Here is a 70,855-nt window from a genome sequence, read left to right on the forward strand (position 1 = left end):
GAGTCTATTACACACATCAGACTGAAACGCACTGGGAGCTCATTGCCCGACCCGGAATGATGCACAGCATGCGTTGTGGTAGTTCTCTACCCACCTCTCTTCCAGCTACGTGGAATGGGAGGCCAGCCATACAGGCGCCATGTGTGTGTGGCACCAATGGCTCTGTGTACATCGCATCATCCATGGAGCACGGAGCATTGGGGGCGGTTTGCTCCATGGTGTTCTGCAGCGATTGTGTGTGCTGCTGGAGAAGAGTCATGGGGGACTTTCTGTAGCTCTCCAACCCCTGCCTCTCTCTGCTTTTCTTGGGGCACACACTTCTTTCACTCCTGGTCGTTCCACCTACTCTGCAGCGTCCAGGTCCTCCCGTCCTTGCCGTCCCAATCAGCAGCCTCTGAGGTCTGGGGAAGCGTAGCTAGGCCGGCACAAACCCCTTGTGTAGACTCCCAGAGATGGAATTTTTCTGGGGGGGTAGGAACGCCGTGACACCAATCGCCATTCGCAGTGTTGACAGAAGTGCTCTTCGGTCCATGTAGCTGGGTCCACACTGGGGTTTTTACTGGCACAGCTGTGCTGCAAGGGTTTTCTCACTCCTGACCAGTCTAGCTAGGCCTGTATATGGTTTGAGCGAGACTAGGCCATCCTCATGTGTCCTTGTCCCCCAGTCCCAGCTTTCACATTCGCCAGCCCTGTGGACCAGGAATTCCCTCTAATACTTTATTTGCCAGCTTCATGTTGAAACTGCAACTTAACACGAGGAGAGAGCTTAGCAAACAGATGGGCCTTTCTCAGAATCCCAGCTCGGGGGACAGGGTAAATGTGGGCAGCAGCCGTGGGGAAAGGATTTGCAAGAATCGTAGAATATCAGGGTTGGAAGGGACCTCAGGAGGTCATCTAGTCCAACCGCCTGCTCAAAGCAGGACCAATCCCCAACTAAATCATCCCAGCCAGGGCTTTGTCAAGCCTGACCTTAAAAACTTCTAAGGAAGGAGATTCCACCACCTCCCTAGGTAACCCATTCGTGTGGGGCCCAAAACTGCTGCCGAGCCATTCGGTCCCTAGTCTGTAGCGGTGCATGGGATTCTTCTATCCTAAGTGCAGGACTCTGCACTTGTCCTTGTTGAACCTCCTCAGATTTCTTTTGGCCCTATCCTCTAATTTGTCTAGGGCCCTCTGTATCCTATCCCTACCCTCCCGCGTATCTACCTCTCCTCCCAGTTTAGTGTCATCTGCAAACTTGCTGAGGGTGCAATCCATGCCATCCTCCAGATCATTAATGAAGATATTGAACAAAACCGGCCGCGGGACCGACCCTTGGGGCACCCCCCCTTGATACTGGCTGCCAGCTAGACATGGAGCCATTGATCACTACCCGTTGAGCCCAACAATCTATCCAGCTTTCTATCCACCTTATAGTCCATTCATCCAGCCCATACTTCTTGAACTTACTGGCAAGAATACTGTGGGAGACTGTGTCAAAAGCTTTGCTAAAGTCAAGGAATAACATGCCCACTGCTTTCCCCTCATCCACAGAGCCAGTTATCTCGTCATAGAAGGCAATTAGATTAGTCCGGCATGACTTGCTGTTCTTGATCACTTTCCTCTCCTCTAAGTGCTTCAGAATTGATTCCCTGAGGACCTGCTCCATGATTTTTCCAGGTACTGAGGTGAGGGAGATGTCTGATTTAATTCAGTGGGGCTTTTCCGTATCTGTGATTTTGAGGCATAAGGAAGACCTTGGTTTTAACTTGCGTGTGAGAATAACCTCTTGTAGCAGAAGGTTCCCAAGCAGCATACTGGGGAATGGTGTTGTAATCCTGGCTCTGGGAGAGGAGTGAGGGTCTAGTGCAAGGGTGGCCAACCTGAGCCTGAGAAGGAGCTAGAATTTACTAATGTACATTGCCAAAGAGCCACAGTAACACGTCAGCAGCTCCCCCACCCTGCTCCCAGTGCCTCCCACCCACGCCGATCAGCACCTCCCTGTCCCTCTCTACGCCTCCCGATCAGCTGTTTCGTGGGGTGGGGGAGGCTCTGGGAGGGAGTAGGGAGGAGCAAGGGCATGGCAGGCTCAGGGGAGGGCACGGGAAGGGGTGGAATCATAGAATCATAGAATATCAGGGTTGGAAGGGACCTCAGGAGGTCATCTAGTCCAACCCCCTGCTCAAAGCAGGACCAATCCCCAATTAAATCATCCCAGCCAGGGCTTTGTCAAGCCTGACCTTAAAAACCTCAAAGGAAGGAGATTCCACCACCTCCCTAGGTAACCCATTCCAGTGTTTCACCACCCTCCTAGTGAAAAAGTTTTTCCGAATATCCAACCTAAATCTATAGAATCATAGAATATCAGGAGTAGGAGCGGGGGCAGGGCCTGTGGCAGAGCCAGGGGTTGAGCCGTGAGCACCCCCCCCCGGCACATTGGGAAGTTGGTGCCTGTAGCTCCAGCCCCGGAGTCGGTGCCTAGACAAGGAGCCGCATGTTAACTTCCAAAGAGCCGCATGTGGCTCCGGAGCCCCAGGTTGGCCACCCCGATCTAGTGGTTAGATTGGGGCTGGGAACCTGGACTCTTGGGTTCTGTCCCAGCTGTGAGAGGGGGGTGGGGTCTAGTGGTTAGATCGGGGGGCTGGGAGCCAGAGCTCCTGGGTTCTATCCCAGCTCTGGGAGGGGAGTGGGGCTGGTGGTTAGAGCAGGGGGGCTGAGACCCAGGACTCCTGGGTTCTATTCTGAGGTCTGCTTCTCAACCTGTGGCTGCATTACTCCTGTGATGTGTGAACCAGCTGCAGCCCTGGCTCTGTGCCCTGGGATGTTGTACACTGTAACATGAGTAGGTAAAGTGCTGGGGGATTATCAGATTAGGGACAAAGCTGAGTCGTTCCAGGTCATCAGATAAATGCCTGAAATCTGGCAGCCACACCCCAACCATAGGGATGGAATAAAGCAGTGGGGCCAGATCCCAGCTGGGGTCAACTGGCTGCAGCTCCACTGAAATTAACGAACCCTTTCTGATTTACACCAGCTGGGGATTTGGCCTTGTCGATGGCAAGGTGACTGGTCCCTGAATAAACATTTGTATTGAGAACAAGGAGAAGTCGGACTTGTGGGTTTTGTTCCCATTTCTAGGAGGGGTATAGTGGGGGTGGGGAGTGGGAGTCTAGTGTGTTTCGTGAGGGGGCTTGGGAGCCTGGGTTCTAGCCCCAACTCTGGGCAGGGAGGGGTGCTCTCTGTTTAGAATTTTCACTAGAGGCAGAGCTAACATCAGTGAGTGTTTTGCGAGTGTTTTGCACATGGAAGTATCATGCCTCTGAAGGTGCCATGAGGGGAAAAGTATCTGCAAACATTTGACTAACACCCTGGGCTAACAGGGCCTTAGTGTGTGCACAGGCCTGTGGGCTGATCACACACATGGAGCAGGAGGCCACACAGAGCCCTGGGGCTGAGTTCCGGAGCACGAGCATGACAACTCTCAGCATGGCTCTTCTGTACCCCGGTGAATACAGCCCCTGAGGCGTTACACTGCAGGAAACAGGAATCACTGGCACCAATTCTCCCTCACTCAACCTGGTGTAACTCAGGAGTACTGCCACCGACGCCAATGGGGCTCATTCCCCCCTCACCCTGGTGCAAATCAGGAATAACTCCCCTGGGATCAAAGGGGCTCATTCGGATAAATGTAAAGTAATGCACACTGGAAAAAATAACCCCAACTATACATACAATATGTTGGGGGCTAATTTAGCTACAACTAATCAGGAGAAAGATCTTGGAGTCATCGTGGATCGTTCTCTAAAGATGTCCACGCAGTGTGCAGTGGCAGCCAAAAAAGCAAACGGGATGTTAGGAATCATTAAAAAGGGAGTAGAGAATAAGACGGAGAATGTCTTATTGTCCTTATATAAATCCATGGTATGCCCACATCTTGAATACTGTGTACAGATGTGGTCTCCTCATCTCAGAAAAGATATACTGGCATTAGAAAAGGTTCAGAAAAGGGCAATTAAAATGATTAGGGGTTTGGAACGGGTCCCATATGAGGAGAGATTAAAGAGGGTAGGACTTTTCAGCTTGGAAGAGAGGAGACTAAGGGGGGATAGGATAGAGGTCTATAAAATCATGAGTGGTGTGGAGAAAGTGAATAAGGAAAAATTATTTACTTGTTCCCATAATATAAGAACTAGGGGCCACCAAATGAAATTAATGGGCAGCAGGTTTCAAACAAATAAAAGGAAGTTCTTCTTCACACAGCGCACAGTCAACCTGTGGAACTCCTTGCCTGAGGAGGTTGTGAAGGCTAGGACTATAACAGGGTTTAAAAGTGAACTGGATAAATTCATGGAGGTTAAGTCCATTAATGGCTATTAGCCAGGATGGGTAAGGAATGGTGTCCCTAGCCTCTGTTTGTGAGAGGGTGGAGATGGATGGCAGGAGAGAGATCACTCGATCATTACCTGTTAGGTTCACTCCCTCTGGGGCACTTGCCATTGGCCACTGTCAGTAGACGGGATACTGGGCTGGATGGACCTTTGGTCTGACCCTGTATGGCCGTTCTTATGTTCTTATTCCCCTCTCACTCATCCTAGTGTAACTCAGGAGTAATTCCACTGGGATCAATGGGACCAATTCCCCTCTCACTCACCCTGGTGTAAATCAGGAGTAACCCCAATGGTGTCATAGGGGCTCATTGATTTTGGGATTAACTCTCTGGTAATCCCATTCAGTTAGCTAGTTCATCTCTGGACAGAAATCGAGGTCATGGAGATTAGCATCTGGTGCTACTGGTACTGGGGTGAAAGGGATGAGGCCAGATTGACACCAGCATAACAGACATCAGAATCTGAATTAAAATCCGTGGAGTTCCTCTGGGTTTCCTCCAGGCAAAGCAGGACCCCATCACAGTCAGTGAGCTACACCAGATTTACCCTGTGTAATTGAGAGCAGAATCCGGTGCTGGCTCCATTGCTATCAGTGGGTGAGGGGTGACTCCGGAGTCACGCCAGGGAGCTGAGCCCAGGGCCTATCCGTCCTGTTGGCACACAGCAGCACTAACTGCACTGGGACAGCGATGCCTGGATGGGGTGCAGGCAGGCATCGGAAGTCGATAAACGGTAACTGGGCACTTGCTGCCCTCGCTTTGTGCCTGTGTGTATCTAGCTGGGGGAGAGAAGAGTTACTGGCCTTTATAGGAGGGTAAATAGAGAGTGGAGCAAGATGTAACACCGGCTCAGGAGTAACCCATGGGGGGTCACTGGGGCTCATTCCCCTCTTGCTCATTCTGGTGTAAATCAAGAGTAACTCATGGTGGTCAATGGGGCTGATTTGTCTGTTGTCACTCCTGATTTACACTGGGGGGGGAGCAAGAGGGGATTGGCCTCAGTGATGCCTGTGGAGTCACTCCGGATTTACCCCTGGGTGAGCGAGAGGGGAATCGGCCCCAGTGACCCCTGTAAATCTGGAGTGACTTCACTGGGCATGATTCCAGATTCACCCTGTGTGAGAGAATCTAGCTCCATAGCATCTCCATTACTCACTAAACATACTGAAACAGTTAAGAATAACTCTCAAACCTCCCCTAGCACTGACCGTGTCTGACCTCCTCTGCCCTTGTGGGCTTTGGGCCCATTCCCCAGTGCCTCTGGAGTCACGGAAGTGGGGCCGGTTCACACCTGCAGGGGATCCGGCCTTGAGGCCATGGGAGCCTGGGGCACGCTAGCTGGGCGAGGGGGAACTCCCTGTGACTGGGCTGTGAGCTGCATGGGAACGGGGGCTCTCCTCCTTCTCAAACACCACACCAGGCAGGGGTTAGCGCTGAGCATACAGCTGCTGGGCCTTGCCCACCTGCGCCTGCAGCCGCCTGCAGACAGGCAGGGGGGAGGTTGTGTAAGGGCAGAGAGCAGGGTGGGGGCTCAGCAGGAGGTGCCATGCTGCAGGGTGGGGGCAGGGGGCTCAGTTGGGGGCAGTGTGCTGAAGGGAGCAGGGTGGGGGGCTCAGTATGGGGGGGTGGTGTTGAAGGGAGCAGGGTGGAGGACTTGGTAGGGGGCACCCTGCTGCAGGCAGTGGGGTGGAAGCTCCACAGGGGGCGCTGTGCTGTGGGGAGCAGGGCAAGGGGCTCAGTAGGGGGGGGCTGTGCTGCAGGGTGGGGGCAGGGGGCTCAGTAGGGGGCGCTGTGCTGTGGGGAGCAGGGCAAGGGGCTCAGTAGGGGGGGCTGTGCTGCAGGGTGGGGGCAGGGGGCTCAGTAGGGGGCGCTGTGCTGTGGGGAGCAGGGCAAGGGGCTCAGTAGGGGGGGCTGTGCTGCAGGCTGGGGGCAGGGGGCTCAGTAGGGGGCGCTGTGCTGTGGGGAGCAGGGCAAGGGGCTCAGTAGGGCTCTGTGCTGCAGGCCAGGTGGCAGGAGGGGCTCAGCAGGGGGCGCCATGCTGCAGGCAGCGGGCTGGCGGCTCCACAGGGGGCTGTGCTGTGGGGGCTCCGTGGGGGTGCTCATTCCACCCCTCCTCTCATGGATGCTCACAGCCCTGGCTCCTCATGGCAGCTCCCCCAGGCTGGGGGCTGGGTATGGCCCCGGCGCGCTCGCTGCAGTCAGGCAGAGAAGTTCCCGAAACAGAGGTGGTTGTGGGATACAGTGTCCATGTGCGGGATCCCCTGAACTGTGATGGGCTACAGTCCGCCTGGCATTCACTCAACCGTGGCCAGTTTGGGGGGAACCGGCCATGCCAGGCAGTGATGGAGATGTGGAGCCTGCCGCACACACTGTGTGAAAGGGCAGTGTGCTGGGCTCCCAGCCCCACAGTGACACCAGGCAGGGATTCAGGCAGCGGGGAAGGTGGGCGGAGTGGGGAGCAGGCTGGGGGGAGGGGAATGGGGGGATCCTGGTGGGGGGGGGGAGGTAGGTAGCATGGGGAGCACAGGCCGGGGGAGGGATGAGGGGGATCCTGGCAGTGGGGGAGGTGGGCAATGTGGGAAGTGCATGCTGTTGGGGAGGGGGATTGGGGGATCGCGGAAGCAGGGGAGGTGGGTGGCGTGGGGAATGCAGGCTGGGGGGGAGGGGAATGAGGGGAACCTGCTGGGGGGAGGTGGGTGGCGTGGGGAGCGCAGGCCGGGGGAGGGATGAGGGGGATCCTGGCAGTGGGGGAGGTGGGCAATGTGGGAAGTGCATGCTGTTGGGGAGGGGGATTGGGGGATCGCGGAAGCAGGGGAGGTGGGTGGCGTGGGGAGCGCAGGCCGGGAGAGGGTTGAGGGGGATCCTGGCAGTGGGGGAGGTGGGCAGTGTGGGTAGTGCAGGCTGGGGGGAGGGGTTTTGGGGGATCGTAGAAGCAGGGGAGGTGAGTGGTGTGGGGAATGCAGGCTGGGGGGGAGGGGAATGGGGGGAACCTGCCGGGGAGGAGGTGGGTGGCGTGGGGAGCGCAGGCTGGTGGGGGGAGGGTAATGGGGGGATCCGAGCAGTGGGGGAGGTGGGCAGTGTGGGAAGTGCATGCTGTTGGGGAGGGGTTTTGGGGGATCATGGAAGCAAGGGAGGTGGGTGGTGCAGAGAGTGCAGGCTGTGGGGGGAGGGGAATGGGGGGATCCGGGCAGTGCAGGAAGTGCATGCTGTTGGGGAGGGGTTTTGGGGGATCGTGGAAGCAGGGGAGGTGGGTGGCGTGGGGAGTGCAGGCTGGGAGGGGTTGAGGGGGATCCGGGCAGTGCTGGAGGCGAGCGTCACGGGGCGTGCAGCCGGGGGCGAGAAGAGAAGGATCCTGGCAGAGGCGATGCCCGAGGAGCAGAGAAAGGGGGGAGAGAGGGCTCAGGGAGAGATCCTGACAGTGGAGCAGCCATGACAGTGCCTGCCCCGCCTCCACTGGTGTCAGCGCTGGGATGAGGAAGCTATTCCTGCAGTAGCCCTGACCTGACCGAGCCTGTGTGAAAACAGTCACAAATATTGACACGAATGCGGGAGTGCTGGGTCAAGGGGTGGGGCCACATTGGGGGTGGGGTAGGGAGAGGATGAGGATTCAGGAGGGCAGAGGGATTGTGGGGCTGGGAGCCAGGACTCCTAGGTTCTATCCCTGGATCTGGGAGGGGAATGGGGTCCAGTGGATTAGAGAAGAGGGGGCTGGGAGTCCGGACTCCCAGGTTCATCCCTGGCTTTGGGAAGTGAGGGGGGTCAAGTAGCTGGACAGGGCCCTGCAGCTGTGGTCCCTTTAATCATGGGTGAATGGAGAGGAAATAAATTGGTGAAACACTTTCTCCCAGGAGAGGCATCCGACTTGCATCCCCCATCTCTGCCATGTCCACCCACTCACAGATGCTTCAGTATGCTGTCTCTGGCGGTCTTAGGGTTAGTGTTTGGCACAAGAAAGTAAAGAAACCGGCTAGTGGCATTTGGGGGTGGCGGGGCATTTCTTTTTAACTCAAGGCATTGTGGGTTTCTATCCCATAATACTTTGAGGCTCCCTCCTCAACTGCAGCAACTGCATAAGAACCCTGCCCTTTTTGCAAGCCCTGCTGAGTCCTTGACCCCAGGGGCACCCTGTGGCGAGGAGTTCCACAGGCCTCTGTTGCATTGTCCCATCCCCTCATTCTTTGAATTATAGGGCAAGGGGACCTGACTTTGCCTTCTCTACCAGTCCGGAGATTGTAACTTCTGACACAGCCCCTCCTATCTGTCATCTCTCTACACCTCATTCTCTAGCTCCCTTTGCCCTGAGCCGACTCTGTGTAGAATTGTCCTCCTCCAGGAAGCTGTGATGGAACCCAGCCCATTTGCCTCACCCATGGGTGTCACCACCCTCCCGGGAGAATCCCTTGCCATATAAGCCCCTCAGGCTCCGCTGCTGAGCTAGCCAGGTGCTCCCAGCAGGTAAGTCCAAATTCTTTCCTTTCTCTCTTGCCCCAGCCACTCACTCTGTACAGGGGTGGTGTGGGGGAACCAGAGGGGACATTTTGGGGGCAGGAGATTTAATGCTGCTTGGATTCAAATTCAGTGGGCGTCAGATAGATAGATAGACAGATACAGGGTGTGTATGAGGATAGAGAGAGGTGGGAGAGAGAGAGAGAGAGAGTTTGCATATAGGGATAGATAGAAGGTGTATATGTAGATAGAAAGATGATGGGTTCACATGGGGCTGGATGGGTGGCTAGCTATCTAGATGGTGGGTGTGTATGGACATAGATAGATCAACAGATAGCCAGATGTGCATTGAGGCATAGTGAGAGAGACAAGGGGGAGCAGATACTCAGATAATGGAGGGTGACAGAGGAGAGCATGGGGTAGATGGAGAACGAATAGGAGAAGGGGGTTGCCCTGGAGCAGGACCACAGAGATAAACGACAGACAGGGATGCTTCTGTGGATGCTGTTTTGGGGTGGGGAGCATATTGCAGGGCCCATATAAAGAATCATCTCCCTCTAGACCCAGGGGAACAGATCAGACCAATGGGCCCATCTACCCTGGTATCCCGTCGCCAATAGCGACCAGTTCCAGCTGCATTAGAGTAGGTGCAAGACGCCACCTGATGGCCAATGAAGGAATGATGTGCCACAGGGGAAGTTGCTGATTGACCTCATGCCAGGAGGGATGGGTCTCGGGGGGGTGGGGGGGGGGGGAATCTGTCCATATGGGACCACATGCCTAGGGGTCTCCAGCTCCTCCTCCCACCTCCATTACCACTTTGCTAAGGCGATATAGAGGTGGATGGTCCTATTTTAACCCTTTGTGGTTGGGACAGTACTGGGGTGTGGGAGAGATTGGGGGAGGGTGAAATTCATCTGCATTAACCTGTAACAGACAGGAGGCCCTCCGAGAGCTGGGAATAGAACCCAGAAGTACTGGCTCCCAGCCCCGCTCTCTAACCCACTAAACCCCTCTCCCCTCCCAGAGCTGGGGGTAGAATCCAGGAGTCCTGGCTCTCTGTTGCCTTGGGAATCCGCATTGCCCATCAGTGCTGCCTTCCCCCATCCCCATACTCAGTGGGTCCCTGGTCTGCCCACCTCTGCTCCCCCCAGGCTCCCCAAATCCTGGGGCAAAGGTAATCCCAAGCCCCCCACTCCATCTCCCCTGACTAACCCCCTGATTAATCCCCTTGTGTTTCAGCCATGGCGACAAGGAGGATGCTGCTGCTCTGGGCCAGGCTGGCGCTGCTGGCAGGTGAGTGGGGATCCAACCCAGGGTTCGGGGAGCTCAGGGGGGAGGGTCCTGGGGGCAGAGCAGGGCATGGGGTTACTAGAGCTGGGAGTGGGGCAGTAAAGAGCATTCAGGGGCTGCGGCCAGCCCTGGGCAGGAAGGGATGGAAAATTCTCCAATCACCCCGGGTAAATCAGAAGTGGCTCCACTGGGATCGCTGATCCCTTTTTCACACACACTGGTGTAAATCAGGAGTGACTTCACTGGGGTAAATGAGGCTGATTCACCTCTTGTTCATCTCAGTGTAAATCTGGAGTAACCCCACTGGAGTCGATGGGTCAGATTTTTCTCTCTGTGTAAACTCAAGCTCACTGCTGGGCCAACCCCTGAGCTAACCTCCGCAGTGCCCAGCGTAGTCAGGGTCCAAGGTTGCTGCTCCAGATGGTCACAGTTCACGCAGCCTTGGGGCTGCTGTAATATTTGCAAATTGCTCCTGGTTCAGGGGGTGGGTGGCTGAGACCACGCCCCCTTGCCTTAGCCATGCCCCTATGTTGAATAAAGGGTGTGGCATAACTTCAGCTACTGCCACACTCTACTGGGGCATCAGCCCTCTGCCCACCCCAGCTGGGGCCATGCCAGGTGTGCAGAGCTCAAGTGGCTTCAGTTTGCACACTCAGAGGGCGCATCACACTCACTTTTCACAAACAACAGGGGGAGGGGGAGCTGCACAGAGCTCATCAGTGTGTGTGTGCTCGTGCATGTGTGAGCATGTATGCTATCGTGGATATGTGTGTCGTGTGTGGATATGTGTGTCGTGTGTGTAGATCTCCATGTTTGTTTGCGTCAGCATGTGACTGTGTGTGTTTGTGTATGTCAGCGTGTCTCTGTGTGTGTCAGTGTGTGTGTACATCTGCGGGTTTGTGTGTGTACGTTAGTGTGTGTGGCTGTGTGAGTCAGTGTGTGAGTCAGCATGTGTCTCTGTATGTCAGTGTGTCCCTGGATGTTTTATGTATGTCAGTATGTGTCTGCATGTCAGCTTCTCCATGTGTATGTCAGCATAAGTTTCTCTGTATGCAACAGCGTGTGTGTATGTGTACGTCAGTGTGTGTACATCAGCATGTGTGTATGTGTGTCAGCATATGTCTGTGTGTCTCTATGTTTGTGTATGTCAGGGTGCGGGGCTGGTTTAGCTCTTCCCTCTGCCCTGCCCCTCCTGCAGCCCAGTTCCCTACCAGCTGGGGAAAGGGGCTGCGAATACAGATGAGGATGGGCGCATAGCAAGAGTCTGCTGGCCACGCCCCACTTCAATTTGACCATACCCCCTTTCCCCTTTGGCCACCCCTTTCCTCTCTGAACTCACCCCTTTGCCTGCTGGTCACTCTTGCATTTCCTCTGACCACACCCCTTCTTCTGCTGATCATGCCGCTTGGCCATCTGACCACACCCCCTTTGTCCCCCCTTTTCCTCTCTGACCTCACCCGTTCTCCTGCTGACCACACCACTGTCCATCTGATCTGACCACACCCATTTTCCCTTTCCTTCTCTGGCCATGCCTTTCCCTCCTGGACACACCTGCTGTTCGACCATGCCTGTTCCCTTCTGGCCATGCCTTTTCCCCGACGCTCAGCCTCACTTAGAATCATAGAATCATAGAATCATAGAATATCAGGGTTGGAAGGGACCCCAGAAGGTCATCTAGTCCAACCCCCTGCTCAAAGCAGGACCAATTCCCAGATAAATCATCCCAGCCAGGGCTTTGTCAAACCTGACCTTAAAAACCTCTAAGGAAGGAGATTCTACCACCTCCCTAGGTAACGCATTCCAGTGTTTCACCACCCTCTTAGTGAAAAAGTTTTTCCTAATATCCAATCGAAACCTCCCCCACTGCAACTTGAGACCATTACTCCTCGTTCTGTCATCTGCTACCATTGAGAACAGTCTAGAGCCATCCTCTTTGGAACCCCCTTTCAGGTAGTTGAAAGCAGCTATCAAATCCCCCCTCATTCTTCTCTTCTGCAGGCTAAACAATCCCAGCTCCCTCAGCCTCTCCTTATAACTCATGTGTTCCAGTCCCCTAATAATTTTTGTTGCCCTTCGCTGGACTCTCTCCAATTTATCCACAGCAGTGCTAGTGCCAGGGAGGGGCATGGTGGTCCCCGCAAGAGCCAGTTCCCCCAGGTTTAGGGGTGTTTCCTGCCAGGGTTGAGCTGGCCTTTGAGGCTTGCAAGAGTGGCGGGGGGCCTGGGAGCCAGGACTCCTGGGTTCCATCCCTGACTCTGGGAATGGGGTCTCGTAGTTAGAGCAAGGGGTTGGGAGCCAGGTCTCCTGGGTTCCATTCCCAGCTCAGGGAGATGTTTAGAGGTTAGAGACAGGAGTATCTGTGTAAGTGGGGGAATGGTCCCACCGTTGTGGGGAACTTTCCTCGCTTATACACGACCCTGGTGAAATGGGCTAGCGAAAGGATCTGGATCCTCGCTCCCACTCCCTTTACCCAGAGGCCTGCCTGACCTCGAGGGCTCCCTTTCCATCTCCTGTGTGGCAGAGTCCTCGTAACCCCAAGAAGGCTGGGCCCAGGATTCCAGGGGGGCTTAACCCCCAACCTTGTCATGGTCACTTAGGGCAGGGGCCAGGGTGTCCCCACTCTGGGTGCTCTCTCTTCACTGGACGCTTCCCTGACCCACTGATTGTTACAATCAGTTCAAAGCAAATACAATTCATTAAACAGCAACCAATTAAAAAAATAAGGAAAAAACGGGAAAGGTGAAAGGAAAACCCATCGACCCGCTCTGTGGCACGGGGACGTCACAGCCAGCGTCTCTGGGATGTCAGGGCAGTTCAGTCTGTTTCTCACACGTTCCAGGCCCCTGCCCAGGCCCTGGCTGTGCTGCAGGGATGCTGCGGGTTGGACACTTGCTCTGGCGGTGGCCACACGACTCCAGGCTCTAGGTGGCAGGACCCTTCATCCCAGCGTCGCCCCGCCCCGTCGGGGTTACGATCCCCCCCACAAGTCTGGCCTGCCAGGCGTCTTGGCTGGGGGCGTCTCCCTGCACTGGGCCCACTGCCCAGGGTCCCCCTCGCTCTCCCCAGCTGCTCCCTGCACCCTGCTCCAGACAGCTCCAGCCCCAGCTCCAGCCAAAGCTCCACCACTCTGCCTCACCACTGATGCTGCTGCTCTGCCTCCAGCCCCCTGGGCTGCTTCTCTGGCCCTTCTGGCCGGCGTGGCCCTGCTGCCCCGCTCCACTCGGGCACCCTGCTCTCTCCTGAGCTCAGCCCCTCTCTGTCTGACCCAGGCAATTCTAGCTCACCAGGCAGACGGGACCGACCCCCCCTCCGGTCTCCTGACTCCCTCATTAGCCTGCCTACCCTGTCAATCAGGCTGACCTGGAGCGTTGGCCTCTCCCCATTGCCCATGGGGACTGTTCGTCTCAGGGTCCTGATTTCCCATCGACCCTTCCCTTCCTTTTGGTCCTGGGAGCTAGCCAACCAAACCACCCCCACTGAGTTTTAGTAAGGGGCCAACAGTCCCCTTACATTTGGAATCTGAAATCTGGTCTCCGGGCTCATTGCGAGTGAATCCACTGACTTTAGAGATGAGCTGGCTCCAGACAGTAACAGCAGCACCGGCATTCCGCTTTCACACAGCCGACTGTAACGTCCTTGGGGTTACTCCTCATCACACTACCCTGGGCGAGAGGTGAATTGGCCCCACTGAGTGGCAAGCAGAGCTGTGTGAGGGGCTGCCCATGGCTGGGATGGCAGGGGTCTACAGGTCAGGACTGAGGGGCACTGGCAGAGCAGTGTATGGGTTATTGAGAGCTTTAGCCATTGCTATTAGCTCTTTTCCATCACTAAGACACATAACAGCAGCGCCAAGACCCCCTAGAGATGCCGGCTCGGTCACCCCTCTCTGTCCCTCTCCCCACAGGCCCCGGCACGGCCACCCCCATGGGCCGGGAGTTCATCACGGCCTTCTTGCAGAATTACCAGATTGGCTACTCCCAGGCTGACTTCCAGCTCTTCATCTCCGGCTACTCGCCCTCCACCACGGTCACCGTCGAGATGCGTAAGTCTCAGTTCCGCCACACCTTCCAGCTTGGCCAGGGCCAGACTGTCTCCGTGAAGATCCCGGCCAACGCTGAGATGTCTGGCACCACCAAGTTCTGCGGCACTGTCCTGGTGCAGGCGGACAAGGATGTCTCAGTGATGTCGCTCAATGCCAAGAAGCTGACGGCCGACACCGGCATGGTGTACCCGGTCCAGAGCCTGGGCGTAGAGTACTATGTCCTCACGCCAGCTGGAGATGTCTCCGGGACCTACAAAGAGTTCTCCATCATGGCATGGCGGGAGCCCACCACTGTGGAAATTCACCTGAAGGGCAGTGTGAGGTTCCAAGAGCGGGTCTACTCGGCCGGCAGCAAGATCACTGTCTCCCTTGAGCCCTACGAGGCTGTCCAATTCCAGAGCAACCAGGACCTTTCTGGCACCCGGGTGGTGTCCCTGAAGCCGGTGGCAGTGCAGAGCGGGCACAGCTGTGCCCAGAAGAACACCAAGTGCAACCACGTGGCCGAGCAGCTGTTGCCCGTCTGCGGGTGGGGCACGGCTTTCTTTGTGCCACCGATGCCCTTCCAGGCCGGCTACGACTTGGTGTACATCGTCGCCTCCCAAGTCACACGGCTCACCTACCTCTCTGGCGGGGCCCGGAGGAGCCAGGGTCTGGTGTCTGGGCAGGTCCTGCAGTTGGAGGTGAGTCTGGCCAAACCACTGTACATCTCCGCCAGTGCCGGCATTCAAGTCTTCTTCTTCTGTACCGGCGGGACCCAGGGCACCATGCGTTACGACCCCTTCTTGGTCAGCATCCCGGACGTCTCCAGCTACTGCACCTCCTACTCCATTACTGGCCAGCAGGGGTTCAAAAACTATGCCATTGTTGTGGCCAAGATCGCATCGGCTGCCGACATCACCATGGATCGGCGACTCCCGAGCAGGGTGCTCTGGAAACCGATTCCCGGCACGGAGTATTCCTGGGGAGTGTTCAACCTGGGCATCAGGGCCAGTGCCCACTCAGTGGAGAATCCCAGAGCTGCCTTTGGGCTGCTGAGCGTTGGCATCGCTCAGCAGAATGGCTACGGCATGGCCACCCTTTGCCAGAGTGGTAAGTGGGGGGTATCTGAGGGAAAGGGGGGCTATGGGGTGTATCTGGGTGCTTGTCCTGTTGTAATTGTGAAATCTTAGGGTGCTGAGCAGTGTGAATAGCCCCTATGGGGGACCCTATGCATGGATGGGGGTGGGGATGTCTCTATGGCAGGGGTGTTGCACAGGGAGCCTGGTATGATCCTGCTGTGGTCACCCCAATAGCATTCACAGCAAAATCCATCCATCCATTCATCCATCCATCCATCTCCAATCAATCCCACCAACCATTCTTCCCTTCCATCCATCCCTCCATACTTCACCATGTTATAATACTCTAAGCCACCAGGTCAACCCACTGGACCCCATGGGTCGACCTCGTGGCCAGTTTGTTTCCTGTTATAATGTCCTGTCTATCTCTCTGCTTGCCCTTTCCTTCCCATCCTGTCCTCAGCATCCCCGGTGCCTTCCTGCAGTTCCATGCAGTGCCAGAAGAAGGAGACCTGCCAGATGGCCAATGGCAGACCCGTGTGCATGGCCACCTCCGTGGCAACTTGCTGGGCGCTGGGTGATCCCCACTACCGTACCTTCGATGGGTGCAACTACGACTTCATGGGCACCTGCACCTACACCCTGGCCAAGACCTTCAGCTCAGATTCAGCTCTCCCAGCTTTCCACGTCACGGCTAAGAACGAGAACCGGGGCAACCAGAGAGTTGCCTACGTGGGCTTTGTGACCGTGCAGGTCTACGGCTACACCGTCTCCGTGGTCAGAAATGAATACGGGCTTGTGAGGGTAAGAGTGTGCCCATCCCCTTTCTAATCTATCCATCATACTTTTCTTTGCTTTTCCTTCTTCATTTCTTTATTTTTCTTCCTTCATTTCTCTTTCTCTCTTCTTTTCTTTCTTCATTTTTCTCTTTTCTTTTTCTTCCTTCATTAGTCCTTCTTTTCTTTGCTTTTCTCCTTTCATTTTTTCTTCTTTCTTCCTTCATATTTCATTTTCTTTTCTTTTCTTTTCTAAAATAAAAAAATCATTTCTGGTCAAAACAAAAATAAATTAGAAATTTTTGGCAAATTGAAAAGATGACTTTTTTGTTTTGGGTTAAACAAAAGTTTCATTTTGATTTCAACATATTAAATTTTAAAAAATTAAAGGAACTTTCAAATTGAGAAGTTTTCTTGAATTGAAAGATCGAAACATTTTAATTTTTTCCAGAATTTTTTTTGAGGATTTTTCTTTTTCACTGAATTGTTTTGGTGTCATCAAATCTGCTTTTTTTTGTCTGAAAAACTATTTGAGTTGAAAATTTCCTCCGGCTCTATTGCCAAGCAGGGCTGGGGGTCTGCCTATCAGGGTCCCACCTCTAGTGGCAGCAGATGTTTCAGGGGAAGGTGAAGGGAACCTGTGGGAGGTGGTGGCAGAGTTACCTGGCCTGGGAAATCTCTCTTGTAAACACCAGGTGGCTCAAGGTGATGTGGGTTCTCTTGACTTAGCCTGGGTGGGCTTTGGACTTGCCTGGTTTTTAAGGGAGAGGTTGTTGGGAATAGGACATGGGCTGAAAGTGTTGCGTGAAACAATGACCACTGCTTGTGGTTGCCCTCCCAGGTGAATGCCCAGCACTCCCGCCTCCCCATCTCCCTGATGGAGGGGAAACTGAAGCTTTATCAGAGCGGGGGCTCTGTTGTCATCGAGACTGACTTCTCCCTGAAGGTCTCCTATGACTGGGGCAGCTCTCTGGTAGTGAAGATCTCCAGCAGCTTCTGGGAGAGTGTGCAAGGCCTGTGTGGCAACTACAACGGGGATGCTAGGGACGACTTTGCCACCCCCACGGGGGTGCTGGCTGCCAGCCCCGTGGAGTTCGGGAAGAGCTGGAAGGTGGAGGATGGGGACAGGTTCTGCTGGGACGACTGCCACGGGGAGTGCAAGAACTGCTCCCCAGAGCTGGTTGGCAGGTACAAAGCTAAGCCCTTCTGTGGCTGGATCACCAAAGAGGTGGAGGGCCCCTTCAGCCTCTGCCACTCCATGATCGATCCCAAAATCTACCTGGACAACTGTGTCTATGACCTGTGTATGAATGACGGCCTCAAGGAGATGCTGTGCCGGGCGCTGACGAGCTACGCCGACGCTTGCCGGAGAGAGGGGGTGGCCATCTCCGAGTGGCGAAGTCTCGCAGGCTGCAGTGAGTGGGGTTAACCCCTGGTTTGATCATGGCAGCTGGTGCCAAAGAAATTCAGAGCACTGGCTGGCTCAGGGGTGGGGCATGGAGTCTTTCCCCTCTAGGGGGCACTGGCTCCCATCCGGCCCCGGGGTTGGGGACTGGCTGGCTCCGGGGGGGCTTGGAATGGGGCATGGGGTCTTTTCCCTCCAGGGGGTGTCATTGGGGGACGTGCTGTTTTAGGGAGGTGGGAACATGCTGGCCCATTTTTGGTGAGGAATTCTGGAAGATCCTTGTTACACATTGCCTGTAACGAGGGGCTGGAGAGAACGGATCCGTTTACTAGCGCACCTGGTCTGGGGAGGAGACCTGGAACCCACCTCTGTTGCCTCTCAGAGCTGCAACAGTGGTTCTCAACCTATTTACCATTGTGGGCCTCATACCAATGTGTTATGTGGGCTGCATCCAATACGACCTGTATGGCCATGAGGATGTCACATGGGCCGCAGCTGTGTGCTGATTGGCTGCAGATTGAGAACCACTGCGCGCGATAGTATCAGGAAGTTGCCCTTAATAAATAAGGCAACCACTCCCCCCCACCTCCTCCCCATTGTTCCAGTGAGACTGAAACCAGGCTGTACTTATGGGGCTCTGCTTCCAGGCAACGGGGGGTGGGGGGATAGGCTTGGAAGATGGTTAATTTGGGGGGGCAGAGGAGGCAGCAGGGAGGAAACTAGGGAGCAGGCGAATATGGGAGGCAGGAGGGAGAGGGAAAGGGTCTGGGGGACAGAGGAATGTTGGGGGAGCAGTATGGGGGGCAAGGAGAGTTGGGGGGGCAGAGGGGAGAATTGTGAGAGAGCAGATGAGTGATAAGCTGGATGTTTGGGGGCCAGAAGGGGCTGAGGTTGGGGGGCAGGGAGGAAAAGATGGGGTAGAAAGGGGGGCAGCAGGGACACACACACAGAGCAGTGCCCATCCCCTCCAGCAGGGGGCAGCATACACACACACACACACACACACACACACACAGAAGGACCCATCCCCTCCAACAGAGGACTGTGTTCACTCACACACACACTCTCTCACTCTCTCTCTTAACCTGAGACTATCTTGCAATGCACCCTCCCCCTGTTCCCTCAGGACAGGGCTGTTTTCTGTGGACTCTGGCCTCTGCCGTGTTGCAGATGACTCCTAACAACAGTTGTTGGTGTTGGTGGGGAGCTGCAGGTTACAGAAGCTGGAAACGACCAACACCCACCTGGCACAGGATATTTATTTAATTTAACCTACAAAAGTTTCATGAGTTTTGACCAATCTCCCCATTTTTCGGTGGGCTGGCTGTGGGATTATTTTAAGTGTCGTGCTTGGCGAGAGCGCAGGCCTCTGGTGCTTGAGCTTAAGGAGAGCTCCCTCAGTGGGCAGCAGTAGTAGAGCTCTTATCCCGTCTCTGAGGCTGATGCAAGAAGCTGGTGGTTCAAGCTGCAGCATGTGCTGAATGCAGTGATATTCCCAGTGACCCATGTCCCATCCCTTTGACAGCTCTGCCCTGCCCGGAGAACAGCCAGTACCAGCTCTGCAGCTCCACGTGTCCTGCCACCTGCAATGACCGAGCGGCCCCTAACAACTGCTCCTTGCCCTGCGTGGAGACCTGCCAGTGCAATGAGGGCTTCGTGCTGGATGCTGGGAAATGCATCTCCAAGGCTGGCTGTGGGTGCGAATTTGAGGGACGCCTCTATGCCCCTGGAGAGCAATTCTGGGGGAACGACGCCTGCACGAGACGCTGTGTCTGCAACCCGCAAACCAGGCAGGTGAGCTGCCAGGTCGCAGGGTGCAGGGCTGGGGAGCAGTGCCAGGTGGAGAAAGGCATCCAGAACTGCTACCCCACCAACTACGCCAGCTGCATGACCAGCGGGGGCTCCCACTACCACAGCTTTGACGGGCAGAGGTTCGACTTCCAGGGCACCTGCCAGTATCAGCTCTCCGGGCTGAGCAAGAAGAGCCAGGAGCTGGTGGATTTCCGGGTCCTGGTGCGGAACGCCCGCCGGGGTGGTCAATCGGTGTCCTTCAGGAAAGTAGTGCAGGTCCACGTATATGGAGTGGAGACCACCGTCAGCTGGGCCTATCGGGGCAAGATCATGGTGAGTGAGCCTAGACTGGGGAGACGCCAACCGGTCAAGGGCAAGGACCGTCTTCCTAGCTGGTCTGATTCTACGTCAGCCTGAGTTTCCTCACTTCCTGTCCTAAACTCTCCATCCAGCAGTAGCCTCCCCGCAGGGCCTATCAGAGAAGTCCAAAGCACAGACGTTGATACAACCCCTTCTTGAGGCTGGGAAGTGCCCATTTCACAGCTGGGGAAACTGAGGCATTGACAGATTAAGGAACTGTCACACAATCACCCAGCAAGTCTGGACTAGAACCTATCATTACCTTGCAGGTGTAACCAGTAGACCCCACTCACCTCAGAGATGGGAACAGAACCCAGGAGTCCTGGCTCCCAGCCCCCCTCCCCCCCCGCTCTAACCCACTAGACTCCGCTCCCCTCCCAGAGTCAGGGAGAGAACCCAGGAGTCTTGGCTCCCAGCTTCCCCTGCTCTAACCCACTCGACCCCACTCCTCTCCCAGAGCTGGGGAGAGAACCCAGAGCTCCCAATACTGTGCCTTAACCTTGAGACCATCTGTTCTCCTCAGTAACTTGTGGTCTGTGAATCAGCTTCCCTACTCCAGATGTAGCTGCATCTCAGAGCTGGGCAAGCCATCCCTATGTGACATTATGTGTGCCTGTTCCCCAGCTGCCCCACCTTAGACACAGCTGCATTTCTGCACTGGGGCTCAGTGATCATTGCACAGTCTTGTATCAAGGTGTCTGTCTCTATCCCTAGGTGAATGGTATTTTGACCAACCTGCCATACCAAGTGGGCACAGGGAAGATCTCCATGTACCAGAGAGGCTGGGATGCCGTGATCCAGACAGATTTTGGCCTCACTGTCACCTTCGACTGGCACAGCCGGGTCACTGTCACCATGCCCAGCACCTATGCCAGCACCCTGGGTGGTCTGTGCGGCAATTTCAATGGGGACAGGAGTGACGAGCCAGCTGGGAAGGCCGGGGTGGGTGCCGGGCGCAGCTGGAGGGTGGCTGAGCCCCTGGGCTGCGGCGAAGTCGATGTGGGGGCCTGCCCCGACCTGGAAGCCCTCGCCCATCGCCAGCGGGGCGTCAACACCGAGTGCGGGATCATCCTGGAGAACACCGGCCCCTTCAGGGAGTGCCACAGCAGAATTGATCCCGAGGGCTTCTTCCTCGACTGCGTGTCCGACTACTGCGTGTCCAAGGGGCAGATGGCCGTGCTAGGGCAGGTGGTTGCCGGCTATGCCTCAGCCTGCCAGGCCGCTGGGGTAATTGTACATCCCTGGAGATACCACGTCTTCTGGAGTGAGTGTGCGCCCGTCACATGGCGCTGTCCGCTGGGCAGGGTTCCTGGGCTGGGCTACCACACAGGGCAGGCTGGGCGGCGTGAGGCGCCCTCCTGGTCTCCGATCCATGAACCTATGGATTGCTCTATCCTTAATGAGGGAGAATAGTTACAAACCTGGATAATCCAACCAGGTCCCAGCTGGGGTCTATCGGCTGTAGCTCCATTGAAGTTAATGTGGCTAGATCCCAGCTCGGGTCAACCAGCCGTAGCCTCATTGGAGTCAATGGGGCCACATTCCCCAGCTGGTGAGAATCTGCACGATTGCATTCAAACCAATTGTGTTACACTGACAAACAGCAACTGAGGGTTTGCTCTGTTTTTATCCCCTGAGCTGGCTGAGAGAATGGGCTTTTCCCCTCTAGGGGGCACTGTCTCCAATCCTGCCCCAGGGTGGGGGGCTGGTTGGCTCAGGGGCGCAGGGAATGGGGCACTGGGCCTTTCTCCTCCAGGAGGTGCTGGCTCCCATCCAGCCCCTGGGCGGGGACTGGCTGGCTCGGGCTCGGGTGGGGTGGGGGTGAGGAATGGGGCCTTTCCCCTCCAGGGGGCGTCAGCTCCGATCCTGCCCCAGGTTGTGGGGCTGGCTGGCTCAGGGGGGCAGGGAATGGGGCAAGGGCCTTTCCCCTCCAGGGGGCGCCAGCTGTGATCAGAAACTGCTGCTCTGACACCTCATTCTGTTCCCGTCGCAGAGCCAGCCTGTCCCCTGAACAGCCACTATGAGGTTTGCGCCCGGGGCTGCCAGCCGACCTGCAGCAGCCTCTATGCCCCAGTTCAGTGCTCGGCCCAGTGCTGGGAGGGCTGCGTCTGTGATGAGGGCTTTGTGCTGAGCGGTGACCGCTGTGTGCCCATGTCCCAGTGTGGCTGCGTCCACCAGGGCTTTTACTACCAGGCCGGGGAGACCTTCCATCCGACATGCCAGGAGCAGTGCATCTGCCAGGCCGGCGGGGACGTGGCCTGCAAGGGCTTGTCCTGTGGCCCCAAGGAGGAGTGTAAGGTGGCGGGCAGCGTCCGGAGATGCCACCCTGTGGGATCCGCCACCTGCACCGTCTCTGGAAGCTCCCACTACATCACCTTCGACGGTGCTGCTGCCAACTTCCAGGGCACCTGCACCTATGCCCTGGCCACGACCTGCACTGACACCCAGAAGCTGATGCCCTTCACCGTCCACCTGGAGAACAAGCTGAGGGGCACTAAGCAGGTCTCCGTGGCCAAGCTGGTGTCCATCCGCCTCTATGGGACCACCCTTTCCCTGCTGCAGGGCATGAGGGGGCTGATCAGGGTAAGTCCTGCTCATGGGATGGGTCAAAGAGGAGCGGACTCTGTAGTGGGGTGGGCAGAACAGTAGGGCCAGTCCTGACATCTCAGAGACAGCAGAGTGCCTGTTGGCTAAGAGGGGTGCCCCCAGCTGAGCTCTATCCCCCCATCTGCCTCTGGGACCGGCCCTTCCAGGGCCGTAGCATTAGATGCCCCCTACACAGGGTCAGAGACCTGGGCGGGAGGGGAAGAGTGACTCTGGAGTCATCCGTCTGAAATCTGAGCTGGCTCTGGATTTATCCTGGAGGAGCTGCAATCAGAATCCAGCCCTGACCCTATTGCAGTCAGGGGTGACTCTGGATTTACACTGAATCTGGCCCTGGCTCTTTTGGGATTTACGTGCGTAGAACAGAGTGGAATTCAGCTTGCGTGCTTTCCTGTTGCATCTCTCCCCGGCCCCAGTGTCTGCTCCCCCTGCTCCCATGGGATGCTCTGTCTCTCCCAGGTGGACGGGGTGTCCCACAATCTGCCTGTGGTTGTGGCCGATGGACGGCTTTGGGCGTATCAGCATGGTGGGAACGTGCTGGTGCAAACCGACTTCGGCCTCACCGTGAGCTACGACCTCCTGTACAACGTGAGAGTCACCATCCCGGGGAACTACCAGGGACGACGAGTTCCTGCTCCCCGATGGCAGGGCAGCCCCTGATGTAGCAGCGTTTGCCTCCGCCTGGAAAATCCCAGTCCCAGGGGTGGCCTGTGCAGATGGATGCGCCGGGAACAGCTGCCTGGTTTGTGAAGAGACCAAAAAGGACGTCTTCAAACAGCGCCACTACTGCGGGCTGCTCACAGCCTCCGACGGCCCCTTCGCCGCCTGCCACGGCACGGTCAGCCCCAGCGTGTATTTCAACAACTGCCTGTATGATGTGTGCTTGGGCAACAGGGACTCCCAGGTCCTGTGCCAGAGCATCCACAGCTATGTGACGGCCTGCCAGGAGGCCGGGGCCCCCATCCAGCCCTGGAGGAGCCCCTCCTTCTGCCGTAAGTGCCGCGATGCTGATGGGGTGTGGGGGGCTGTCCCGCTCACCCTCCTTGATCTGGGGGGGCATCAGGTCTGGGCATCTCATACCAGACCCTTAGCTTATCTGTTTCTTCTCATCCAGTCTTTCCTCATCCTCCCAGTCTGGCTCCCTTTCCATCCATGCTGGTGCACAGAATAATCTGAGCCACATGTTCCTTAGTCCTAAAGTCCTGCACAGAGGGACACAGACCGTGGGTCAGATTCGCAGGCTGGGTGGGAGGGGCTGTACCCTGGAAAGCAGCGACTCTGGAAAGGACCCAGGTGTCCTGATGGAGCCAGCTGCCCATGAGAATGAGATGCTGTGGCCAAGAGGGTGAGCGTGACCCTGGGCTGGAGAAGCAGGAGATAGTGAGGAGAAGCCAGAAGGTGGGGTCCTCTTGAGATACGGCATTGGGGAGACCACGACTGGAGACTGTGCCCAGCTCTGGGGGGCTGCACGTCAGACAGGACATCGGAAAAGGGGGCGGGGTCAGAGCTACGGGAATGATCTGAGGGCTGAAAAACCTGCCCGAGAGCCAGGGACTGAAGGAGCTTGATCCAGTGTGTTTAACCCAGAGAAGGCTCAGAGGCTAGTCCTTGTCTTTCAGCACCTCCCTGGAGAGGAGATTTCAGGGAGCAGAGGGCTTGTTAACCCAATAGACAGAGGCAGAGCGAGAGCTGACAGTTGGTGGGCTGGGGGACGGAGCCAGAGAAATCGAGACTGGGAACAAAGGGCAGATTTTCCCTAGGGTGGGGAACCAACCCTGGGAACAACTGCTACAGCTACAGGGCAGTTTCCTGCCCTCTGAGTCTTTCTAGGGAGATCTCTCTCTCAAAGCTGCGCTCTAGCTCGACCATCAGATCTGGGCTGGGGCAGACTGGTTGCTCATGATGGTTCCTGCAAATCTATGACTCTGTGAATCAATAATTTCTCTCTTTATTTTAGCTCTGAGCTGCCCAGCCAACAGCCACTATGAGGTGTGTGCTGACCTCTGCACCGCGACCTGCGCCTGGATCACCGACTCCACCCCGTGCCCAGAGACCTGTGCCGAAGGCTGCCAATGTGACGATGGCTTCTTCTTTGATGGCCAGGGCTGCGTGACTGTGGAGAGTTGTGGCTGCTTCGAACGGGGGAGATACCTCAAGGTACTGCCCCCTGCTGGTAGATGAGGGTCTGATCCTATTATCCCTAACTGGGAACCTAAGACGAGCTCCTCAGTTGGAGCGAAGCAGATCTACAGCCTAGGGGCGCGTATTCTGGATCAAAACATTGGTCCCCTGGGCTTGGCATCCAACCCATTGGCCATGCTTAATTCCCGATCTCCAGAGACAAGCAAAGAACCCTAATGTGCTGCTTGTCACTACATTCTGTAGTCAACTCCTTGACCACACTTTGATGTGTTGTGAAAGATACCCAAGAGATCAATTAACCAACATCAGTTAGCTTAGAATCATAGAATCATAGAATAACAGGGTTGGAAGGGACCTCAGGAGGTCATCTAGTCCAACCCCCTGCTCAAAGCAGGACCCATCCCCAATTAAATTATCCCAGCCAGGGCTTTGTCAAGCCTGACCTTAAAAACTTCTAAGGAAGGAGATTCCACCACCTCCCTAGGTAACGCATTCCAGTGTTTCACCACCCTCCTAGTGAAAAAGTTTTTCCTAATATCCAACCTAAACCTCCCCCACTGCAACTTGAGACCATTACTCCTTGTCCTGTCATCTTCTACCACTGAGAATAGTCTAGAACCATCCTCTTTGGAACCACCTCTCAGGTAGTTGAAAGCAGCTATCAAATCCCCCCTCATTCTTCTCTTCTGCAGACTAAACAATCCCAGTTCCCTCAGCCTCTCCTCAAAAGTCATGTGTTCCAGACCCCTAATCATTTTTGTTGCCCTTCGCTGGACTCTCTCCAATTTATCCACATCCTTCTTGTAGTGTGGGGCCCAAAACTGGACACGGTACTCCAGATGAGGCCTCACCAGTGTCGAATAGAGGGGAACGATCACGTCCCTCGATCTGCTGGCAATGCCCCTACTTATACGTCCCAAAATGCCATTGGCCTTGGCAACAAGGGCACACTGCTGACTCATATCCAGCTTCTCGTCCACTGTCACCCCTAGGTCCTTTTCCGCAGAACTGCTGCCGAGCCATTCGGTCTGTTTCTTGGTAACAGTTAATAGAGTAGAGCCTGTGTCTGTCCCAGGATATTAGAGAGGGGATGAGTCTGTAGAGTTTCTCTTGGAGTTGCTTGGGGAAGGATTTGATAATGTCCTTCAATTACTGGGTAAATTGTGGTGTGAGGTCTTCTTGGAATCCTTTATAGGAGTGTCGTCACCCCCTTGTCTCTCTACAGCTCAGCTTGGCAGAATTCAGTTTTTATGGTTTTATCATTTCAACCGATAATACTGATGTTTAAGCATTTTTTGTTTTTATTGATTTAAATTTTCACAATGTGCAGAATTGTGGGTTTTAAGCATATATTTTATTTTGGCTAATTTACAAGATTCAAAAAGTTACAACTTTATAACCATTAAAACACAAATTGTCAGCCGCACATCAAAACCCACAACGTGAACAGTCTGAAATCAAACTCTGATCAGCATTGCAGCATTCTTCTTACCTTGCCTACCTGTGAATTTCGACGATTATGGATGAAAATATTTTTGTCCTTGGTTTGTGTGTACAGTGAAATCAGTGTTTGCCGGTACAAATCTAATCCTCCCAAGCCTAAAAAATAGTACAGGAAAAAAGAGTTCAATACAATAGGAACTTCTGGGAAGCTGTCACATGCTGCGTTGTTGAATTCCCCCTAGAAAGAAGGTGTGTCTCCAAAGTTACCGCTCCTTTTTTACACCCATCCTGTTTACAGATAAAAAGCTACTGTAGCCATCATCCAGAGGCTAGATTTAACCAATCATCTTTGTATCTTGCTTTTCGGGTACTGTGGTGTACCTCTTATCCCTGTGTTTTGACACATGGGTGTGAAGACATCTCCTTGGCTTGTACCAGGGTAACACCCCTATCTTAATCCTGACAGTTTTTCTATCAGTTTCAGCTAAAGTTAATGTAGGGCATTATGGGATACTTAGCACAAGTAAACCAGTTTATAGGAAGATGTAGGCCAGTTCAGGCCCTGTAACTTCTATAATGTTATAGTGCTTTGTCTGCTTAATGCATAGTCATAGATTAATCGATTTGTATATTCCAAGGCCAGAAGGGACCACTGTGGCCATCTACTCAGACCTCCTGCATAACAAAGGCCAGAGAGCTGTCCTCAGACCATTCCTAGAGCAGATCTGTTAGGAAAAAACATCCAATCGTGATTTAAAGATTGTCAGTGATGGACCTCACCCCGTGGGAAATAGTTCAAGTGGTTAATTGCTCTCATCATTAAAAATGTACGCCTTCGTTCCCGACGGAATTTGTCTAGCTTCAAGTTCCAGCCATTGGATCATGTTAGATCTTTCTCTGCTAGAGCGAAAAGCCCAATATTAACTAGTTGTTCCCTGGGTGGATGATTATAAACTGGGATCAAGTTACTCCTTAAGCTTCTCTTTGTTAAAGTAAAGAAACTGAGCTCCTTGAGTCTATCACTAGAAGCCATGTTTTCTAATGTTTTCATCATTCTCCTGGCTCCTCTCTGTCCCCGTTCCAATTTATCAACATCCTTCTCGACCTGCAGTCACCAAAACTGGACACAGGATTCCAGTTTCGGTCGCATCAGGGCCAGATACAGAGGACAAAACAATCTCTCTGCTCCTACTTGAGTTGCCTCTGTTTATGCCTCCCAGGATCACATTAGCTCAAACATTTTGGCCATGGCTCATGTTTAGCTGATTATCCATCCTGACCCCCACAGATTAATGTGCGTGGTGGGAATAATACATATCACTAATGTGGTTTTTTTATATGCATTAGCCCCGCATATATGGGTCAACACTATGCCACAGGGCTGAAGTCATCTCCCTGATCAGCCTGTTCCCTGAAAGAGATTGGACCCTCCTGTCACTTGCTCTTTCTTCTCGTCGCCAGACAAATTCAAATTGGAAATAAGGCACAGTCGTTTAGCAGCATGGGTGATTAACCAGTGGGACAAATTCCCAAGTGAAGTGCTGGATTCTCCACCCCTTGGTGTCTTCCAACCCCATCTGGCTGCCTTTGTGGAAGATGCTTTAACCAAACACGAGTGATTGGGCTCAACCCGGGAATAACTGGGGGAAGTTCCCTGGCCTATGTTCTACAGGAGATCAGATGAGATGATCCAGTAGAAATCTAAGCAAGCTCCTGCTGCAGGATCCTCTCTCTAACTTCCTGCAGCAGTGGGTTCCACAGGTTGATGAAGCAGAATGTCCTAAATTCTCTGGCCATCAATTTTATGGTTTATTATTCGGGTATAAAGGAAGCAATGGATGGTTCCTTCTTAATCACCCAGGCCTCACTTCATGCCCCCCCATCTCTGCTTCTTTCCAGGCTGAATACACCATGAATTGTTCCTTACAATTGGGAAAGAAAAGGGGTAACTTTGGGGAAGGGAGTCGAGTGGGTTAGAGGAGGGGGGGCTGGGAGTCAGGACTCCTGGGTTCTATCCCCAGCTCTGGGAGGAGAGCAGGGTCTAGTGGCTAGAGCAGGGGGACTGACAGCCAGGATTCTATCCTTAGCTTTGGTTTACCTCCAACAGAAGTTCTCACCAGTGAAAGGAAAATTTGATGTTTCTGCTCTGTGACATGGGATTATTTCCCCTTTTCCATCCAGCCCAATGAGACGGTGCTGGTGAACGAGTGTCAGCAAAGATGCAGCTGCAGCCCAGCCCGAGGGGTGAGCTGCGAGTCCCACAGCTGTGCCAGCAATGAAACCTGTGAGACCAAAAATGGTGTCACGGGCTGCATCAACAAAGGTAAAGGACAGTGGCTGATGTAAACATGCCGTGAGGGGTTATCGGAGCCAGAGTATATAGATAACAAGGAGTCTGGTGGCACCTTAAAGACTAACAGATTTATTTGGGCATAAGCTTTCATGGGCTAGAACCTGAGTATATAGATGATTGTCCATGCTACCAGCTAAGAGTGGGGTCTAATGGTTAGAGCGGGGGGCAGGGCTGGGAGTCAGGACTCCTGGGTTCTATCCCAGCTCCAAATGAGGAGTTGGGTCTAGTGGTTGGGGTGGGGGTCTGGGAGTCAGGACTCCTGGGTTGTATCCCAGCTCTGGGCAGGGAATTGGGCCTAGAGGCTTAGAGCGGGAATGGAGGCTAGGGGCCAGGACTCCTGGGTTCTTTCCCCAGTTCTGCTACTACCTTGCAGTTATTTAAAGTCTAGCCCTGACCTCTGCTTTGTTCTACTGAGCTAAGTTCTGCTGAATATTTTGGCTGGACACCTCCTTACGCTGATGGGGGAGGCTCTGAGCATACCCCATGGCAGGTCCCCAGCCAGCTCTCATCCCTCCGTCCTGCCCCGGCTGGGCTCTCTCCCTTCAGACCCATGCAAATCCCTGAGATGCTGGACCAAGGAGACATGTAAGGTCGAGAACGGCCGTGCAATGTGTGTCCCTGACTACAAGAAGACCTGCTGGGGCTGGGGGGACCCGCACTATCACACCTTCGACGGGCTGGACTTTGACTTCCAGGGCACCTGCACCTACACCCTGGCCAAGTACTGTGGGACTGACCCCACCCTGGAGCCCTTCACCATTGATGAGAAGAACGACAACCGGGGGGGGTAACCAGGTTGTCTCCTATGTGCGCCTGACCAACATCTACGTCTATGGGTACAACATCTCCATCCACAAGAAAGAGGTCGGCAAAGTCCGGGTGAGTCTCCCGGGTCAGGTCGGGCTTCCAGCCAGCTCAAGGGCAACACACCACGCTTCACACCAACACAACACAGCATAGCACAACTGCAACACACAAAACCTCATGGCAACACAACACAGCTTTGCACAGCGCAACTGTGGCATGAGACAGCACACATAGCATCATGCCACCACAACACGCTTCACAGCAACACAACGTATTCTTATACACCTGTACCCCCAACACAACACACAGTGCTGCCATTGTATTGTGTATAGTATCTTCCATAGCACCTGCAACACAATAGACTGTAACACAGAACACTGACACAATATTCTATATAGCGTTTTCTGTAGCACTGGTACCCCCAACACACCACAACACCCAATGCTGCCATAGTATTGTATATAGTATCTTCCAATACCCGGTACCCCCAACACAACATAACACAGTACCACAACATTGCCGCTGTATTGTGTATAGCATCTTCCATAGCACCTGTACCTGCAACACAATACACCACCACTGTATTGTGTAGCATCTTCTGTAGCATCTGTACTCCCAACACAACACACAATGCTGCCACTGTGTGGTATATAGCATCTTCCAATACACCTGTACTTCCAGAACAACACGATTACTATATTGCTTATAGTATCCCCCATAGCACCCGTAACCCCAGCACACAAGGCTGCCACTGTATTTTGTATGGCATAGAATCATAGAAGATCAGGGTTGAAAGAGACCTCGGGAGGTCATCTAGTCCAACCCCCTGCTCAATGCAGGACCAGTCCCCAACTAAATCATCCCAGCCAGGGCTTTGTCAAGCCGGGCCTTAAAAACCTCTAAGGATGGAGATTCCACCACCTCCCTAGGTAACCTATTCCAGAGCTTCACCACCCCCCTAGTGAAATAGTGTTTCCGAATATCCAACCTAGACCTCCCCCATCTTCCAATACACTGTCACCCGCAACACACAACGCTACCACTCTACTGTGTATTGCATCCTCCGTAGCACTTGTACCCCCAGCACACAAGGCTGCCAATGTATTGTGTATGGCATCTTCCAATACACCAATACTCCTAACAAAACACACCACAACACACAACACTGACCTATATTGTACAGCGCATCTTCCAGAGTACCCGTACCCTAACATGCCCGGCCCTGCCGCTGCGTTGTCATGCACGCCCTTTCCTGTCCCCGGCGTGGATGGCTGTGACCCTAATGCTCCTGCCCTTCCCCTTTGCAGCTGAATGATGTCATCACCAGCCTGCCGCTGACCCTGGCCGATGGCAAGCTGCGGCTTCTCCAGAGCGGCCTGAGCGCCATGCTGCAGACGGCCTTTGGCCTGGAGGTCTCCTTTGACTGGAACTGGCTGGTGGAGGTGACCCTGCCCAGCAGCTACTATGGCGCCACCTGTGGCCTGTGTGGGAATTACAACCAGGACCCCGCGGACGACATGGTGACGCCGGCTGATGCCCAGCCCAGCTCGGTGGTGGAGTGGGCCGCCAGCTGGAAGGTGAGGGACCGCGACCCATTCTGCTGGCACATCTGCCAGGGGAAATGCCCCACCTGTGAGGAGGAGCAGCGGCAGCGTTACTACCGGGACGAGGCCTGCGGGCTGATCGCCAAGATGGACGGCCCCTTCCGCGAATGCCACCGCAAGCTCAGCCCGGAGAACTTCTTCGACAGCTGCGTCTACGACGTCTGCCTCAACGGGGGCGCCAAGACCATGCTGTGCCAGGCGCTGGGTGCCTACGCCGCCAGCTGCCGCACAGAGGGGGTCGTGGTCCGCGACTGGAGGACGCAATCCGGCTGCAGTGAGTGTGGGGCCAGTGGGGAGAGGGTTAGAGCAGGAGGGTTGGGCGCCAGGACTCCTGTGTTCTATCCCTGGCTCTGGCAGGGGAGTGGGGTCTGGTGGTTAGATCAGGGGGCTGGGAGCCAGGTCTCCTGGGTTCTAAGTCCCAGCTCTGGGAAGGGAGTGGGGTCTAGTGGGTTAGAGCAGGGGGGCTGAGAGCCAGGACTCATAGGTACTATCCTTGGCTCTGGGAGGGAAGTGGGGTTTGGTGGTTAGAGCAGAGGGGGACTCAGAGCCGGGACTCCTGGGTTCTATCCCATCTGTGGGACGGGAGTGGGGTCTAGTGGGTCAGAGCAGGGTGGGCTGGGAGTCGGGATTCCTGGGTTCTATCCTCAGCTCTACATCTCCCATGATGCACCAGTGCTATTGACTCCCATGATGCACCGCTTCCCCTTTCCAAAAGGGTAGAGCATGGTGCATCATGGGTGATGTAGTCCAAACACAGAGCTTGGTTTATACATGAGAATGAGGCGCCTGAACTGTGGCCCCCAGGAGGCACTAGGACAACATTTCTGAATAGAACTTTTTAGATTTCTTTTTGTTTGTTGTCAGCTGAAATCTTCACCCAAAATAGACATTTTCCATGGGGGAAAATCCCTCATTTTTCGGTCAACACTCATGTTTCAGGGTATGACTGACTGCAGAGTCAGGAAAGGATTTTTCTCCAGTCTGCAGCTAGCTGCTGCGGGTGTAACACTTGAGTGTGTAGCATCCTCAGAGAGAAGTGGGATACAGGATTGGCTGGACCACGGTCTTATGCACTGGGACAGGAGTTTGGTCAGTTTTGCTGTTGTTAATTCTCCCCCAACTCTGATCCCAGCCCTGCCCTGCCCTGCGAACAGCCACTACAAGGCCTGTGGGAACGCCTGCCCGGCCAGCTGCTCTGACCAAACTTCCCCCTCCTCCTGCCGGGAGCCCTGCGTGGAGACCTGCCAGTGTGACAATGGTTACGTCCTCAGCGCCGGCCAGTGCGTCCCCATGGGGAGCTGCGGATGCGACTATAATGGCCGATACTACAAACCCAGCGAGGAGTTCTGGGCCGATGAGAACTGCTGCTTTCAGTGCAGGTGTGACCCCAGCCTGGGCATGGTGGTTTGCCAGGAGACCAGCTGCAAGGCCAGCGAGAGATGCGCCGTGGTCAATGGGATCCGTGGCTGCCATGCAATCAGCTACTCCACCTGCATGGCCTCCGGGGACCATCACTACACCGCCTTCACTGGGCGAAGATATGACTTCCAGGGCACATGCATCTACAAGCTGTCTGGGCTCTGCTCCAAGGACCCCACACTAACCCCCTTCAACGTCACAATCCAGAACAACCGTAGCAGCAGGGCCTTGTCCTTTGCTGAGGTGGTGACCGTGGAGGTATACGGCAGAACCATTGCAGTCAGCCAGCAGCACCCTCTCAGGATCCAGGTAGGGACGCAGCCATGGCCCTCTGAAGAGTGGGGCTCTTGGGGCCAGATCCCCAGTGGGTGGGAATGGGCCATCACTGAAGTGGAGTCAATGGGGCCAGATCCCACCTGGTGGAAATCCACAGAGGATGTGGGCTCTGATGTCTGTGTAAACCAAGGAGCCCACAGTTAAGTAGATAGTTGGTATGTTGGAAAATTTCAGTGCCATGTTGTGTGTATGATCCACAGCTACATAATGGGGGTGGGGGTTCAGTAGGGGGCGCTCTCCCTCAATGTCAGTGCTCAGCCCAGCTGCTCAGCGCAGAGCTGCGGTGCAGGAAATGGGGAGGAGATTATTGTTACAAAGGTCAAAGATTCTACTCAGCTGTTCCTTGGTGATTTTCAGGCACAGGTCTTTCTGTAGAAAGAATATGTACCGCTCCTGTTTAATTAACAGGGAAACTGAGGCACACAGCAGGACAAAGACATGCCCAAAATTACATAGACAGTCAGTGGAAGAGCTGGGAGTAGAACCCAGGAGTTCTGGCTCCCAGCCCTAACCACTAGACACCACTCCCACCTAGAGCCATGGATACGTCATGGATTCATAGGACTTGTGCTTTCTCTCGGCTCCGTACGATACATGTGGGGAAGCCCCTTCAGTGCGACAGCCCTTCTCGGGGGTCAAGCCGTAGCCCCTCCTCCTCCTGAAACCACACCCCTCTGAGCCCTCAACACATCTCTCACTCTGGGCCCCCTCAGGGAGTCCACTTGCTCTGCACCCCTGGGGCCTCCACTCCAGAGGGAGTAATGCCCCCTGTTCTCCAGACCGGAGTGACTCTCAGCCAGCGTAACACAGGAGAGTTTATTGAGCATCTGAACCCAGCAGAGGAAACTCTCTGGGCCTCAGGCCTGGCTTCCCTCAGCACAGCTCATCTAAGTCTCCCCTGCATCCAGGTGAGCTCTGGCTGCTCTCTCTCTCTCCAGTCCAGCAGCCCCCTCCTTCTAGCTGAACATCCTATACCCCTTCCCCAACAGCTCCTCCCCTGTCCTTTTTCCATCCCAGGTAAACAGGGTGCTGGGGCCCCTTTCTTCTGTCCTTTATTCCCCTCCAGCTGGAACTGGTTGGTCACGTCACTGGGGTCCTCTCTTCTCAGTCCATTGTCCTCCCACAGGCCAGAACCAGCTGACTGCCAAGCTGGGGTGGGCCTGTTAGTCAGCAGGTCACCAGTTGTTAGAGTTCCTCATCGCCAGGCCATTGTCCGGGGGTCCCAGCTGCTAGGTGAGGTCACGCCTGGTCCTCTGCAACAACAAACCCTCTCTCACCACCTTGTTAAACAGGCAACACAGGGAAACTGAGGCGCACACACACTATTCATGTAAAACACTACAAAAATCCTTAACTTCATCACAAGGTAGAACTTTGGAGTCCTGGGTCCCTGTCCCCTGCCCCCTCCTTGCAGTGTTCATTCAAAATTAAGCCCTGGCCATGCCATGTCTGTTCCAGGTTGATGGAGTCTTTGTGGATCTGCCTTACTACCACGAGGAGACACTCCAGGCCTACATCAGCGGAGCCCAAGTCCTCATCAAGACCGCCTTCAACCTGAGGGTGACCTTTGATGGGAGCAGCCTGGTCCAGGTCACCATGCCCAACACCTACGCCAATGCCCTCTGCGGTCTATGTGGCAATGGCAACCAGAGCCCCGGCCAAGATCTGATCATGAGGGATGGGAGCCGGGCCACCAATGCCGTCCAGTTCGCAGAGAGCTGGAAGGTGGGGGAGGTCCCAGGGTGCTCGGACAGCTGCACCGGGGACTGCCCAGTCTGCAGTGAGGCTCAGAGACAACCCTATAAGGGAGACCAGTACTGCGGGGTCCTCACCACAGGGGATGGGCCATTCAGACAGTGCCACGGAGCCATCGACCCAGCCCCCTTCTTCAATGATTGTCTCTCCGACACCTGCCAGTACAAAGGGCATCACTCGGCTCTGTGCGGCGCGATCGGCGCCTACGTGACGGCCTGCCAGGCTGGGGGCATCCAGATAGGGCCTTGGAGAACAGCCTCATTCTGCAGTGAGTGTCGCCTGTGGGATGCTACTTTAGGGACTGGCGTGTGCGCACCAGCCCCTGCTGCTGGGGACACGGGGAGTGGATGTCAGAATTTCTCACCCACATGCCACGCACATTTGTGGCTTACTGCTATCTAAGGGAGATTGGCCTGAGGCTCACGCAGCTTGGGGAGGGATAGAACCCAGCAATCCTGGCTCCAGCACCCCCCGCCCCCAACCACTAGACACCATTCCCCTCCCAAAGCTGGGGATAGAACCCAGGAGTCCTGACTCCCAGTTTCACACCCACCCCAGTTCTGTCCACTGTACCTTAATGGGCCTTTTATCTCACCCCCATCTGCACATTCCCTCTGATCTTCTCCTGCAGGCCCCACCTGCCCCCATAACTCCCACTATGAGCTCTGTGGGAGCGGCTGCCCTGCCACCTGCCACGGGCTCTCGGCGCCGGATGGCTGTGACGCTCCCTGTGCCGAAGGGTGTTTCTGCGACGCCGGGTTCCTCCTGAGCGGAGACCGGTGCGTCCCCGTCGCGCAGTGCGGCTGTGTGCACCAGGGCACGTACTACAGGAAGGGAGAGGAGTTCCACGCCAGCGCCTCCTGCCGGGAGCGGTGCCGGTGCCAAGACAACGGGGTCGTCGAGTGCCAGGAGGCCTCCTGCGGAGCCAGCGAGCAGTGCAGGGTGGAGAACGGAGTCCTGGGCTGCCACGCCACGGGCTGCGGCAAATGCACCGTGGCCGGCAATTCCCACTACCTGACCTTGGACGGATGGGCCTTCGACTTCCAGGGCTCCTGTGCTTACACCTTAGCCGAGCTCTGCAGCAGCAGTGCCTGGCTGGCGAACTTCTCTGTGGTGGTGGAGAAGGAGAGCTCTGGCGATGGTCGTGTGGCTTGGACAAGGATGCTGGTAGTTTCTGTCCATGGCTACGCCATCACCGTGGAGAGGGGGAGGAAATGGAGTGTTGTGGTAAGGTCCCCGTGTGCTTTGAGTCCCGTTGCTGGCCAACTCCATATTTGCTGGTTATTCCGCAGCCTGACCCGGGTGCCCTGACGTCCAGATGTAGCATGGCTGGAGTGGAGGGGAGGGATGGCCCCCATGGTGAGGGTGCTTGGGAGATTTGGGTGCCAGTCCCTGCTCCATCAGAGGCTGACTGTGTGACCTTGAGCAAGTCCCTGTACATGTAACCTGGGTGTTAGCCCAAACCCTTCCACTGTCCACATGGAAAAACCTCTGACCTGGGGCTTTAAACCCTGGCTAGCTGACCCAGCTCCTAGTGGGTTAGAACTTCAACTTGGGCTGGCAGCTGACGCAGGCTCAGTCATTCGAGTGTGGATGGTCCTCTAGTGCCTTTCCACAATTCCTGCCTAAGGACAGGCAAGTTCTCTCACAGTTGACTGGGAAAGGATCCCAGAGTGTCTCATCACTCAGGCTATGCCCCCAGGCAGAACGGGCGAGCCTGGAGATGGGAATGCGGGGAGGGCTCTGCAGTGAGGAGGCACACACCCAAGCTCGGCTAAGCTCAGACTCGAGTACCAATCACTTGGGTTAGCTGTGCAGTGAAGACAGATTCTTTGTCCATCTATGCCTCAGTTTCCCCAGTTGTACAATGGGGATAATGGCACTGCCCTGCCTCCCAGGCAGATTGTCACAATAAATATGCTAAAGGGCTGCTCAGATACCAAATTAATGCAGACCAGATAAGGACCTAGAATAGAGCCAGGGCACCTGGGCTCTATTCCCAGCTGCTCTGCTGGTTGACCGTGGACAGGTCCCTTCCCCTTTATGTGCCTTATTTTCCCCGACTGTATAACAAACTCCCCTGCGGCACCACGGTGCCATTTCAGAAATATTTTGGTGTTTTGCTGAAAAAAGTTGAAATTTTCCTTGGGGCTGGGGTGGGAAAATGCCAATGAAGTGAGCTGTAGCTCACGAAAGCTTCTGCTCAAATAAATTTGTTAGTCTCTAAGGTGCCACAAGTCCTCCTTTTCCATTTTCAGAGTAGTTCTACTAAGTCAGAAATGCCGGTGGTCTCATATGCCGAGTCTAGAAGTAGTCTAGCCCCAAGAGTGGGGCAAAAAATGGTGGTAGTATGGGTTATATCTTCACAAACGTCGGGGCAGCCTCTCCCCAAAATCCACCCAACCTCTCCCAACTGCATTTAAATCAAGATCCTGCATTAAGCTAAGACGAGATAAATAAAGAAATAGACGGCAAAGAGAGAGGCCTTGGCAATTTGTCTAGTCCAGGTATGTGTCCTGGAGGACTAGCTAGAGGAGAGACAGAACTTGGCCTTGCCTAGGAAGAAGAGCCAATATGGGCCCGAGTCCCAGGAAGCCCCAGTAGATCAGCCTATGGAAGTTACATGACAAAACTCAAGTCAGTTTTTCTGGAATCTAATGCAGTGATGGGCAAACGTCCCTTTCCTTGGCACAGGTGAACGGGGAGCTCTACGCTCTGCCGCTGGCCCTAGACAGTGGGAGAATCCGCGTGAACCAGGAGGGGAAGAATGTTGTCGTCCAGACTGATTTTGGCCTCAAATTCTTTTACGATGCTTCGTACTACGCCTTGGTGTCCGTCCCCAGCTCCTACAAGGGACACGTGTGCGGCTTGTGCGGCAACTTCAACGGTGACAAGAATGACGACTTCCTGCTGCCCGGTGGGAAGAGTGCCCAGAACGCGGATGAGTTTGGGGCCTCCTGGAAGGTGCCCGTTGATGGTGCCACGTGCGCCGATGGCTGTGGTGAGAGGTGCCCGGTCTGTGATGCAGCCAAGACAGCGCCGTACCAGGTCGAGAGCTCCTGTGGACTGATCAGAGCCACCTCGGGTCCCTTCAGAGACTGTCACTCGCTGGTCAGCCCTGCCGAGTACTTCAACCATTGTCTCTATGACATGTGTGCCGCCAATGGGGCGGGAGAGACACTCTGCCAGAGCCTCCAGGCCTACGCGGCCGCATGCCAGGCAGCTGGGGCCAAAATCAGAGCCTGGAGAATGGCCTCCTTCTGCTGTAAGTTTATAGAGCAACCTACAGCCCTGGGCTGAGGTAACTTCCCAGACCTCATCCCTCCTCTGTCTGCTCCCCCTCCTGCATCATCCCCACTCCCTGGGACCCCAGATCTCTTGATCCCAGCCCTCTCCTCACCCTACCACTGCCCCACCCCCCAAAAAACCTGATCAGCAGCAGCAGCTTGGTCTTTAAAAAACCAAACAAACTAGAAAACATCCAGAAAAATAACTTGACTTGCTCAGACCAAGGAGTCCCTAGTGGAGCTGGGGATTGAACCCAGAACACTGGTGTCTTAAAGGTGCGTCTCCATGGCAACACAACCAATCAACCAACCCAGCCAAAAAACCAGAGCTTGGTCTGTGAATAGGATTGGGGGGTGGGTCTCAGAGCCCTGATGGGAACATCTGCACTGTTATAGAGCCACGTAGCTATGTTGCTATAGGCATATGGGCATACGCTAAATAAGCTGTAGGTGTGGCTGAAGGCAGTAGCAGAAAAGCCTGCAGGCTCCTGTAACAGTAGCATAGCCAAACTAGCTAAGGTTCAAGGCCTAAAGACTTGATACAAGCAACTAACCAATAGGTGCCATCTTGTGACAGACGGTCACAAGACAAGAGTGCTGTTATAAGCCAAAGTGCCGACAGGTAATCACAGGACACCTGTTTGTACCAGCTTTAGCCGTGTAGGCGACCTAGCTATGTCAGTGTACGCACTACAGCCGTGTCCCTCTGATGTAAGTGCCCTAATACACCGACATCATAATTCCACCCCCGTGAGAGGCGTAGGGCTTTTGTCAGGGTAGTTAGGGCAAGGCAGTGTCCATGTAGACACTGTGCTCCTTACAACAGCTGTTGGCTGCTTTTTCAGTTTAAAGCTGGGCAGTTGACTGCCCCTGGCTCCCTGCTCTGAGCCAGGCTGTGCCTGCCCGGCTCCCCGCTCAGGGAGGTGTGAAGCCCAAGTGGCTGCCCCCCGCTCCTGGCTGGGATTGGGGAGACGAGAAACCCAGGTGGCTGCCCCCTGCTCCTGGCTGGGATTGGGGAGGCGAGAAGCCCAGGTGGCTGTCTCCCCAATCCCAGCAGGGAGCCAAGAAGCCCAGGCGACTGGCCCCTGCTCCCAGTTGGGGGTTGGGAGCCTGGGCAGCTGGCTCCCAGCAGGGAGCTGAGAGCCTTGGCTCTCAGCCCCTCTCACTGGCCCTCTGCAGTCGGTGGAAGTGCTCCTGGTGAGGACATGCATCACTGACAGAAGGAGGGTAGTGTGGACATCAGCCACTGCAGTAATTACATAGGTCGGCTTAAGTCTGTAGTGTAGACATGCCCTTATTCACCTGGTGTACATGTGATGGATCTAAAACACATGGGTTTGCTGCCAGTGTTGCTTGGGCGTTTACTCTTTGTTTTATTCCTCTCTCTCTTTCTCATTTGTTTCTCTCTCCAGCTCTGGCCTGCCCGGCCAACAGCCACTATGAGCTGTGCACTAGATCCTGCGATTTCACCTGCGCTGGCTTGTCCACCCCTGCCCAGTGCACCGGGAAGTGTTTTGAAGGCTGCCAGTGCGACGTGGGCTACGCGGCTGACGGGGAGGGGTGCGTGTCCGTGGATGGGTGCGGCTGTGTGCGCGACGGACGCTACATCAGGGTGGGTGCTGGGGTATCGGGGTGTGAAGTTTCTCAGGCCGGCTGCTGCCCTTGCTACCTGCTGACCTGACTGAAACAGGAGGAGGAGGGAGAGGAGCTGAGTTGAGGACACAAGAGGTCCCACTGAAAAAACAAAGAGGGTGTGGTACTTCCCCAAGCTCCACCCACAGAATAAGCTCCACCCACGAGTCACTACTTGGGTTGTACAGACCTTCAAAGTATGAGCTGGTTCCTTGCAGCAGCTGGGGGCAGGAACTGGGAAATGCACACAGACTTCTGAAATTCCTACTATGGAACTAATTGCATCTGGCTATTTCTAGCTCTGACCTAATGAATTGACAGCTTCTTTCAACATCAGAGGGTTGCAATCCACCAACAGTATGGCTGAATTTTGTCCTTTACATCTGGAAATTTGTGGAGCACTAGTGGTCTTGCAACTAGAGCTGGGTGAATTTTTGCCCCAGACCTTTTGCCCCCCCCACACCAGAGAAAAATGCAGATTCAGTGACACCAAATTGTTTTGCGAATTTGTGTTGGTTTAGTTGAATTATTTCAGCCAAAAAACAACCTGACAAAAAATTCAGAAAAAATCCAAGTGTTTTGTTTCAACATTTTTTAAATGGAACATTTTGATTTTTCGGTTTGGTTTTCTCTTTTAAAATAAAATTAAAGGAAATTTTGAAACCAAGTTCATTTGAACCAAAAAAAAAAAAAAGGGGGAAAGTTTTGTTTCAGTGTTGAGCATTCTCAAACACTTGTGGTTGTTTTTGTTAATAAAATTAAAGGAAATCTTGAAACCAGTGGCTTGCGACGCCTTTTGTAGTGAGGAATGCAGGAACTTTTTAATTGAATAAATTCGGCACTAAACTTTCCATCCTGATGAAGAATTCCTGCCACTGGCTCTGTCCTATCGTGGGTAATTCAGTTCTATGCTTCCATGCTGTTGGTCGTCCAACCTTTCTAGTGATGTCCCCCAAAAGTGCCTCCTCCATATGGAATCACCTCGCACGGGTGGTGTGTGTGAGGCCACACTGTGCAGAGATTAGACGCTGCTTTGCTGTAGAATATGTGGTTGTGGGCTGGACGGAACAGTCCCCTGTAGGCTGGATCCATCCCATGGGCTGTCTGTGGGACCAGGTTTTTTGTGAATTCTGGGGCATGCTACTGTTTGAACCAACCGCAAATGTTTTAAAAGGGTCAGCTGTGAAAGAAAACAATTTGGGGTTTTTTTTGGTTCAAATCAGCTTTTCTGTTTCAAAATTTCCTTCAATTGTATGAATAGAGCCAGTCTCGAGGGTGTAAAAATGATGGACCTTGAAACAAAACATTTTGATTTTGTTGAAACAAAATAGTGGGTTTGACCCAAAACTATCTTTTTTGGACTTTGAAATGCGCTGAAAGTTTTGACAAACTTCATTTTCAGTTTGACCTGAAACAATTTCTTTTGGAGTTGCCAGCAAGGCAAAAAAATTGCTGTTCACACAGTTTACTCGTGTCTTTGCTGCTGTTTTCTAGTTGCTTGCTGGTCACTCTGGGGGTTTTTGGATACCACTGGTTCCAGGGATGTTGAGACTTGACTCCCTTAAGCTGAAAGATGAAGGGAGAGACAAGAAGCTGCTTGAGAGGCTGGAAGCGGGCACCTGAAATCAGGCCTCTCCCGGCCGATCTGGGCAGTCTGTCTTGGCATTATCAGTGCTTCTGCATCTGTTCTTAGCAGGGTTCCCTCAGCTGCCCGCGTCAGGGGTTTTGGGGAGGGAGATATGGCTGCTTCCCGCCACTGATATGGAAACTTGATTTTCTCTCCAGTGAAAATTTAACAGAGTTGTTTGGGAATTTCTCTGCAGGCTGGGGAGAGCGTCGTCTCCGGTGACTGCTCTGAGACGTGCACCTGCCATGCCACAGCCGGGCTCGTCTGCGAGCCACACAGCTGCCCTGCTGGAGAGGCCTGTGCGCTCCAGGATGGGGTGCGCGGCTGCGTGAAGCGGGAAGGCTGGTGCACGCTGCTCCCCGGAGCCTGGCTCACCTCCTTCGATGGCACTTCAGGGAAGGTCCTCGACAGTGGGGCCTATGAGGTGGCTTCGCTCTGCAACGGCAGCGCCCCCTCCTGGTTCAGGGTGGTGGTAGAGGTCCAGCAGTGCAGCAACGGGGGAGTGGTGGCTGGTGCAGCCATCTACGTCTTCTTCCAGGAGGCTTTTGTCGTTGTCAAGAGGAACAAGGAGACGTGGGTAAGAGGGGACTGGGTCAGAACTGGGGCTGAGACACAGGGGAGAGATTCCTTCTATTAGAGCCATGCTCTAACTAAATAATAAAATCCAGGAGTCCTGGCTTCCAGCCCCTCCCCACCTGCTGCTCTAACCCACTAGACCCCCCCCCCCTCCCCGAGCTGGGGACAGAACCCAGAACCTTGGCTCTCAGCCCCCCCTGCTCTAACCCACTAGACCCCACTCCCCTCCAAGAGCAGGGGACAGAACCCAGAAGTCCTGGCTGTCAAACCCTCCTCACCCCACTCCTCTAACCTACTAGAACCCACTCTGCACAGACCCAAGATGTCCATTGCCCCTCCTGTTGTGCATGGACATAACGGTTTTTTACAGTTATTGTAGACAGAGCTGCTGGGAATTAAAATCGTGGGAATATTGAACATCCACTTGAAGCCATTTTTGTGCTGCCCGTTTTGGAAATGGGCCAGGTTTTTATTGACATTTTTCACCAATTTATCAAATTGTTTCTATGCCAAAACGGGTCATTTTCCGAATGGGAAGGGAGAGGAATTCCACACACCGATGGAGCCAGCTGATCCTGTTGCCCTGCGACGTGGCCCATGGACTCCAGGCCCCGCTGCCCTGCGATGTTGTCACTCAGTCTCACTCACCCCCATGTCTTCCTGTCCTTCCCATCTGTGTGTTCCAGGTGAACGGGCACCCGGTGCCGCTCCCGGTGAAGATCTCCAATGTGTCTGTGAGCGAATCTCAGGGTGGCGTGGCCGTGGTCCAGGCCTTGGGACTGCAGGTTCTGTTCAGTCCCAGTGGGGAGGTGTTGCTGAGAGTCGGCGAGAGTCTGGCTAACAAGCTGTGCGCACCCTGCGGGAACTTCAACGGCAACGTCTCTGATGACCTGCGGCTGCCCAGCGGGGCAGTTACAGGGAACCTCGCGGAGGTCGTTGCTGCCTGGAAATCCAGAGACTTCTCCAGGTGGTGAGTGGCTCTGCAGACAGCCTGTTCTGGCATCCTCAACACCCCATTCTGCGTGTCCAGAGGATGCCCAGATCCCATTGATTTTCAGACCCACACCCCACTTGGTCCCAACCTCTCTCTCAAGCCATCTAGCCAGCATGGCTTCCCACTACATCTCAGCTCTAGTTATCGGTACTCTGGTAGTGGTGGCCCACTGCAGAGCTCACTTCCGGGATCCCTAGCAGTGTTGCCCCCCATCCCGCTGGGTGGGGTTTGTGTTTCATTTTGGCTTTCTCTTTGTCACCGGGTCAGGCACCTCCTGCGATTGCAGGAGTTGCAGGTGCCTCCTGCTGCCAGCAACACAGACCTCCTGCCACATAGCAAGAGAGGCTCCCTGCCCCAGTGTCTCTAACTAGACAAAGGGAAGGATGATCATGCCTGTTTCACAGGTGGGGAAAGAGATGGTCCAGAAATCGTGATTTACAACATAGCCCAGAACAGGAGCGGAGACACTGCTGTAGCATTTCAGAACCTAGGAAGCCTGTTTCCCAGCTGGGAACTGAAACAAGATCTCCCATATAAGAATGCTTTAATTACAAGGCCACTGTGTGTGGATGGGATGAGCCTTGTGTAAAAATTAGGATAGGTTGAAAAATTTCCACCAAAACTTATTTGAAAAATTGGGGTTGTGTTGAAACTATTTAATCACACACACACACACATGCATTCTCTCTCTCTCTCGAAGTGTCCGTTTGTCAACATGTCACCCTACTAGCCCCCATCTCCTACCATAGCGGAGGACGGTGATGCTACTATGGGGCAGCTCATCTCTGTGGGGAAAGGAGGCCCCTTTGAGATGGAGGTTCTCTCTGGGTGGTGGTGGTGTAGACAGGGCTGCAGGTTGCCTGGAACTCCTGGACAGCTTGGCTCTACGTCTTACTGGTGGAGCAATCGATGGTGGTTAGGGACTATTTAGAAAAGCTGGACGTGCACAAGTCCATGGGGCCGGACGAGTTGCATCCGAGAGTGCTGAAGGAATTGGCGGCTGTGATTGCAGAGCCACTGGCCATTATCTTTGAAAACTCGTGGCGAACCGGGGAAGTCCCGGATGACTGGAAAAAGGCTAATGTAGTGCCAATCTTTAAAAAAGGGAAGAAGGCAGATCCTGGGAACTACAGGCCAGTCAGCCTCACCTCAGTCCCTGGAAAAATCATGGAGCAGGTCCTCAAAGAATCAATCCTGAAGCACTTGCATGAGAGGAAAGTGATCAGGAACAGCCAGCATGGATTCACCAAGGGAAGGTCATGCCTGACTAATCTAATCGCCTTTTATGATGAGATTACTGGTTCTGTGGATGAAGGGAAAGCAGTGGATGTATTGTTTCTTGACTTTAGCAAAGCTTTTGACACGGTCTCCCATAGTATTCTTGTCACCAAGTTAAGGAAGTATGGGCTGGATGAATGCACTATAAGGTGGGTAGAAAGCTGGCTAGATTGTCGGGCTCAACGGGTAGTGATCAATGGCTCCATGTCTAGTTGGCAGCCGGTATCAAGTGAAGTGCCCCAAGGGTCGGTCCTGGGGCCGGTTTTATTCAATATATTCATAAATGATCTGGAGGATGGTGTGGATTGCACTCTCAGCAAATTTGCGGATGATACTAAACTGGGAGGAGTGGTAGATACGCTGGAGGGGAGGGATAGGATACAGAAGGACCTAGACCAATTGGAAGATTGGGCCAAAAGGAATCTGATGAGGTTCAATAAGGATAAGTGCAGGGTCCTGCACTTAGGACGGAAGAACCCAATGCACAGCTACAGACTAGGGACCGAATGGCTAGGCAGCAGTTCTGCGGAAAAGGACCTAGGGGTGACAGTGGACGAGAAGCTGGATATGAGTCAGCAGTGTGCCCTTGTTGCCAAGAAGGCCAATGGCATTTTGGGATGTATAAGTAGGGGCATAGCGAGCAGATCGAGGGACGTGATCGTTCCCCTCTATTCGACATTGGTGAGGCCTCATCTGGAGTACTGTGTCCAGTTTTGGGCCCCACACTTCAAGAAGGATGTGGATAAATTGGAGAGAGTCCAGCGAAGGGCAACAAAAATGATTAGGGGACTGGAACACATGACTTATGAGGAGAGGCTGAGGGAACTGGGATTGTTTAGCCTGCAGAAGAGAAGAATGAAGGGGGATTTGATAGCTGCTTTCAACTACCTGAAAGGGGGTTCCAAAGAGGATGGCTCTAGACTGTTCTCAATGGTAGCAGATGACAGAACGAGGAGTAATGGTCTCAAGTTGCAGTGGGGGAGGTTTCGATTGGATATTAGGAAAAACTTTTTCACTAAGAGGGTGGTGAAACACTGGAATGCGTTACCTAGGGAGGTGGTAGAATCTCCTTCCTTAGAGGTTTTTAAGGTCAGGCTTGACAAAGCCCTGGCTGGGATGATTTAACTGGGAATTGGTCCTGCTTTGAGCAGGGGGTTGGACTAGATGACCTTCTGGGGTCCCTTCCAACCCTGATATTCTATGATTCTATGATTCTATGATATTCTACATGGGGTAGTATGCTAGCCCTAGCCCAAGCCCTCCAGGGATAGATAGAGCAGCTGTTGCAGGAGCCACAGATCCAAGTATTTTGATGTCCTCAGCAAAGGGTCCCCCGCAAAGGGGCAGAGTCTATTCTAGTCTTGTGAAGGCCAAAAGTGTAATTGGGTTCAAAAAGAACTAGAGAAGGTCATGGTGGATAGCCATTGATGGACCTATTAGCCAAGATGGCCAGGAACATAAGCCTTAAGCCTCCAAATGCCAGAACCTGGGACTGGACAACAGGGATGGATCACTCAAAAATGCCCCATTCTTTTCATTCCCTCTGGTGCATTAGCCCATCAGAGGCAGGCTGCTGGGCTGGCTGGACCATTGATCTGATGCAGTGTGGCCACTTTTATCTTTTACAGCTGGGTGAAGCTTTTTGCTTGAAATTTTTGGCACCAAAAAAATGCAGATTGAGCAACACTGAAAGTTTTGACTTTGCTGAATTGTTTGTGTATGTAAAAACCTTTTACAATTCTGCTGAATCAAAACATTGTTTTGACAGTTTTTGAAACAAAAAGGTTTTATTTTACTTCCAAAGGGACTTTTCCAGGTCTCCTTTACTTGCATTACATTTAAAATGTGGCCACAGACTGTTCTGATTCGGTCAAAACACGTTGCGTTCCAGCTGACACCAATTTTGAGTTTTCAGTTTGCTGAGAGCTTGAACATTTTTGCTCAGACCCAAAATGAATTTTTGGCCTGCGAACCCCCCCACAATCCAGCAGCGGCCCAGCTCTGGTTCACGTGTTTTTGATCAATGTGGATGCTAATTACTGTTGTCTCTTTTAGCAAAGCATAGCTCCACCTGAAACAGTCCAAGATCAGCGCTGCACCTACACTGGACTCTGCGCATTGTCTAAACAATTGCTAACCACCCCAAGGTACTTGTGATACCTCAGGGCCAGTTGTAAGATACTGTGATATCAGTCTGTCTCTAGAGCAATAAACCCTTGCAATCCTTTCAATACCGTCTTCCAGCTTCATTGTCTCACCCTGTGTTCGTGTTACCTTGCTTTTAGCAAGGTACAGCATTTCAGAGCCAAAGGGGGGTTAGCAAATTGTGATTTCATAGACAAGGCCAGATGATTGTAGTCATCTACACACACTGGCCTCCTGCATAAAACAGGACTTCACTGAATTTAATTCCTGCATGAATTAATAGAACGAGAGCAAATCTCTTTGAAAGAGCATCCAATCTTGATTTAAAAGTGATTGGAGAATTCCCCTTGATCCCTGGTAAAATGTTCCCCTGGTTAGTTACCCTCCCATTAAACATTTTGCGCCTTACTTCTGAACTTGTCAGCTTCTATCCATTGGACTTGTTAGGCCTTGATTTGTGAGATTGAAGAACCTTTACCAAGCTTCTACTCCAGCACACAATAGAGTCCTAGACAGATCAGAACCCAGCTATGTCTGAATAGGGCCAGCCACACTGGTACCTATCCTACTGAGCCCACGGTATAAATAAGTGATCATTTCACCTATGGGAAACCAAGACAGAGTTCCTGATTCTCAGATAAGCAGCAGCAGCATGAAGTCACCTTGACTGAAGGAAGCCCCAGGGTAGATCTGGGATTCAAACCAGCATATCCCACTGCCTTTCAGTCCAAGGCCATCTCAAGGCACTGCTAGGACAACTGTCACTAGCTGTCCAGGCTACAGTGCTTGCAGGAAGAAACTGATGGATGTTTTTAGAAGGTAATCGTTGGGTTTTTGTACCAGGCCCTGTTTTTCCATTGACCAAGCATAGTAAGGCCCAACTTGATCACTTTAGATAAGCTATTACCAGCAGGAGAGTGGGGTGGGAGGAGGTATTGTTTCATGGTCTCTGTGTGTATATAATGTCTTCTGCAGTTTCCACAGTATGCATCCAATGAAGTGAGCTGTAGCTCACGAAAGCTCATGCTCAAATAAATTGGTTAGTCTCTAAGGTGCCACAAGTACTCCTTTTCTTTTTGCAAACAACTTTTAGACACCATAGTAGATTAAGTCTTAGCATCAGGAAGGGTTCTGGTGGCCCGAGCCATTTTGGTTCAAAATTGATGGAGGGGGGGGGCGGGGAAGGAGAGGACAAGAGAAAAGGACACAGCTGGTGATCAAACAGCTGCAACCAGGTCTATTACTTGCCACTAAACAGGCTCATAGATCAGGGTTGGAAGAGACCTCAGGAGCTCATTTAGTCCAACCGCCTGCTCAAAGCAGGACCAACACCAACTAAATCATCCCAGCCAGGGCTTTGTCAAGCCGGGCCTTAAAAACCTCTAAGGATGGAGGTTCCACCACCTCCCTAGGTAACCCATTCCAGTGCTTCACCACCCTCCTAGTGAAATAGTGTTTCCGAATATCCAACCTAGACCTCCCCCACTGGAACTTGAGACCATTGCTCGTTGTTCTCTCAGCACCCTTCCATTTCAGCCCATCCTCCCACTGGATTTTAACAAGCTGAAAACCTGAATAACCTCACAGAAAGGAGGGGAAAATGGGTGTCTACAGAGACCCTGGCATGGGGAAGAATGGAGATAAGTGTGGGGGGCACACACCTGCTGCTGTGGTGGAGAAGGAAGACAGAGGGGGATGGGAGAAGGAGCAGCATGCTGAGCTTAGCCTACATCTTCTGGAAGTTGAGATTCTCATTTTGTGAGTGTTTGACAATGGAGGGTCCTCCCTTTGCTCCCATTGGAAAGATCCCTGACTCATGCCCTAGAGCAGTGGTTTTCAACGTTTTTTCATTTGCAGCCCCCTTTGGAAATCTGAGACAGTTTGCAGCCCACAAAGGGTCTGCAGAGCCCATATTGAAAACCACTGCCCTAGAGAGAAAAGTCTTAAAAGTGGGGAGGAAATAGCCACTGAACACAAAAACACCAAGCCCTGAAGTGTAGCTTGTTCCTTAGTTTCTTCCCACCTCCCTGGGAAAGGGTAAGGGGGAGGGGGAATAGAAGAGGCTGAATCAGTTAAAAAGGGCAGGGGGAAATCACCAGCTCTAGTCTGCCCTCCTGTAGGTATGGCAGGAGCCACCAGCACCACCCACACTCAAAATCAGACCAATCTCTTACAATGTGCCTTCCTCCCTAACCCAGCCAACCCAGGGAATGGAAGAAGAGAAGCCAAGCATGGCCCATGACTGCAAAGCTTTAGTTTTGAAAAATAGCCACAAGAAGAGTTCCCCCCTCCCCCTGCTTTTCTTTTGAGAAGTTGCCAAAACCCCCTAGATATGTTTGACAAAGGCTCGTTGCTAGTTTGAAAGGCTGGAAAACTTCCACCGGCTGTATGGACAGTAGAGGAGGGCATTGAAGTTTAGAAACTCACCTTTCCATGAGGGTCTCATCTCTGGGCCACACAGCAGAGATCACCCTTTGCATGGTACATGGACACCGCAGTTCTCTGGTGTAAATCCAGAGTGACTCCCATTAGAGTTAGGGGACTTATCCAGCTTTACACTAAGATCTAGTTCACAGTATGTGCAAGGCTTGGCGAGTACTAGATAAGGACCTGAGCTTGCCTCAAAGTCAGGGCTGCCCCCAGTGTGATGGATACTGTGCTGGGTGGCATCTGTTATTGAATGATTCACGGCAGGGGAGCATGGATAATTTTCTTGTGTTAAGTCCTTATTGACAACACTGCCCTGGCACTTGAAGGTGACACCAAAGGAATACGCAAGGGACCAGACTGTTCCAAGAGATTTCAGCTTTATTTTGTTACATTTGAACACTGAAGACTTAGTTTGCAGCTCTGAGCCTCTGATCTGGACTGGACCCTCCATTTAGGATTCCTCCATTGCTGGGCGAAAAAAAGCAGAAGGGAAATATAGATCAGTGGGGAGTGGTAGGTCTGACATGGCTGGAACAAGTGACCTCTCAGGAGATGCCATAGCAGGTCAGTGGAGTCCCCCTGTAAGTGGAAGCTCTTCTTATGCCCCGATTTAGAGTATGGCTCTAGTCCCAGCGCAATTTAGCTGCAGCCAGGGTTATACCCTATGTAGCCACATTTCAAGAGAGCGTCACACATAGCAGCTCCCCCAGCCCATGAGCATTAAATAGAACCCAGGAATTCTGACGCCCAGTGCCCCCCCCACCCCCCTGGCTCCAACCCACTCCCCTCCCAGAACAGGGGATAGAACCCTGGAGTCCTGGCTCCCAGATCCTTGGCTCCCCCTGTGCCCTACCCACTAGACTCTTCTCCCAAGAGAAGGGTTAGGAACTAGTGGTAATGCCCTTTCAAGGCTGGTGTGGAGGGCATTACAAATCAAATTAAGCAGGCACCAGTTGGTATTGGGTTAGGGTTGCATGTCTTTCTCAACTCCAGCTGTAGACACATGGAGCCTGGGTCAGGGAGGAAGCCAGCTGCTTTGCATTTATATAGTCGAGGGCAACACCCTTGTTTCATGGCTGGTCCACAGAGCAAGCTGGAGAAGTCACTTCATAGATTTAAGGCCAGGAGGGACTGTAATGGCCCATCCAGTCTGAGCACCTGCATTGCAGAGGCCAGATATCAGGCAGGGATCCTATGCGCAGTCCATAGCTTCTTAGGAAGGAGAAAGCCCAATGCACAGCTACAAACTGGGTTAGTTACTGCGAGGTGGGTGCATTGCTGACAAGAAGCTGGGTGTACTACATCACAAATTGAATCTGGCTCAGTGTGATGCAGTTGCAAACAAGGCTAATATCATTTTGGGGTGTATTCAACGGGAGGGTTGTATGTAAGACACAGAAGGTCACTGTCCGGCTCTGCTCAGCCCTGGTGAGGCCTCAGCTGGAGTACTGTGTCCAGTTCTGGGCCACATGCTTCAGGAAAGGGAGCCAAACTGGACAGAGGCCAGAGGAGAGCAACAAAGAGGATCAAAGGATTAGAAAACCTGACCTATGAGGAAAGGTTAAAAACTGCACATGTTTAGTCTTGAGACAAGACTGAGTGGGGACCTGGGAACATAGTTGAAGGCTAAGGGCTGTTAGAGGACAGTGATCAATTGGTCTCCATGTCCACGGAAAGTAGGACAAGCAATAAAGGGATTTTGTTTCCTTAAGGCAAGTTGGAAGCCTATTCCAGAGCCTAAGGGAGGCTGTGGGATCCCTGTCATTGGAGGTTTATGAACAGGTTAGACCAGGGGAGGGCAAACTGTGCCCCTTGGGCCAGATCCAGCCCGTCAGGGCTTTCAATCCAGCCCATGGGATAGCCAGTCCTGGGGCACCGCAGGGCTAAGGCAGGGTCCCCGCCCTCGCCTGCAGGCTCCCTGCCCTCCTCAATTCCCATTAGCTGGGAACGGGGAACCGTGGCCAATGGGAGCTTCGGGGGTGGTACCCACAGGTGAGGGCAGTGTGCAGCAGAGCTACCTGCCACACCCTACCCCCAGGTCCCACTGCTGGACATGCTGGCCACTTCCGGGAGCAGCGCAGGGCTAGCTGCTGCCACCCCAGAGCTGCTTGAGATAAGTGGCACTGGCCTGGAGCCTGCAACTCAAACCCCTGCCCTGGGCCCTCCCACCCCGTGCCACACCCCAACCTCTTGCCATAAGCCCCTTCCTGCACACTGCACCCCCTGCCCCAGCCCTACATTCAATTTTCCCCACCCAGATGTGGCTCTTCTGCCAAAAAAAAAAATTGCCCATCCCTGGGTTACACAAACCTGCCAGGGATGGTCTAGGGTTACTTGGTCCTACCTCAGTGCAGGGGCTGCACAGGATGACAGGATCTCTTTCTGCCCAATATTTCTATAATGTTGTTATTACCCCATCTTCATAGGGGTGGGAGGATAGCGGTGTCCCATCTGTACCATGGGGCACCAACAGAGAAGCTAAGGGACTTGCCCAAAGTCACATAGAGCTTGTGGCAGAGCTGGGGAATTGAACCTGGGTCTGAGTCCCTAAAAAACAGACATCCTGCCTCTATAAGTAGCTTTTATAGCAGCCCTTTGCCATCCCCTCCCCAGAGGGCAGGTGTCCCCCTTCTAGCTAGGAGTTACCATGAAGAGGAGAAGTCCTCAGCTACCCAGGAAGCCAGGACCTCCTGGGTGTTGGAGGCTGGTCTCCCTCCACGTGCCATCAAGTCATCCATGCTATCACCATTGAAGTTCCCACAAGCGCCACAGAGCTGAGCAGCGTAGGACCCATTTACAGTCACCTCCAGCACCCCAGTGGCATTGAGATGGGCCTCCACTTTCTCCATCCACTGGACCACCATGCCCTGCTGGGACCTGGTTAGAGACAGCTCAGCGTTGATGCTGGTGGGTAGCAAGACCTCCTGGCCATTGACCTAATGGGGTGAGGAGAAGGAACAGATTAGAAGGCAGTTGCTCAGCTCTGGCCTCTAGAGCTTGGTATGATGCCTTAGAACAGGAGGTTGGATTTGGGGCCATTTGGGGTCCCCTTCAGTGCTTCACTTCCGATTCTCTAGAAATTGGCTGCTGTTGGGTTGCTTGCACCTTTGGAGACCAGATACCACCCTAAATGGGCCCCTGGCCAGGTCTACCTCCCCACCCCAGTGCCCTTGGTTCTCATGTATGAGACATCTGCCCTCACCATTCAGGCGAGCAGCCCACGCGGTAGTTTTTGTGTGGCTAGAGATGTCCTGCTAGTGTATTATTGCCATCCACTGGCTGGAAAAAGCTGTCTAGCCATGTTTCATAATCCCTATACTTCAGGGAGCCAGGTGATTTTCCTGATAAACCTGTGCATTTGTGATAAAGGTAATCCTAAATTACATCCCAATGGATCAAAGAGCTCATCTAACCTGCCCTGCTGGGGCAGTTCTTACCTAGGCTGTGCCCTCTTTGTCAGTGGCAATGAAGACTGCACTGAGGAACATGTACACCATGGCCACGTGTCTGGCATCTGGCTGGCATTGCCAGCTCTCTAGCACAATCCTGAACCAGCCGGTGGTGTTCTGCTCGCAGACCCTGCTCACATCATGGGCCCCACTGGTCGGGGCTGCTCCGGACAAGCCATCGAAGGTGGAGAGGAGCTGCCTGGCGGCCACCAGGCACAGGTGCTCCTTGGCATAGCACCCTCGCATACTGTTTTGCGGATGATACTAAACTGGGAGGAGTGGTAGATACACTGGAGGGGAGGGATAGGATACAGAAGGACCTAGACCAATTGGAAGATGGGGCCAAAAGGAATCTGATGAGGTTCAATAAGGATAAGTGCAGGGTCCTGCACTTAGGACGGAAGAACCCAATGCACAGCTACAGACTAGGGACCGAATGGCTAGGCAGCAGTTCTGCAGAAAAGGACCTAGGGGTGACAGTGGACGAGAAGCTGGATATGAGTCAGCAGTGTGCCCTTGTTGCCAAGAAGGCCAATGGCATTTTGGGATGTATAAGTAGGGGCATAGCGAGCAGATCGAGGGACGTGATCGTTCCCCTCTATTCGACATTGGTGAGGCCTCATCTGGAGTACTGTGTCCAGTTTTGGGCCCCACACTTCAAGAAGGATGTGGATAAATTGGAGAGAGTCCAGCGAAGGGCAACAAAAATGATTAGGGGACTGGAACACATGACTTATGAGGAGAGGCTGAGGGAGCTGGGATTGTTTAGCCTGCAGAAGAGAAGAATGAGGGGGGATTTGATAGCTGCTTTCAACTACCTGAAAGGGGGTTCCAAAGAGGATGGCTCTAGACTGTTTTCAATGGTAGCAGATGACAGAACGAGGAGTAATGGTCTAAAGTTGCAGTGGGGGAGGTTTCGATTGGATATTAGGAAAAACTTTTTCACTAAGAGGGTGGTGAAACACTGGAATGCGTTACCTAGGGAGGTGGTAGAATCTCCTTCCTTAGAGGTTTTTAAGGTCAGGCTTGACAAAGCCCTGGCTGGGATGATTTAACTGGGAATTGGTCCTGCTTTGAGCAGGGGGTTGGACTAGATGACCTTCTGGGGTCCCTTCCAACCCTGATATTCTATGATTCTATGATTCTATGATTCAGCCCGCAGGGCCTTCTGCTTGGGCACCAGTGAGGGGTGCAGGTCAGACTCCCTGAGGGGAGGCAGACAGGAGCGATTCCCCCAGCTGGAGAGAAGGAGAGAGTGGTAGAGAAGGGAACTGAAGCCAGGCTAGTGCCATCTACCTGCTGAGAGACCTAGTGCCAACCCAGGCAGAGCTAGCATAGCCTGTTTGGGTTAAAGGTGACCCTTTAGCCCCATCCAGCAGGGCTGGCTTTTGCCTAGAGCTAGTCTGGGATCCTGAGGCCAGAAGGCAGCATCAGTTTCATGCAGATGCCCTAGTCTTGGGCCCAACAACTGCAGTTAGAGCAAAGCGAATCAGTCCTCAGGAGGAGTGTGTGCTCACATGCCACATGCAGAAGGCACCTCAGGGTCTCCTGTTGCCAGTGCCCAGGAGATCCCGGTGATCTGCACTCCTGGGGGCAGAGCAGGCTGCTAGAGGTGCACTGAGCTGTTGAAGAGATACCATTGGAAGCCTCTCGCATCTACAATGGAGTCTGGACCCAAGTCCCATTCTTCACACAGGCCTGCTCAAAACCTACCTGAGAGGCTGACTACTGGGTTGGGTTGGGTTGGGTTGGGTTGGGTTGAGGGGGGGTGGAGGGAAAGAGAAGAGGGTGTTGCTGGGAGCAAGGACTCCTGGGTTCTATCCCCAGGTCTTGCGCTGACAAAAAATTCTTCACAGCCTTCTTGGGCAAGATGCTTCCCTTCCATCCCCCATCTCTAAAGTGGGGAAGCTTGACTACTTAATGGGGCTGTTGAGGCTACTGTCTCACTAGATAAAATCCTCTAGCCTGTCAGCTTAGCCCAGGCTCTCAAGAGCCTTTTCCTTCATGAAAGGCTGGGTAGGATTCCTGTTGTGGAACTAGACTAATATAAGGGGCAGTTTATACAGATGTTAAATTGAGGCACAGGGGAAGCCACTGAGCAAGTTGGCAGTGGGGGAGGGAGGAGAACCTGGCTTCTGGTTGCCCCTGCTCTAACCATTAGACCCCCCATCCCAGAGCTAGGGACAGAACCCAGGAGTTCTGGCTACAAGCTCTAACTACTGTTGGGAGGGGTCCCCCTCAGATGGCATTCTCACCTGCAGATATTGCCCTTCATATGTGGTGCAGCCACAGGCATCCAGGGACACACATGCTTCTCTGTCTGAGGCCAAGCCCCGCTCACACTGGCAGCCCTCAAAACATCTGGCCAGGCCAGCGATGGTGATGCACTTCATGTCACATGTGTGCGTGCAGAGCTGGTAGTGGCTGCGTGCTGGGCAGGAGAGGGCTAAGGAGGGAAAAGAGCCCAGAACTGAGACCTGGCTGAGCACAGCAGTGCTAGAGGACAACCTCTAGATTGCCCCCCATTGAGACTCTTCACTCTGCCAGACCTGCTCCAGGCAGGGCCTGGACTGAGCCATGGCAGATGCCAACAAGGAGGGTGGGTGCTAGTCAGTCAAACTCAGATGGGCAGACCCCATCCCCACTAGTATCTTTGCCCCTGCTCCCAGCCAGGCCAACATCTGGTCCCACCTGCCGCTGTTACCAGCGGCTCCCAAGGAAGGGTGCCAGGAGTACAAAATAGCCCCCAGCCGGGGAAGTTTGCCAGCCCCCTCCCCCTTGCAATATGTTGAGGTTGCCATCTGGCCAGCAACAAGTGATCTCTTTGCAGGTCACCATCTCACATGGCCAGGGACCTTTATTACAACCCTAGGGGGTCTGCCTACATTGCCCACTAAGCTGGGGCAGTGACTCAGGTTTGAGCCCAAGCCCCTGCCTTCTGTCCAAACACAAAACTAGTCTGATTCAGGTCAGGCATTGAGGACCAAGGTCCTGGACCCTGCCAGAGGATGGGTCAGAGCCAGAGAGTCCTGCTGTGAGTTGGTCCAAGCCCTGTCATTTTGATGTGTGGACAACTCAAGGGGCAGGCCAGAGTCAGGTCTGTGCAGTGCAGTATGGAGGTGTCATGGCTGGGAGACCCCCCATCCATGCATTGTAAACTGAGGTTCACAATGCACTGGGGATGCTCGCATGGGGGCTTAGAAACACTGAGTCCAGAAGCCGGACTGCCACTGACCCAGTTTTCCAGTGCAGTGCAGACATACTGCGCTGGGGGCCTCGTGCAGGTTAGTGGCCCGTTGTGCCTAGGTCCTGCACAGAGTGGAGCCCGTGCTAGAGCTGTGACTAGAACCCAGGAGTCCCATTTCTCAGCCCCACGTCCTGATACACTGATTACGCCATTGAGTGGCTAAGGCCTCCAGAAAGTCTAAGGGTGCAGCACCATCTGGGACAGAGGGTTTGGGGTGAGTCCCACCCCTTTCCTCATCGGCAGCCAACAAGATGGTGGGATGGAGTCATGTGCAAGGACTGTGGGATGTGTGGCTCTGTAGCCCACACATTCCAGGCCATTCTGCATGCGGTCTCTGCTCCAGGCCATGCTACACCACAGAACCCCTTGCCATGCAGAGGGGCTCATGGGAGGCAGACACCCCCACCCCTTCAGCATGCACATTGTCACACCCCTGCTGATAGCCACCCGCTGGTGGTTCCAGGCAGGGCCACTTATGGCAGAAGGAGTTGTTCCTCCAGGGCTCCAACTGGGCACCGGCTTCTTGGCATGCTGCAGCATAGGTCTCAAGGCTCTGGCACAGTAAAGCTGGGTCCCATCCTGCCATGCAAAGCTGGGAGATGCAGGCGTCGACGTGCATTACGGGGCTGACCAAGGCATGGCATCTCTTGAAGGGTCCATCAGCAGCAGAGAGCCTGCCACATGAATCATAGAATCATAGAATATCAGGGTTGGAAGGGACCTCAGGAGGTCATCTAGTCCAACCCCCTGCTCAAAGCAGGACCAATCCCCAACTAAATCATCCCAGCCAGGGCTTTGTCAAGCCTGACCTTAAAAACTTCTAAGGAAGGAGATTCCACCACCTCCCTAGGCAACGCATTCCAGTGTTTCACCACCCTCCTAGTGAAGAAGTTTTTCCTAATATCCAACCTAAACCTCCCCCACTGCAACTTGAGACCATTACTCCTTGTCCTGTCCTCTTCTACTACTGAGAATAATCTAGAACCATCCTCTCTGGAACCACCTCTCAGGTAGTTGAAAGCAGCTATCAAATCCCCCCTCATTCTTCTCTTCTGCAGACTAAACAAACCCAGTTCCCTCAGCCTCTCCTCATAAGTCATGTGTTCCAGACCCCTAATCATTTTTGTTGCCCTTCGCTGGACTCTTTCCAATTTATCCACATCCTTCTTGAAGTGTGGGGCCCAAAACTGGACACAGTACTCCAGATGAGGCCTCACCAATGTCGAATAGAGGGGGATGATCACGTCCCTCGATCTGCTCGCTATGCCCCTACTTATACATCCCAAAATGCCATTGGCCTTCTTGGCAACAAGGGCACACTGCTGACTCATATCCAGCTTCTCGTCCACTGTAACCCCCAGGTCCTTTTCCGCAGAACTGCTGCTGAGCCATTCGGTCCCTAGTCTGTAGCTGTGCATTGGGTTCTTCCGTCCTAAGTGCAGGACCCTGCACTTATCCTTATTGAACCTCATCAGATTTCTTTTGGCCCAATCCTCCAATTTGTCTAGGTCCCTCTGTATCCTATCCCTGCCCTCCAGCGTATCTACCACTCCTCCCAGTTTAGTATCATCCGCAAATTTGCTGAGAGTGCAATCCACACCATCCTCCAGATCATTTATGAAGATATTGAACAAAACCGGCCCCAGGACCGACCCTTGGGGCACTCCACTTGACACTGGCTGCCAACTAGACATGGAGCCATTGATCACTACCCGTTGAGCCCGACAATCTAGCCAACTTTCTACCCAGCTTATAGTGCATTCATCCAGCCCGTACTTTCTTAACTTGCTGACAAGAATACTGTGGGAGACCGTGTCAAAAGCTTTGCTAAAGTCAAGAAACAATACATCCACTGCTTTCCCTTCATCCACAGAACCAGTAATCTCATCATAGAAGGCGATTAGATTAGTCAGGCATGACCTTCCCTTGGTGAATCCATGCTGGCTGTTCCTGATCACTTTCCTCTCATGTAAGTGCTTCAGGATTGATTCTTTGAGGACCTGCTCCATGATTTTTCCGGGGACTGAAGTGAGGCTGACTGGCCTGTAGTTCCCAGGATCCTCCTTCTTCCCTTTTTTAAAGATGGGCACTACATTAGCCTTTTTCCAGTCATCCGGGACTTCCCCCGTTCGCCACGAGTTTTCAAAGATAATGGCCAATAGCTCTGCAATCACATCCGCCAATTCCTTTAGCACTCTCGGATGCAACTCGTCCGGCCCCATGGACTTGTGCTCGTCCAGCTTTTCTAAATAGTCCCTAACCACCTCTTTCTCCACAGAGGGCTGGCCATCTATTCCCCATGTTGTGATGCCCAGCGCAGCAGTCTGGGAGCTGACCTTGTTCGTGAAGACAGAGGCAAAAAAAGCATTGAGTACATTAGCTTTTTCCACATCCTCTGTCACTAGGTTGCCTCCCTTATTCATTAAGGGGCCCACACTTTCCTTGGCTTTTTTCTTGACAAATCCATGCTGACTGTTACTCATCACCTTATTATCTTCTAGGTGTTTTCAAATTGATTGCTTAATTATTTGCTCCACTATCTTTCCAGATGCTGAAGTTAAGCTGACTGGTCTGTGATTCCCCAGTTGTTTTTATTTCCCTTTTTATAGATTGGCAGGATATTTGCCCTTTTCCAGTCCTCTGGTATCTCTTTCATCTTCCATGAGTTTTCAGATAATCATTAATGGCTGAGATATCCCCTTAGTCAGTTCCTTGAGTATTCTAGGATGTATTTCATCAGGCCCTGGTGAGTTGAAGACATCTAACTTGTCTAAATAATTTTGTACTTGTTTTTTCCCTATTTTGGCCTCTGATTACCTCATTTCCACTGGAATTAGACGTCCATGTGCCACTAACCTTATTGGTGAAAACTGAAACAACAAAGTTGTTTAACACCTCCGCCATTTCCACATTTTCTGTTACTGTTTCTCCTCCGCCCCCATTGAGTAACAGGCTTACCCTGTTCTTGGTCTTCCTCTTGCTTCTAATGTATTTGTAGAATGTTTTCTTGTTACCCTTTATGTCTCTAGCTAGCTTAATCTCACTTTGTGCCTTGGCCTTCCTAATTTTGTCCCTACATATTGATGTTGTTTGTCATTAATGCTAAATAAAAACTTTGCAAGGGATAGTAACCCTCATGCTTCAGGGTTTAAGCCAATCTCTGACTGTTAATGGTCAGGATGAGAGCTAATGTAGGGGGCAGATTACCCCACAGCTGTTCCTATGGGGTTCTTCCACCTTCCTCTGGATCACTGGTGCCTGTGTGATGCTGGAGCCAGGATACTGTTCTACCTGGCCTCGGTTCTGATCCAGTCTGGCCATTCCGCTGTTTCTTGGGCCCTCCGTTTCCCTTTCTCTCTCAGTGACCTCTCACTCCTTGCATTTCGCTTTCCCCCTTCTTGTTATTTTGGGGGCAGTAGCCCAGAAGCAGCAGCTGGGTAAGCTAAAGGAAGCAATTGGCCTGCCTCGCCTGAGATCTGGACAGCACACGGGCACTGAGCCAGCAAAAAGAAGGAAAGGTTTCTTTGTCATTCAGTGCCCAATGCCCCGTATTTCCTTTGATCAGTTTGCATTTGCCACCTCTTGGTTTCATTGACCCTCCCTGGTTCTGGAGCGATGGGACAAGACGAACGTCTGAGCCCATTTGTTATTTTATAGAGCACGTCCCCTCTGACCCATTTCCTTTTCTATGTGCACAATCCCAATCTCCTCACTCTTGCTCCCCAGGGGAGTTTTTCCAGACCCTGCATCGTTCTCATTCACTGTCTCTGAAGCCCCGGTGTGACGAAGTGGGACTGTTCTTAATGTTTCCTCTGAATACTGTAGGGGTGCCTCAGTTTCTCCAATGCATTTCTTAAGTCTCCCATGGTGGGATAAGGGGGTGTAATTGGTGCAGAGCAAAGGGCCAGTGTACATAAATGGCCAACACTCTGTCTCCTGGCAAATGATGGCCTGGGCCTTTCCCCCCTGCAAGGTGAGAGCTAAAGGGTTGGAGAACAAAGGAATCAGGTGACCTCCTGGCCCGGGAAAGAGACAAAGCCCAGAGGAGGAGGGGCTGGAGGATGAGTCAGTTTGGGGCTGGCTGGGGACATGGAGTGAAGTGCAGAAGTGGTTGTCTGGCTCACTGCCCCCCAAAATGGACCCGGCTGAGGGGTCCTGTTCTCTGTACCTACAAGCTCTGTGTTAGACCATGTTCCTGTTGTCTAATAAACCTTCTGTTTTACTGGCTGGCATGAGAGTCATGCGAAGTTGGGGGGCAGGACCCTATAGCTTCCCCAGAACCCCGCCTGGGCGGACTCGCTGTGGCAAGCGCACGGAGGGACAGAGGATGCTGAATGCTCCGAGGTCAGACTCAGGAAGGTGGAAGCTGTGTGAGCTGTTTGCCCTGCAGACAGTCTGCTCCCAGAGAGGAGACCTCACCAGAGTCTTGGCTGGCTTCGTAGGGAGCAGTTCCAGAGCATTGCCCGGGGTCTCCGTGACACCCGGCAATATCCGTTAGGACATGGGGTGTTCACTTCTGCACAGGCCATCCCAGTGAGCTCCCACCATTGATTAATGTAACACCATTACAACAATCTCTGTATTATTCTCTTCCCATTCCCAGGCAGCCCAACATAGAATCATAGAAATGTGGGGCTGAAAAGTACCTTGAGAAATCATCCAGTCCAACCCCCTGTGTAAGGCAGGACCATGTAAACCTAGAGCAGCCCTGACAGGTGTTTGTCCAACCTGAACATAAAATCCTCCAATGGCGGGGCTTTCACAACCTCCCTTGGAAAGTTTCTTAATTTGCAGCAAGGGAGACTTCCACAACCTCCCTTGGAAAGTTTCTTAATTTGCAGCAAGGGAGATTTAGGATAGTTATTAGGAAAAACTTTCTGACTCTAAGGGGAATAAAGCTCTGGGATAGAGCTTTATTCCCCTATCCCAGAGCTTTATTCCCCTTAGAGTCAGAAAGTTTTTCCTAATAACTATCCTAAATCTCCCTTGCTGCAAATTAAGCCCATTCCTGCTTGTCCTGCCTTCAGTGGACATAGAGCACAATTGATCCCCCTGTCACAGAATCATAGAATATCAGGGTTGGAAGGGACCTCAGGAGGTCATCTAGTCCAACCCCCTGCTCAAAGCAGGACCAATCCCCAACTAAATCATCCCAGCCAGGGCTTTGTCAAGCCTGACCTTAAAAACTTCTAAGGAAGGAGATTCCAACACCTCCCTAGGTAACGCATTCCAGTGTTTCACCACCCTCCTAGTGAAAAAGTTTTTCCTAATATCCAACCTAAACCTCCCCCACTGGAACTTGAGACCATTACTCCTTGTTCTGTCATCTGCTACCACTGAGAACAGTCTAGCTCCATCCTCTTTGGAACCCCCTTTCAGGTAGTTGAAAGCAGCTATCAACTTTTCTTTATAACAGCCTGTAACTTATTTGAAGACAGTTACCAAGTCCCCTCTCTGTCTTCTTTTCTCTAGATCAGTGGTTTTCAACCTTCTTCTATTTGTGGACCCCCTACAAAATTTCAAATGGAGGTCCAGACCCCTTTGGAAATCTTAGATATAGTCTGCAGTCTGCCAGGTGTCCATGGACCACAGGTTGAAAACGACTGCTCTCGTTAGTGTTCTCACCCTTGCCTCAGAGGACAGGTTTTCTAAATCTCTGAGCATCTCTGTCACTCTCCTCTGGACTCGCTCCAGTTTGTCCAAATCTTTCCTACAGTGCAGTGCCCAGTGTAGTAGAGAGAGCAAGCCTGGAGCATGGGCCCTGGGCAGGGCCTGGGGCCTGGGGCAAGACCTGAGGCCTGAACCAGAGGCTGTGAGCCAAAGTCAGGCCATGGATTCAAGCAGATATTTACAGATTCTCGATGCGGTACATGCCTTGGCAAAGGGACTATGAGTGTGGCTGGCACACAGGCCCTCCTGAGAAGCAGCAGATACTGGGTATGTGTGTGAACACATGCCACACAATTAGCCTGGGACATCCTGACTTAGCATGAGATAGGAGGGTTAGACTGAAGTGTTGGGCAGGGATGTGTTTCCCAAGATACCTGGAGCAAGGTACCAGGGGCGGTAACAAGCCGCTGTCACGGAACACGCGAGGTGGTACATACGTTGTTTTTTCTCAGTCTATAAGTGTCAGGGTACCTCCCCTTTCCCCTTGGTCTGGCCAAGGGAGCCACAGAGACTCCCGCTGCTGACTGAGCCGTTCCTTGCCACTGGGCACTCATGTGTTAGTGTAGCTGTGGACACTGATCCGGGAAGCTAGGACTGTGTCCTGAGGCCAATAAACCTGGCCAGCGCCTTTGCCAGTGAGCCGCGCCTGTGGGCTTTCTGCGTAGTACTGTCAGGGCCGGCTATCAGTGTAGGGCTGGCACAGCATGCGGAGAGAGCACACATGCCCACCAACTGACAACGCCCAGAGCTGGAAGCAATACTCCAACAGGCCTCACCAGGCCGAGCAGAGCGGGACAATGACCGCCCGTGTTTTACATAAGATACGCCTGTTATTACACTCTAGAAAGGAATTAGCCTTTTTCGCAGCTGCATCATATTGTTGACTTATATTCAATGTATGATCCACTGTCACCCCCAGATCCTGTTCAACGGTATGACCCCCTAGCCAGTTATTCCCCATTTTGTAGTCATGCATTTGATTTTTACTTCCTAAGTGTCAGACTTTGCACTTGTCTTTATCGAGGTATTAGCTTTTATGACCCCAGCTGTGCACTGAGCAGAGGTCTGCACTGAGCTGTCTGCAATGACACCCGGCCTCCTTCTCTAAGTCTGACTTGTCACCCTGCCCTGAACCCACTCTAATTTTGCCCCCTGTCTGTGGCATCTGCTGTCCATTTCTTCTGGGGGAGAGGGTGCTTACCTATATTTAATCACTTCAGTCTGGCAGCGGGAGAGTCGGGTTATTCATGAAAAGTCAATTATATGTTTGGGTGGGAATTTGAACAATATTTTTTTATGAGTCCCCTCAGTTTCCCTGTGGGCCACATGCTGCTATGCACTGAGTGTATCGGTCAGAACTTGCATTTTAGGTTTTTATTTTGTTTAATATTTCCCAGGAATTTATCTGCGTTTATTACAATTCTTTTAAAAAGGGTGAAAATTGGTAAAAAAAAAATGAAAATAAAGGGCTGTAGGTAGCCCGTGCTCGTGGAGGGGGGGAGGGGCAGTGGTCACTATCATCAAGGAAGATGGCCTTGATGCCTCCAGCTGAGGAAATATCCCGCTCACTGTGGGCCTGCTCTCAGCTGCCAGGACCCTGCTCCCTGCCCATCTTGTGCCCCGTCCCACAAGCAGCCACCCATGGGCAATTCCTCTCCTTTGCACATGCATCTATGCCGCTTTCCAGCATCTGTCTGAGGGGAAATCCTCCAGAGTCTGGACCCAGCTCCCTGCTCCCCAAGGAGAGACTGTCTCTCCTGCCATGGGAAGCTGGGACCAGGGAGTTCTGGAACTTCCAAAATTTGGATGGAAATCAACCAAACCCAAACAATGGATTTGTTAAAACCCAGGGGAAAAATCAGCAATAACGCAAAACAAATGCCCTTGTGTCAAAAGGAATCTGGGCTGCCAGGATGGCCCGTGGGCAATCTGCCTTGGAAACCGATGGCTTAACCACACTGGCGGGACTCCGCACATATGAATGGCGAATCTAGAAGGCACAATGGAAATCCCAGTGGCCAGGATGTTAACACCTAAGGTATGTCCACACTGCCTACTGAGCACGGGCTGTGACTCAGGTTTGAGGCCAAGCCTCCACTTTCCATCCACACACAAATCATTCTGACTCGGGTCAACAAGTGCTCAGGCCCCAGGTCCTAGGACCCTGTTGAGGGTGGGTCAGAGCCTGAGTCCCCTCCAAGGGTAGGGTTGCCAGGTGTCTGGTTTGCGACCGGAACGCCTGGTGAAAAAGGGACCCTGCCAGCACCAGTCAGCACTGCCGACCGGGCCGTTAAAAGTCCAGTTAGTGGTGAAGTGGGGCTAAGGCTGGGCTGGGGGGCCAGGAGGCTCTGTGCGCTGCCCCTGCCCTGAGCACCGGCTCCACACTCCCATTGGCCGGGAACCACAGCAAATGGGAGCTGGGGATGGTGGTGCCTGCAGGCGAGAGCAGCACGTGGAGCCTCCTGCCCCATCCCCACCCCCTCCTAGGAGATGGACTTTCTGGCCACTTCCAGGGTGCAGCCTGGTTCCAGGACAGGCAGGGAGCCTGCCTTAGCCCCGCTGCACCGCTGACCGGGAACCGTCCGATGTAAGCCTGCGCCCCAACCCTGTGCCCCAACACCGTGCCCCAGTCCTGAGCCCCCCAAACCTATAGCCCCCTCCTGAACACCAAAACATCCCCATCCTCACCCCAGAGCCCGCACCCCCAGCCCAGAGTCCGTACCCCCTTCCACACCCCAACCCCCGCCTCAACCCGCAGCCCCCTCTCACATTCTGAATCCCTCATCCCCACCTCCCAAGCCTGGAGCCACCTCCTGCAGCCCCAAACCTCTCATTCCTGGCCCCACCCCAGAGCCCGCACCCCCAGCCGGAGCCCTCACCCCTTGCACCCCAACTCCCTGCCCCAGCCCAGTGAAAGTGAGTGTGGGTGGGGGAAAGCGAGCTACCGAAGGAGGCGGAATGTAGTGAGCGGGGTGGGGCCTCAGGGAAGGTGCAGGGCTAGGGTGTTTGGTTTTGTGCAATTAGAAAGCTGGCAACCCCATCCAAGGCTTGTCATTTTGCAGTGTGGGTGCAGCTCAAGAGTGGGGTTGGAAACATCGAGTCCACAAGCCCAGGTCCCACAGGCCGCGATTTGCAATGCACACCACTCACGGCCAGCAGGTCACGCAGAAGAGATTTCCCTCACCTCTGTGCAGGGGGACAGAGAAGAAAAGACTGCAGCTGGGAACCAAGTGGGGGGTCAGGTGCAGACATGGCGGAGACATGCTGGGGACAGAGCTCCCCGTGGAGCCAGAGGCAAAGCCAGCTTGGTTCAGCAGCATGGTTTGAAGGACGCCTTCCCGCTCCGGTGCTGGCCAGCAGGAACCACGCCCTAACCTTCTCTCCTCTGTGCTAGCTGAAGGATGCTTAGCTTCTGCCCATCGGGGACGAGCTCATTGCTGCCTTGTTTGGAAAAGGCAGCCTGGCCACAAGCACTCCGGCCATGGCTACACGTACTGGTAGACCGGCATCGCTGTGATCGAGGCAGCAATGTCCATTTATCCAGTCTGGTAAAGTCCCGCTAAGTCGATGGCAGAGCACTCTCCCGCCAACTCCAGTACTCCACCTTCCTGAGAAGAGTAAGGGAAGTCGGTGGGAGGGCATCTCCCATCGACACAGTGCAGTGTAGACACCGTGGTATGTCGGTCTAAGCTACCTAGTATAGACAAGACCACAGAGATAAAGATGTCCTGAGTGTGCCTCCTGCAGGAGTCAGGGTGGGCTGGTTGCAGGGAGTTGGGGTGCAGAGGGAGACAGGGATCGCTGGTGCCTAAAGCCCAACATGGTAACATATAATGGCCCAATACTGTAGCATTTAATTTCAGAAAGGGGACCTACACAAAATGAGGACGTTAGTTAAACAGAAATTAAAAGGTAGAGCACCAAAAGTGAAATCCCTGCAAGCTGCATGGAAACTTGTTAAAGACACCATAATAGATGCTTGACTTAAATGTATACCCCAAATTAAAAAAACATAGTAAGAGAAATGGCCACCGTGGCTAAACAACAAAGTAAAAGAAGCAGTGAGAGGCAAAAAGGTATCCTTTAAAATGTGGAAGTTAAATCCTAGTGAGGAAAATAGAAAGGAGCATAAACTCTGGCAAATGAAGTGTAAAAATATTAGGAAGTTCAAAAAAGATTTTGAAGAACAGCTAGCCAAAGACTCAAAAAGTAACAGCAAAAATTCATTTAAGTACATCAGAAGCAGGAAGCCTGCTAAACAACCAGTGGGGCCACTGGACGATCGAGATGCTAAAGGAGCACTCAAGGATGATAAGGCTATACCGGAGAAACTAAATGAATTCTTTGCATTGGTCTTCATGGCTGAGAATGTGAGGGAGATTCCCAAACCTAAGGCATTCTTTTTAGGTGACAAATCTGAGGAACTGTCCCAGATTGAGGTGTCATTAGGGGAGGTTTTGGAACAAATTGATAAACTAAACGGTAATAAGTCACCAGGACCAGATGGTATTCACCCAAGAGTTCTGAAGGAACTCAAATATGAAATTTCAGAACTACTGACTGGAGTCTGCAATCTTTTACAGTCATTTAAATCAGCTTCTGTACCAAATGACTGGAGGATAGCTAACGTGACGTCAATTTTTAAAAAGGGCTCCAGAGGTGATCCCGGCAATTACAGGCCAGTAAGCTTGAATTCAGTACCAGGCAATCTGGTTGAAACTATAGTTAAGAACAGAATTGTCGGACACATAGATGAACATAATTTATTGGGGAAGCATCAACATGGTTTTTGTAAAGGGATATCATGCCTCACCAATCTATTAGAATTCTTTGAGGGGGTCTACAAGCATGTGGACCAAGGGGATCCAGTGGATATAGTGTACTTAGATTTTCAGAAAGCCTTTGACAAAGTCCCTCACCAAAGGCTCTTATGCAAAGGAAACTGTCATGGGACAAAAGGGAAGGTTTTCTCATGCATTGGTAACTGGTTAAAATATAGGAAACAAAGGGTAGGAATAAATGGTCAGTTTTCAGAATATAGAAAGGCAAAGAGTGGTATCCCCCAGGAGTCTGTACTGTGAACAAAACTATTCAACATATTGATAAATGATCTGGAAAAAGTGGTAAACAGTGAGGTGGCAAAATTTGTAGATGATACAAACCTACTCAAGAGAGGTAAGTCCAAAGCAGACTGCGAAGAGTTACAAGGGAATCTCACAAAACTGGGTGACTAGGCAAGAAAATGGTAGATGAAATTCAATGTTGATAAAGGCAAAGCAATGCACATTGGAAAACATAATCCCAACCATACATATAAAATGATGGGGTCTAAATTAGCTGTTACCACTCAAGAGAGAGCTCTTGGAGTCATTGTTTTCTCTGCAAACATCTGCTCAATGTGCACACACAGTCAAAAAAGCGAACAGAATGGTGGGAATTGTTAAGAAAGGGATAGATAATAAGACAGAAAATATCATATTGCCTATTTATAGGTCCATGGTATGCCCACATCTTGAATGCTGCATGCAGTTCTGATCGCCCCATCTCAAAAAAGAGATATTGGAATTGGAAAAGGTTCAGAAAAGGGCAGCAAAAATTATTAGTGTTATGGAACGACTTCCGTATGAGGAGAGATTAATAAAACTGGGACTTTTCAGCTTGGAAAAGAGACGACTCAGGGGGGATATGATCGAGGTCTATAAAATCCTGACTGGTGTGGAGAAGGTAAATAAGGAAGTGTTATTTAGTTCTTCTCATAACACAAGAACCAGGGGTCACCAAATGAAATTAATAGGCAGCGGGTTTAAAACAAACAAAAGGAAGTATTTCTTCACACAACACAGAGTCAACCTGTGGAACTCTTTGCCAGAGGATGTTGTGAAGGCCGAGACTATAACAGGGTTCAAAAAAGAAACAGATAAATTCATGTTTGTCAGAAGCTGGGAATGGGCGACAGAGCATGGATCACTTGATGATTCCCTGTTCTGTTAATTCCTTCTGGGGCCCTGGCATTGGCCACTGTCGGCAGACAGGATACTGGCCTAGATGGTCCTGTTGGGAACACTGGGGCATGGCCACTAGGTAACTCGAGGGGATGGAAGACCACAAGTGTCGATGAAGCCCCCTCGCACTAGGCCCCTGTGTCCTTGCCCCACCCCCTCCTGCCTGGAGGCACTCGCAGCAGCTCTGTGTGCTAGGCCCAAGTGTCCTTGGCCCCCCCGCCTGGAGGCCCACACAGCAGTTATGCTGAGAATCTGCAACAGTATGTTGCAGAGTCAGACTGCCTGAAACTAAGCAAGGCCAAACAGGGGAGATATGGAAGAACAATGCTGAATAAAGCAGCTTTATGTATAGTTTAACAAATGATACAGAGAATCAGGGAACTAGCTGGGAACTGGATTGGCTGGCTATATGGATACTTGGAGCAGCTTGCTATTGGATAAGTATGCTGGGAAAAAGGATGTATAAAAGTCTGTGTAACTTCCTGCTCTGGTGTGCAGGATTTGAGATTTTATTCTCCCTGTACCTTTTTGAAGCTTCAAATAAACTTTCCTGCTTCTCCACCCCGTTGTGATTATTGGGTGCAGCACACCGGGTAACGAACCAACTCAAGCTGTTGTTCAGCCTCTCAGCACTGGGTGCCGGCAACAGTCCTTTGGTCTGACCCAGTATGGCCGTTCTTATGTTCTTTAGTTTGGAGTCATGGATACCATGGGCCTGCCCCTGTGAAACCATATGGGTCTTTGGGGCCCGGCCCAGTAAAGGGGTCACAACCAGGCCACTGATGAGTGGCTGGGGCATAGAGCACACCCTGGAAATCCTATAGGAAGGTATGTTTGGTAATTGCTGTGGAGTTAGTTATAACTTTGTTCCCAGGGGTTTCCAGGACTGTCTGTACTTAGGCTCGAGAGTGACAAAGTGGGGGAGGTGATGGCTTTTATTGGACCAACTTTGGTTGGTGAAAGGTACACACTTTTGAGCTCTTCTTCTGTGGTGCTCGAAGGCTCATCCCTTCCACCAGCGGAAGTTGGTCCGATAAAAGGTATCACCTCCCTGGCTTTGTTTCTCTCATATCCTCAGAGTAACACGGCTACAACACTGTAAACAATATACTTAGGCTGGGCAGAATTTGATATTTTAAAATATAATTTTGATGGCTATTAGTGTTTATTTTAAAGCATTTTTTCAGTTTTAATCTAGTTAAATGTTCACAGTTGTGCAAAATTATGCAGTTAAATCTTTTATTTAGAAACATTTTATCGGTTTTATTTTCACAGTTGTGCAAAATTAGCAGTTTTAAGCACATTATTTTTATTGTTTTAAATTTTCAGTTATGCAAATTTAGAGGTTTTAAGCATTTTTTCCCAGTTTTTATTGTTTTAAATTTTCACAGTTGTGGGAAATTAGGGGGTATATTTGTAACAGTGGGGGTAGATGGCAGGCTATAATTATTTAATTACAGCAGATCCTAAGATTCAAAAAGTTAAACTTGATAACCTACAAAATGCAACTTGGCAATATCACATGTCCAAATATACAAAGTAAACACCCTTAAATCAAAGGATCAGAAGGGCAGCATTTTTATTACTTTGCCTAGCTGTACATTTCAGTTATTATCGAAGGAAATTTTTGTTGCACTGTGTGCATAGGGGAAATCGATGTTTACTGACATTGACCAATAACAAGCTATACTCATGTTATGCCGAAAGGTGCTCATTAGTGAGACAAGGTGCGTGAGGTAATATTTTTTATTGGACCAACTTCTGTTGGTGAGCGAGACGAGCTTTTGATCTTATACCCAGTGTTTAATTTGTAATGAAAGAGGTGCCAGGGCTCAAGCAGTTAGGTGGTGCGGCTCAAGCAATTTTTGTACTTTTATAACTGATGTGGCAAGCCCAGAGGTCCCGGGGCTCTGAACTACCAAGCCTGGAGGTCCCGGGGCTCTGAACTGCCAAGCCCAGAGGTCCCGGGGCTCTGAACTGCCAAGCCCAGAGGTCCTGGGGCTATGAACTGCCAAGCCCGGAGGTCCTGGGGCTCTGAACTGCCAAGCCCAGAGGTCCTGGGGCTCTGAACTGCCAAGCCTGGAGGTCCTGGGGGTCTGAACTGCCAAGCCCAGAGGTCCTGCGGCTATGAACTGCCAAGCCTGGAGGTCCTAGGGCTCTGAACTGCCAAGCCCAGAGGTCCTGGGGCTATGAACTGCCACGCCTGGAGGTCCCAGGGCTCTGAACTGCCAAGCCTGGAGGTGTTGGGGCTCTGAACTGCCAAGCCCTGACACAAATTAAGCACTGCTTATACTGAGCTCTTCTTCAGGGCTGGGAAATGAAGAAGGGGGCTGTGTAAGATCAAAAGTGGACACAAGAATAAATGGATATAAACTGGCCACCAGGAAGTTTAGACTTGAAATTAGACGAAAGTTTCTAACCATCAGAGGAGTGAAGTTTTGGAATAGCCTTCCAAGGGAAGCAGTGGGGGCAAAAGATCTAGCTGGCTTTAAGATTAAACTCGATAAGTTTATGGAGGAGATGGTATGATGGGATAACATGGTTTTGGTAATTAATTGATCTTTAAATATTCATGGTAAATAGGCCTAATGGCCTGTGATGGGATGTTAGATGAGGTGGGATCTGAGTTACCCGAGAAAGAATTTTCTATAGTATCTGGCTGGTGAATCTTGTCCATATGCTCAGGGTTTAGCTGATTGCCATATTTGAGGTTGGGAAGGAATTTTCCTCCAGAGCAGATTGGAAGAGGCCCTGGGGGTTTTTCGCCTTCCTCTGTAGCATGGGGCACGGGTCACTTGCTGGAGGATTCGCTGCTCCTTGAAGTCTTTAAACCAGGATTTGAGGACTTCAATAGCTCAGACATAGGTGAGAGGTTTTTCTCAGGAGTGGGTGAGTGAGACTCCGTAGCCTGCGTTGTGCAGGAGGTCAGACTAGATGATCATAATGGTCCCTTCTGACCTAAATATCTATGAAACTATGAAAAAAAAAAGCTTGTCTCTCTCACCAACAGCAGTTGGTCCTCACCCATTTTGTCTCTATAATATCCTGAGACCAAGGGGGCTACAACAACACTGCATACAAAAGGTGTTAATGTCTGCCACCATAGGGCATCTTGGATCCAAAGAGAATCACAGGTCTCATTAAAGTCAGTGGCTGGGCCAAACTGCCTCTTTCAGGATCAGCAGAATGAGCAACCAAATCACTTTGTATAGTAAAAACAGCTACAAGCCCTAGAAGGTGTCTGTCCCAGGCACTAGGCTGCAGGTCAGGTCAGAGCTAACCCTGGTGGATTAATAGGGGTTCTGTTTGTAAACACAGGAGTTAGGATATTGGTGTCACCCAGGAAGGCAGGAGAAGCAGGAGCATGAATCTGAATTTACTCTTGCACTGAGCCCCATAACTTGTGTTTGACCAAAGTCTACCATCCAGAATGGCACCCATTCTTAATCTGAAGGCTTCGAGAAATGAAGAATCCACCACTTCTTTTACGAGTTTGTTCCAGTGATTAATCATCCTCACTGGGAAACATTTGTGCCTAATTTCTAATTGCAATTTGTCTGACTTCAGCTTCTAGCTGTTGGTTCTTGCTCTGTCTTTCTCCATTGGTTTAAAGAGCCCTCTAGTAGCTGGGATTTTCTCATTGTAATCAAGTCACCTCTTGATCTTCTAGTTGGTTAGCTAAGCAGATTGAATTCCCTAAATCTCCCAGGGTAAAGCATTTTCTCCAGGCCTTTAATCCCTTTTGTGGCTTTTTTCTGCACCATCTGTTTTTACTGGATTGAGTACCCGCTTCTGATTTTGTTCCAGGGAGAATGGACAAAATGCAGAGGGTAGAGTGGCATTTATTATTACTGATTGTTTCTACCATAGGTGCCAACTTCCCCTCTACCCAGGGGGTGCTCAATGCCCCCCCCCTCCATCCCAGGCCCTGACCCCATTCCACCCCTTCGGACAAGCCCCCACCCTGCCTCTTCCCACCCCTGCTCCGCCCCCATCCCACCTCTTTCAGCCCCCTCCTCCAAGTGTGCCCCATCCCCGCTCCTCCCTCTCCCTCCCAGAGCTGACCTGCACACTGCAAAACAGCTGTCTGTGGTGGGTGGAAGGCACTGGGCGGGAGGGGGAAGAGTGATCAGCAGGGCTGCTGGTGGGGGAGAGGTTCTGGGGGGCTCTGCTGAGCGCCCGCTAATTTTTCTCTGTGGGTGCTCTAGCCCTGGAGCACCCTCAGAGTCAGCACCTATGGTTTCTACAGTGCAACAGGTCTGCATGTCACTTCACAGAGAAGTGAAAGATATGTAATCTTCCCCACAAAAGCTTACAATTTATGTGCTGAAAGTTTGGGAAAGAAATGTCTTTGAGAAGGTCCAGGTTGCAATGCAATAGCTTTTATGAAGTCCAGGTTTGTATAGTGCAAGATTTCACAGAGTGAAACAAAGTGCAAGGTTTGGGCATCATGGGGTGATCTTGTTAACTTTTGCAGGTATAAGATGTGGGCAGCCGCTGTTCCCCTAGAAATTATAG

At 52.5% G+C, this 70,855-nt stretch overlaps 1 protein-coding gene across 1 annotated transcript; it reads left to right on the forward strand.

Moving 5' to 3' along the window:
• The first annotated feature begins 10,056 nt into the window (after nt 1–10,056).
• On the forward strand, nt 10,057–42,096 carry LOC140902925 (IgGFc-binding protein-like). Its single transcript, XM_073323508.1, is given in 21 exon segments — nt 10,057–10,108; nt 14,010–15,236; nt 15,669–16,009; nt 16,823–17,396; nt 18,912–19,510; nt 20,252–20,801; nt 21,531–22,120; nt 22,601–22,785; nt 22,877–23,133; nt 24,099–24,298; nt 27,908–28,049; nt 28,626–28,861; nt 28,863–28,958; nt 30,194–30,764; nt 31,623–32,218; nt 33,704–34,268; nt 34,632–35,221; nt 36,695–37,265; nt 38,700–38,899; nt 40,743–41,123; nt 41,809–42,096. Coding segments are annotated over 21 exon segments (8,811 nt in total).
• The last annotated feature ends 28,759 nt before the right edge of the window (nt 42,097–70,855 follow it).

Source organism: Lepidochelys kempii, chromosome 24, assembly GCF_965140265.1.
Source record: "Lepidochelys kempii isolate rLepKem1 chromosome 24, rLepKem1.hap2, whole genome shotgun sequence".
NCBI lineage: Eukaryota > Metazoa > Chordata > Testudines > Cheloniidae > Lepidochelys > Lepidochelys kempii.